This window comes from Arachis hypogaea, chromosome 14, assembly GCF_003086295.3.
Source record: "Arachis hypogaea cultivar Tifrunner chromosome 14, arahy.Tifrunner.gnm2.J5K5, whole genome shotgun sequence".
Taxonomy (NCBI): Eukaryota; Viridiplantae; Streptophyta; class Magnoliopsida; order Fabales; family Fabaceae; genus Arachis; species Arachis hypogaea.
In genome coordinates this window covers 10,394,911-10,460,988 of record NC_092049.1, presented here as the reverse complement: position 1 = coordinate 10,460,988, position 66,078 = coordinate 10,394,911, and the positions used below count along the sequence as shown (strand labels likewise).

At 34.8% G+C, this 66,078-nt stretch overlaps 3 protein-coding genes and 1 long non-coding RNA gene across 7 annotated transcripts; 2 read left to right on the top strand and 2 right to left on the bottom strand.

Moving 5' to 3' along the window:
• Positions 1–28,396: 28,396 nt before the first annotated feature.
• Positions 28,397–30,418, top strand: LOC112740257 (monolignol oxidoreductase AtBBE-like 13). The gene is made up of 2 exons (XM_025789032.3): positions 28,397–29,345; positions 29,750–30,418. The coding sequence occupies exons 1-2, from the start codon at positions 28,397–28,399 to the stop codon at positions 30,409–30,411; spliced, it is 1,611 nt and encodes a 536-aa protein (XP_025644817.1). The 3' UTR covers positions 30,412–30,418.
• Positions 30,419–45,898: 15,480 nt separating this feature from the next.
• LOC112741458 (uncharacterized) lies at positions 45,899–52,022 on the top strand. 4 transcript variants are annotated; one of them, XM_029292005.2, is made up of 12 exons: positions 45,899–46,236; positions 46,654–46,937; positions 47,697–47,901; positions 48,228–48,318; positions 48,439–48,584; positions 49,177–49,420; positions 50,075–50,179; positions 50,264–50,446; positions 50,551–50,755; positions 50,843–51,335; positions 51,442–51,521; positions 51,619–52,022. In XM_029292005.2, exons 2-12 carry the CDS (start codon positions 46,694–46,696, stop codon positions 51,645–51,647), a joined length of 2,025 nt encoding a protein of 674 aa, XP_029147838.1. In that variant the 5' UTR covers positions 45,899–46,236; positions 46,654–46,693; the 3' UTR covers positions 51,648–52,022. The 4 variants fall into 4 exon arrangements, with proteins under 4 accessions (XP_029147838.1, XP_072069850.1, XP_025646245.1 ...); XM_025790460.3 differs by having other exon boundaries at positions 46,221–46,428; XM_072213749.1 differs by lacking the exon at positions 51,442–51,521 and having other exon boundaries at positions 45,964–46,236.
• Positions 52,023–52,131: 109 nt separating this feature from the next.
• Positions 52,132–55,763, bottom strand: LOC112741457 (nuclear intron maturase 2, mitochondrial). Its single transcript, XM_025790457.3, has 2 exons — positions 53,392–55,763; positions 52,132–52,646 (listed from the first exon to the last, which is right to left on the bottom strand). The coding sequence occupies exon 1, from the start codon at positions 55,570–55,572 to the stop codon at positions 53,398–53,400; it is 2,175 nt and encodes a 724-aa protein (XP_025646242.1). The 5' UTR covers positions 55,573–55,763; the 3' UTR covers positions 52,132–52,646; positions 53,392–53,397.
• A 2,789-nt stretch (positions 55,764–58,552) lies between these two features.
• On the bottom strand, positions 58,553–61,506 carry LOC140178255 (uncharacterized). Its single transcript, XR_011870603.1, has 2 exons — positions 60,822–61,506; positions 58,553–60,582 (listed from the first exon to the last, which is right to left on the bottom strand). It is a non-coding gene; the product is annotated as an uncharacterized lncRNA (long non-coding RNA).
• Positions 61,507–66,078: the final 4,572 nt, after the last annotated feature.

Genomic DNA, 66,078 nt, shown 5'->3' with positions numbered 1-66,078 from the left:
CAACCTTACCACAAAATGGTTTATGTGTCTTATGTTGATCGGTAACTGATATAAGATCCCTGATCGTCCGATCAAGTGCTTCAAAGCACATTTTATTGAGCATTGGAGCTTCATACCAAATTATTAAGCTACTTTGGATGAGCAGCTCAGCCTTCAAACTGCCATGCTTGATGTTGCAAGTAGCTAGATTCATCAGTAATTGTAATAGATGTTGAAAACCTAGAATTATCCGTTCTGCCACCAGGCAGGAGTAAAGACGCAATTCCACTGGATGCAAGATTTAAAACAATCTTTTTTCTAGACCGAATAGCAAAAGAAAGTTCATTCCAAATAAATGCCTTACCACACCCACGATGCCCATAAACGAAGTAAAAACTACCAGAGTCTGTAATAACAGCATTGAGTATCTCATCGAATACTAATCTTTGCTCATGAGTCATCTTTTGTTCCGTATATAAGTTTGTATGAGTCAACTCATTTATGTCATATGCTAACTCCTCCTCTATTAGCTTATTCTGAAAATGGCAAACATCAGACACCTCATAATATGGCATTGATTAATAGTCTCTTAAAGATCTCGCATTGCTGTTGAGTATCTTCTCAATCTCAATAAGGCGAGAGGTTTTCTAATTCATCATCAGTCATGTTTAGTCCTAGCAAAAGCACATGATGGTTTTATAAAATATTTAATAAGTAATTTCAAAATAAAAACCGTTAATATTATTAATAAAAATAAAGTAATTAGATAATAGAATCTTGATATAAAAAAAAGACATAGTGAAATACCTTGATTTTTCAATGCTTTTTTCCTCTCGTATAGTATTTCGTCAGTTAATAATGTCCAAGTTGCATTCCAAACACGATCTGATTTGCTAATGCTATTAGATATCAATAGCATCACAAATAGTTTTCTCAATTGATGACTAGATGCAAGTTCAGCTACCTCATTAATAGCTGCAAGAATTTCCTATCGTCACACCATAGTCTCACAAAATAGCAAGCATCTTGGAAGTTAGAATATGTAATCCAATTAACTGTCCTAATAGACTCATATGTTGTGCAACCTCTTTGAACAGTTAACAAAATTCTCATATAGTATATACCACCTGTACTTGGTGGAACATAGTTTAACCTACTAATAAAATACCCTCTTTTACATGAATGTCATTCCCTTGCTTCTCTATCATAAACAAATTGATTTAAAAACTCACCATACATTAAAGTTTGACTTGCTTCAAATTCTATGTTGACCTCCATCCATGCTAAGAACATTGTACGTTTTCTTTTCTCTTCTTTTACGATTTCCTCAAGATTCTCGTCATCTTTAAAGATGATATTTTGCTCTCCAGACAAATGAAAGGTTAATCTCATCTCTAAAAATGAATATTATAAGCTAAAATTTTCCACACATCTTCACATATAGACAAATACTTACAATCATAAAATTTGATCTCATCAATAGTATGAGAATCCTCTCCACTTGAAGCTTCCTCTAAAACTCGGTGGGATCTCTAACATTCCTATTTAAGTTTGTGCATGCAATTTTTTTTATATATATATATTTTTGGTCATAGCCTTTAGGCCCAAACGGACACTCGGACCCAATGTTGGTAACCCTACCTATGACCTACCCGGCTCCGCAAACCCACCTGAATCAGCCGTCTTCCCCAAATCCAATATCCAGTGATAAACTGATAATAGTTCAGAATAAATAATTACATTTTTTGTTATTAGTTTTTTTAATGTTGTTGACTTTTATCTCTTTTAGTATATATAGAATTATAATTTCCCTCATATTTTGAGTGTTCCGAAATTCCTAGTCCTAGCATTGGAAATAGACACTCAGTTCTGCCAAAGTATTAACGACAAGTCAAACAATAGTCCTACTACGTACTGATTAGTCGAAATGAATAATTGCAATCCAAGCAGGCCCAACAAGGTTCCATAATGAGCATTAATACAAATGATTTCTTAACAATTTGAAGTGTAGTTACTTCTCTCGTATCATGTAAAAATTAATTTCTTCAAATCATTATAGATAATCAGTAATATCAGTATTATGCTGCAAGATTTTCCATAAAATAAACTAATAAAGAGTGAATACATATCCGGCCTCTGACAATTATTATAAAAGGACAACGAGGCCCCCAAGAAAAAAAAATACCCAATCCGGTCCTTGATAATTTTTTTTTTGGGCTGATTAGTTCCTGTGCCAAAAAAAATAATATTGATCTTTTTTTTGCACAGGGGCCTCGTTGTCCTTTCGAAGTAATTGTCAGGACCAGGTTGGGTTTATTTTTTTTGTCAGGGGCCGGGTTGGGATTTTTTTTTTCAGGGACCTCGTTGTCTTTCGAAGTAATTGTCAGGGGCTGATTTGAGTTTTTCTCTAAACTTAGAATACAACTTAAAATTACTAAAATTTTTTTAAATATATCAGTACATTAATATTTCAGTAATTTTTAACTATTAATCTTAATTATAAAAAATATATATAATAGGCTAATTTTTTTATATGGAAGAAATTTCGGTGTTTTTTTGGGAAATGGGATTATTTGGTGTAATTACAGATGAGTGGATTTTGTAAGTGAACAGTCAACACGTGGGGCGTGTTGGACACGTGTCAGCATTCTGGCCAACACGTGGAGGTGTGTTGGACACGTGGCATTATATTGACCAACACGTGGGGGGCGTGGTGCAACACGTAGGGGGCGTGTTGAATGAGTTCCACAATAATGTAATACACTTCAAATATCAATATTCAACTAAAATACCATCTCCATTTTCATATTAAAAATAATTTCTTTATATAATATATATAATTAATATTAACGACAAAAATTTACTGAAATAATGATATACCATATATTTGAAAGCTTTCCAAATTTATTTTTTGCCGAAAGTGGATAAATGCGAGGTATAGCCGTATAGCAGCCATCGGCATGACAAGGAGAGGAAGAGTAGCAGTCATCGAAACTGGAAAGGAGTAGAGACAATAGCCATGAAACTATGGAAGGGAGCGTAAGGATCAATATTTCAGCCAGATTGGGCTAGCTTTGGGCCTCATCCCTTTCTGTCTCGTATTTAGGCAAAGCCGAAAACCTGTGGATGATAATCTTCTAATATAAAAAAAATTTAAAGGGCCATGATACAAGCTTTTCTTTAATGGTACAACTGTATAGAAAAATAAAACTTGTAAACCTTTCACCGAAAAAAAAAAACTTGTAAACCTGTCCAGCTAGATCTAATGGCCCCAACGCATCTGCAGGCTAAAAGAACAACACCAAAAACACACACACACATATATATATATATATGAAACACACATTTTAGCCTAATTGAGCACCGCAAGGCTTAGTTGAGTGGCAATTATGTTTGCCTTGCTCTAAGGTACACCGGGTTCAAATTCCAGCTGAAGCTGGTTGTTGTTTAAGAATCCATAGTATTTATGGTAGTGTGTGAGTGTAATGCCTAAAATTAGGAGTTGTCCAATCTGTTTGACCCCTAAAAAAATATTAGCTTAATTGAAGGATTTTTTATAAATAAATAATTTAAATATTTTTTTTACCAATATAAATAATTTGGAACATATTTACAAATTTTTATTTTATTATATATTTCGTTTACAGTGTAAACAAATTAATTATGAACATATTTCGTTTATACTATAAACAAAATATTATTTATGAAATGAAAGATGTGGAAATTTTTAAATGCGTAATACGAGTGCACACTTAATACGTGAAAATTGATGTACTTCACATATTTTGTTTACAGTGTTAATGAAATATACTCATAATTAGTTTACTATAAACAAAATATGAGTACTGTGAGTCTGTGATTACTAAAAATTTATTTTTTATAAGTATAAAAATATAATTTTTTAAAATAATAAAAAGTATTAAAAATAGAATTTTGACCAATTTAAAAAATAAAATTCGATATATTTTTGTTACTATTTAGATCTACCTTAATTAATTTATATCTCATCTATATTTTAAATTTTAAACTAGTGTATATTTTCGTACTCTGTACGGGATAATACATAAAATTATATAAAAAATTTTATTAAAAAATTAAATAAAATATATATAATATTATAAATACTTTACAAAGTTATAATTAAAATCAAACTATCAAAATTTTTAATATTAAAATATTAAAAATAATTAATATTTATCTTAATCAATTTGAGTTTGTTGAGTGATCATCTCATTCGTTTGCTTAAACAACTATTAAGAATTAGAATCTCACCTTGTGTGTGTAGCAATCCATTGGCTAGCAGTAAACCCTTAATAAATGGAGCATCAATCCGTGGTTAGACTTGGTAGGAGTACCCGAATACGCGGGTACCCGACCCGTCCATACCCAGTTGGGGAGGGTAATAACTTGACCCAAGTTGGAGCTGATTTTGCTTAAGACAGAGTATGGTCGGGTTTAAGGTGTACCCGCCCCGGATATACATATAAACACTTTTTAGCAATTAGGATTTGTCTCACATCACAGATTCAGTGATTCATAGCTTCAGTCCATACTTATAACCATGCAAGAGAAACTCAATCATCCTCACCCAAAGTCTTTTTGGCTTCTTCAAAAAAATCCACATAGCTCCCATCATCGTCGTTGCTGAGCCTATCGCCGTCTACCACTTCACAACTCCCATCTTCCTTCACAATTCATGTCGTCATTGCTGCTTATCCCGTTACCATCGCAGTTGAGCCCGTCGACACCTTTTTCCTGTCGAGTCCCTTATACATGAGATCATTTTTGCATGTAATTTCTGAATTTTCTCATCTAAATTTGATCTATGTGGTTGAGTATTTTAGTATGGTGATCATCGTGATGGTTTCATTGTGACACTAATGTGATAATAAAAGCGGCGGTAATTTCATAACTTATATGTATGAGACAGACCAAATTATTAAAGTAATCAGGGAAATAACATTCAAATGTGCGCATAAAATTTATAAGATGTGATAGGAAAATATATATGCATAGCCCAAATAAAATATTATTAGAAAATTATTATTTCTTAATATATTTATGGGTAATACATATATTAATTATAATTATGCATTAAGTAATTTCACATTAAATGACTTATATAACGGTGATCTCATTTATTGTCATAAATATTGAATTAAATAAGTCATTATTATTTTTTATTTGGATAAATGAGATTAAAATCATAGATACTATTTTATTTGAGTTTTAGGGTTTAATGAGTGTCACACTCAGATATAAATAATGACTTTAGGATTTTGGTCTTCAACACATCAAACTCGCCTCTGTAGCTCTTTTTCCACGTTGGAGTTATGATTCAGTCCTATCAGGGATACAAAAGGTTTTTGTCGACGAAGATCAAAGAACCACAAGTTCCAAACTCTCTGATCTCAATCATGCTCTCGAATGAAGAAATGCTTCCGTGCTCTCAGTTATATATCTTAATGATTTAACATGGATGATCTTAAGGTTGAAAAATCCTAAAATTTTTAGATAAAATAAAATTTTTATTTGATCAAATGATGATAAATAAATTTATTGAATTAAATTATATTAATGTGATCATTGGATGATAAAGAATACTAGAAAAATAAATAAATAATATTTTAAGAGTATAAAATATTAAATTGTCATTTCAATTTACTTTTTTAATTAACCACAAAAATATCTTGAATTAATTTAATTTTTACAAAAAAATATATACCTAAAATTATTTCATTTCTTTAAAAATCTTTTGAACATACAATGGTTTAGCGAGAGGTTGACTATTGAAAATTGAATATAATATTTTTAAATTTGTATTTTCAATAAAAAGATGTACTTAGTTCTATCTATCCTAAATAATTCTATATTCACTATTACTTATCCATTTAAATAATTCTAACATTGAAAGAATATTGTTTTTAGATACAAAAAATTTAAAATATATTTATTCTATTTCAAAAATCAATATTCATATTTAACTTAGAATTTCAACAAATATGACAAAAAAATATTACATTTTTTTGTTAAAAAAGTAAAATATCTATAAATATATTTTTGTGCATTAGCTTTAGATTTTTTAAAAAAATTTGGTAAGTGAATGGAATTAAATCATATTTCTATAACATATATAAGAATGTATATTACACACAAATAAAAAATGTTAGATATAATAAGAATAAATACATAAATTAAAGTAAAATTTAGAAAAATAAGAACCAATATAATATTGAAGAAAAGAAATATAAATAGAAGAGAAACAAAATTATTAGACAGAAGAAAAATAATTTAATAAATTTTATGTGTATATAAAAGAGGAATAAAAAAAATATAGAATACCTTGTTTAATTTAGCAATTAGCAAAATTTATGAGAATAAACACATAGAATAAGAGAATAAAAATAATAAAAAAATTAAATATTTGAATTAACATAAAAAATAAAAAATAATAAAATAATTATAATCCATCATAATCTTAATCTTTTAATATAATTAATTAATAACAATATAATTAGTCGTCTACCATAATTTTAATCTAATCTTTTAATATAATTAATTCTAATTAAATAATCAAATAAATTGAATATAAATATATCTAATCTAATCATGTAAAAAAATAGTAGATTTTTTATAATTATATATATATATATATATATATATATATATATGAGATAAAATGTCACTTTAAAATAAAATTATTATTATTAATGACATATAAATATTAAAATTGTATTAATGCATTAATGAAAATACATTATATGAATAAAAAGTTACTTTAATTAATTAAATTAACATAAAATAAGAAAGAGATGATTAATCAGATTAAATAAATTAAAAAATATAACATCTTAACTTTTAGTACGTCGTACCAATTTCAATGTCAAAATCTTTCCGACCCTCAGAATCATTTTCGATAAATCAATAAAACTCATTCCCAATATCTCAAATCGATTCAAATGCGAATTTATTTTCAATATCAAATTAATCCCAAACAAAAAAAATTATTTTACATAGTATTTAATCAAACTGACTTTCTAACTCAATAATTAAAATTTTCAGCACTCTTAATCAATCAAGAAATCAAATACATATTCATTAAATTCAGTCACAAACACAACTCAAACTCATCATTCAGTCATTCCAAACAATCATAAATTATTTACAAATATTTACTAGACTTCCATGACATTCATAGTTTAAAACAATTAATTTAAAAATAAAATCCCCTACCTCCATACGAAATCAAAACAATGGAAGTTCTGGAGAAGCTTTCTGATCGAGCTGCTGAAGAAGAAAATGTCTAAAATCGTCTGTACCTCATAGAACTCCAATTGGTCGAACTCAAGGGGAAGAGGAGTTACGTCACCATCAGCTTCCACTGAATAAAAGTAACGTCATCGTGTGAAGGAGAAAAATACGAATACTTTTAACAGATTAGATTTTTAATTGGAGTTACAAATCTCAAGAAATCGAACTCAAAAGATTTACGGTGCCATGGAATTCTTTCTTTCTTTCTCTCGGTTCTCTCTCTTTTTTCTTTCTTGTTGCTTCGGTTAAGAAAAGAAAACTTGATGTTGATGGTGATGAACTGATGATTAATTAATAAGGGGGCTATGTGTCATAATATTTATGAAAGAAATGGAGTCATTGTTATATTAATGTATGGGCATATATTTACATTACTAATCTTTCTTTTTCTTTTATTATGGTTCGGTCATGCAATAGTGATCCTAACTAAAGCATGATGATTAGGTGTAAAAGGTTATATATATACACATTAAGCCTACGTATATATGCATTAAGCCTGCGTTTTCTTACTTCTTTCCTTTTCATTCTTTTATTGGCTTCGGCCAACTAATCTAATAATAATAATAATAATAATAATAATAATAATAATAATAATAATAATAATAATAATAATAATAATTTTACTTATTAAAATAATTTTTAATAAATAGTTTAAATTAATAAAATAAATTATAATTAATTTAAACTTTAATAATCATAAAATAATTTAATTATTTTTAGTAAATTAGTTTCTAAAAATAAGAGACTTCAATTTATAAAATAAATTATAACTTATTTATATTTATATTTTTAAAAATATGGGTCGTTACAAAAAATATTACTGAGCAAAGCAAATGTCACAATAATTATATTACTAATTTAAAAAAATCAATTCAATTAATTCAAATTTTTATTTAAAATAGACAATTAAAGATCACCAATGAATAAAAATAAATGGGATATAATAAAGAATAATTTTAGTAGTATAAATAATTAAATTAAATTATTATATATAATTTTTATTTTTTACCTTATTATAATTTAAGTTAAAATTAATGGTAAAAAAAATTTTAAATAGCTCCAATTTGTATTTTACAACATAATTAAAGCATAATTCATAATTTTTTATTTTGTGATTAATTAATATTTTTAAATTTTTTGGTTAAGTCTTTTGTATTTTATGATTGATAAATTTTTTCTACAAAAAATAAATTTGTGATGAATTATTACAATCATAATTAATTAAGATAATCAAGAAAAAATTATAAAAAATCAAATAAAAGATAAAAAAAATAGAGTAAAAATTTATTTTAAAACTAAAAATTTGTCAATTGTGCTAGAAATTCTAAAAATTTGTATCTTATTATATAATTAATTTTGTTACTCACTTCAACTTCATTATCTCTTTGTATCCAAAAAAAAATATATAATGTCACACTTATTTTAAAAAAGATGAAACTTTTCAAATACACGGTATAATGTATAATTTAAGAACAATAAGACAAAAATATATCTAAAATTTTATAATAGTATTTAAAATTTTCAATGAGGATAATACAAAGAGTTTAAATCTACTAAATGAATTCAATAGTTACCCTTTGTACATCTTATTTAAATTTGAATTTTAAAATTTAATTTATATCTTCTTTTTTCTCCTAATATAAATTATTTTTGACAAAAAAAATCTATTAGACTAAAAAAATATTCTATCAAATAATTATTATAAGAAAATTTATAATTAAATATCAGAAGAAAATAATAAAAGCATTAATAATAATAAAAAAGAAATGAAACTCATATTAAAGAATGTTAGAAAAGAAATAATAAAGTTCATATTAATAATAATAATGTTGAGAAATGATGTTGCTGTTAGGCTTCTAGCATCTGCCTTGGGTCATTTTTTTTCTTTTCTTTGTTTTTTTATTTAAATTATCAAGTCATAAAAAAATAAAGAATAATTCAAGAAAACGAAAACAACAAGATCAATAGTAACTATACACATCAAAATACATAGGAGAAAAATAAACTATTATATGATAAAATTAACATGAGTACATTTCATCATTAAATAAACAAAGTTAACCCAAAACAAAATTACACGTAAAGAGAAAAGAAAAAGGAAAAAAGAGTTAAAATATCTAAAGTGATAAAAAAATTATTTTTACAATTTTATCCTGTCATGTTTATATATATAGAAGACTATAAAATAATGACCTTCTAACTAAATTAAATTGTGTTTATTATTATTAAAAAGGGTAAGAGAAAGCAATAGAGAAAATGTTTGTGTGTATTTAAGTTGTATAGAATGATACAATATAGAAGGGTATTTATAGGTGCTAAGAGAATCAAAATAATAAAGACATAATATCCTATAATAAATATTCAGATATATTAAATAATGCTAATTGATTGTAATTATGCTCTAATAGCCCTCCCCCCTCAAACTCAAGTGGCAACTTGAGTTTGAAACTTATTTGAAATAACTAAATAAAAAAAATACATAAACTGATAGAACGGGTGCAGACGAAACTGCCTGAAGGAAGCGCAGACGAAACTGCCGGAAGGAAGCGCAAACAAAACTGCCAGAAGGAAGCACAGACGGAACTGTCGGAAGGAAGTGCAGACGGAACTTCTGGAAGGAACCGCAGACGGAACTACCAGAAGGAAGCGCAGACGAAACTGCCAGAAGGAAGTGCAGACGAAACTGCCACAAGGAAGCGTAGACGGAACTGCCACAAGGAAACACAGACGGAACTGCCGGAAGGAAGCGTAGACAAAACTGCCGGAAGGGAACGCAGACGGAACTGCCAGAAGAAAACGTAGACGAAATTGCCTCAAGCGTGGCCAACTGCTGAAAAACTGCTGAAAAGATGGCGAAGTGCCGGAAAACTACTGAAAAGTGACAAAGTGCGAAGAGATGACAAACTATCGGAAGGTGACGAAAAGTATATGATTTCTCTATGAGAATAAGTAGTGGATAAGCTAATCGGTGAGGTCAGAAAAGTATCAAAGCATTGACCAAAGAGAAGGGGAAAAAAATGGCACGGAAGAAAAGTATGAAAAGTACGGTGATTTTACCATAAGGAAATCAACTTATCCTCCTCAAGGAGGATACGATGGATCTGATACCATGTTAAAAAGGGGAGAGGGAGCAATAGAAAAAAATTTTGTGAGTATTCAAGTTGTGTAGAATGATACAATATAGAAGAGTATTTATAGGTGATAAGAGAATCGAAATAATAAAGACGTAATATCTTATAATAAATATTCAAATATGTTGAATAATACTAATTGATCTAATTGATCCTAATTATACTCTAACAATTATATTCAATTAATTGATATATATAATATTAAATTATGTGATACTTAAATATCTAATCAAATCAATTAGTTGATATAATTAATTAATCTACGTAATGAATTATATTTAATGAGTTAAAGGAAATAAATCAAAAAATACTTTCAAAAGTATGACACGTTGTTGAGTTAATAAATTAATTAATAAAATTGATGATGACAAACATTTGATTAGTGGGCTAATCATCAAATTAGTTTTGATTATTTTTGATAAGTGATGCAGGCAAAAAACAAGTGTTGCAGTAGCCCAACATCAAACAAAAGATATCTGCTAATGGGCTGAATGGTAAGTGAAAATAAAAACAAGCCCAAGCCATTCATCTCAAGCTAAATTCTTCAAAGAAGCAAAAGCAAGGCACCAACGGGCTGAACTTGAGTAGAACTCGATCCAAGCCCGAATTGAATTTCAATTCCCTCTCTCTTGCTTTCACCAAATCAACGTTCCTTTCTTCTCTGTCTCAATCAAATCAGAAAATCAGAAAAGTGAGAAAGAGAGAAAGAGCTTCTTCCTTAAGCTAGTCACCAAAGAAGCAAGAGAGAGAATGATTAAGCTTGAAACACTGAAGTCTAATAAAAAAATCCAAACCAAATCAAGCTTAGGTTAAAGGTAACTCATTTCCTCTTGCATGCATCAGATCTTCTTCTCTTCTTCCCAACTCTCTGCTCTGTCTGAAATGGGATACAAAGAAAAGTTATTTTCTATTCTTCTTTGCTGTATATCCACGGTCTCAAACTTGTCTTGGGGACCAAGTTGGTTTTCAAGGGTTCAAATTAAGTTGACCATTGGAAGACCTTTGTGGTTGCTGCTTTATGGCTTTCAGTCAAGATGAAGAAGTCAGAAGCAAAGTTTCTAATCTAAGGTTTAATAAGAAAAAGTGAATCTGTGGGTTGGTGAAGCTCAAGGCTCAAGGTATTGACCTTGGAAGAAGAACTCAGCAACATGCAAGGAAATAAAAGAGGTTTGCTGTTCATTCAGAAACCAAGGAGAGATAACCAGAGTGTTGAGGTTTTGTTCTGAGAAGAAGTCTTTGAAGAAGTTCAACTAACTGGACAGTGTAACCTAATCAAAGGTGCATTCCGCCAATATGAAGAACTGAATCAGAGGCTTGCTAATCTGGTTTTCCGCATAGCACAGAGGCTGTTGATGAAGTCAATCTCCTTCATGTTTTACAGATTGTAATGTACTTTTCTATGTTTATCTTTCTATAATTTCTTGTGAGAAAAGGCATTGTGAGAAAGCTCAAGTAAAAGCCATGAGTGGAAAAAGGCTGAGTGAAACACTTGAGAAAAAAGCCTAGAGTTATTTTCAGATTTCTTTAGGTATGTCTATGTCTTGTATCTTGTACCTGTGAGGTATCACTTTCTTAGTTGGGTTAGCACTAAGAGTGAATAGTTAGGTATTAGCATAGCCAATGTCAAGTTAGGTTAGAACTTGAGTGTGAAAGGATTGTGTCAATCCGGTGAAATTGGTGTATGTAATACTGTTAACTATAGTGAAAATTCTTCCACAGTTGTGGAGGAGACTGGATGTAGGTTGCATAGCACAAGGCAACCGAACCAGGATACATGCTGGTGTTAGCTTTTTTTTCTCTGCTATATTCTATTTTCTGATATTCATGAGACAAAAATAAATTGTCTCATAAATTTCTGCTGCTGAGTTCAAACATAATCAGAATTGTAATTTTGTTTAAAAAGGGTCATAACAGCAACTTAAAAGGAAGGCATAGATTCAACCCCCCTTCTCTAAGCCTACCACAACCTTCAATTGGTATCAGGAGCTAAGGTCTCAAGAATAAAGCTTAACCGCTTGGAGCAAAGATCCAATGGCGAACAACTTGGACACAACCATAGTTGCCTACACCCTCACTGAAGGTCAGTCAAACAACCGGCCACCTTTCTTCAACGGGAAGAACTACTCCTACTGGAAAGAAAGGATAAGGATCTTCATCCAATCCATTAACTACAACATATGGAAGATTGTTGTGAGCGGTCCCAAGATCCCAACAAAAATAAGTGCTGATGGAGTGGTGACTTCAAAAGAAGAAGCTGAATGGAATGACGATGATAAGAAGAAGATAGAGCTGAATGCTAAAGCAATCAACCTTCTTCACTGTGCTATCAGCTTTGAAGAGTACCAGAAGGTGTCTAGATGCAAGACAGCCAAAAAAATCTGGGAAAAACTCCAGGTTACACACGAAGGCACTAAACAAGTCAAAGAAATGAGGATTGATATGCTGCGAAAAGAGTACGAGATGTTTAGCATGAAGGATGGAGAAAGCATTGATGAAGCGTTTGAGAGATTCTCAATCATAATCAACAACCTTGATGCTATGGGCACAAACTATGCAGAACAAACCTTGGTGGCAAAATTCCTTAGAAGCCTCACAAAAGAATGGGAAAACACTGTCATTGTCCTAACCGAGAGCAACAACATAAGTCCCATAACCTATGATGAGCAGAGAGGAAAACTCCTTGCCTATGAAGCCACGCACATAAACACAGACTCAAAGAAAAAGGGAATAGCCCTCAAGTCACAAATAGAACCAAAAGAGAGTGAGTCTAGTGATGGTATTTCAGATGATGAGCTTTTGGTTTTTGCTAGGAGATTTAGAAGGATGATGAAGAACAAGGGCAAATACAAGGGTTCAAGTTCAAAGGAGCACAAGATCGACTTGAGCAAGGTGACGTCCCATCACTGCAAGGAGGCTGGACACTTCAAGCTAAACTGTCCAAAGCTCAAAAAGAAGGACAAAGGAAAGAAGGAAAGGAAGAGAGTACTCATGGCAGCTTGGGAGGATCTTGAGAATGACTCAAATGAAGAAGAAGAATCTGAAGGCTGGAAACAACAATCTTGATGAAGTAAATTATTATGATTTGACCATTGAGGACTTACATGCTATTATTGATGATCTCACTTTAAACACCTCAAAACTGCTTGACAAGTACAATGAATGCAGATTTGAAAGAGATGTGTTGAGAGTTGAAAATGATTTTTTAAAAGAAAAAGTAAAGGAAACTGAATGTGCTTTGGACATTATTGAAGAAAACAGATTTCTAAAATCTGAACTTGAAAAATTAAAAGGAAAGCACATTGTGGATCCTTCCCATGAGTTAATTGCTAAAAATGAAAGATTAAATGATATGATTAAAATGCTGAATGGTGACTTAGCAAAATTTGCTCAAGGTTCTAGTAACTTGGACAAATTACTTGCAAGTCAAAGACCATTGTTTGAAAAATCAGGTTTAGGCTACATAGCCAAGGAAGATGTAGTTTCCAAGACTTCGTCTATAAAATTTGTGGCTTCTTCATCAAATACCAAATCCATACCAAACAAATCAGGTATTGGATATGTTTCAACTTTTGAAGAAAAATTTGATGAAGCATACACAAGTGAAACTGAGCCTTCACCAAGATCTGATCCGAGTTCAAACCGGCCAGGTTTGGGTTACATTTCGAAAAATGAGGCTATTTTCAAGAAACCACCATTTTACAACAAAACCTCATATTCGAAAGGTAAAAATGTTCAAAGAAATTATGGTGAAAATGCTTTTACAAAGAGGAATAACTTCAATAAAAATCAGTTTATCAAAAGAAATGCATCTCCTCCAAAAACCAGAAAATTTCAACACTTTAATCATTTCAAGCAATATAACTCACCTCAATTTCAGCGACACACATCAGAAAATCATTGTGTCAATTGCAAGAAATTTGGTCACTCATATGCACAATGTTTCATTGAAAAGAGAGTTGTAGGAAACAAAGTTTACAATGTTGTTTGTGATTTCAATGCACTTGGGCAACCAAGATGGATTAACTTCAAAGGATCCAAATTAATTTAGATACCTAAGGCTACTTGAAACTCATCATGCAGATTTGCCTAGCATCTAAGAATAAAAAGGACATGTGGTACATGGATAGTGGATGTTCAAGGCACATGACTGGAAGGTCAACCTACTTCATCAAACTAAATAAGTATGATGGAGGTTTTGTGACATTTGGAGATGATGGTAAAGGTAAAATTATTGCTGTTGGAAAAGTAGGTAATGAGCAATCTACTTTCATTGATGATATACTTTTGGTATGTGGTTTGAAGCACAACATTTTGAGTATAAGTCAGCTGTGTGATTTAGGATATTTAGTGACTTTTAAAAGATTTGAATGCTGTGTTGTTAATGAAAAGACAAATAAAGTGATGTTTGTTGCCAAGCGTTTTAATAATATGTATGGAATTACTCTTGATGAACTAAAGGATCAAAATGTAGCTTGTCTTCACTTTAAAGAATCTGAAAAGTGGTTATGGCACAAGAGATTGGGCCATGCAAGTATGTTTCAAATAAACAATCTTGTAAAGAAAGAATTAGTAAGAGGTCTTCCTTTGATAAATTTTGACAAAGATATCACTTGTGATGCTTGCCAAATGGGAAAACAAACAAAAAGTTCTTTTAAACCAAAGGAAAACATCTCCACTAAAAGACCACTTGAGTTGCTACACATTAATTTATTTGGTCCAACAAGAACTCAAAGACTAGGTGGTAAACATTATGGTTTAGTAATTGTGGATGACTATACTAGGTTTGGTTGGGTTTTATTTCTTGCACACAAAAATGAAGCCTTTTCGGCCTTTGAACCTTTTTGCAAGAAAATTCAAAATGAAAAGGATTCAAAAATCTCTTCTATAAGAAATGATCATGGAACTGAATTTGAAAATAATTTGTTTGAATCCTTTTGTGAGGAATTTGGAATATCTCACAACTTCTTTTGTCCAAGAACACCACAACAAAATGGTGTTGTGGAAAGAAGAAATAGAAGCATACAAAAAATGACAAAAGCTATGCTTTGTGAGAGTAATGTTCCAAAATTCCTTTGGGCTGAAGCAGTTAACACGGCTTGCCACATTTTGAATAGAACAATCATAAGGAAATTTTTGAAGAAAACCCCTTATGAACTTTGGAAAGGCTACCCACCAAACTTAGATTACTTGCACATCTTTGGATGCAAATGTTTTGTTTTAAATAACAAGGATAATTTGGGTAAATTTGATCCAAAGATGTATGAGTGTTTGTTTGTAGGATATTCCACAACTAGTAAAGCATATAGGGTTTATCATCAAGATGCTAGGATTATTGAGGAGTCCATACATGTTACATTTTGTGATACTAACTTGGTACAAAGTATTTTGAAAGATTGTGATACAGGAAATCAAGCTCAAAAAGAAGATGAAACTACTTAGAATCATGACAAAGAAAATTCTGATCAAGCTGAACTAGAAACTGCAACTGCTGAAAATTCAAGAGACAATTCTATTTTATCTCATGAATTTGAAAGAAATCCTGAAGTCAGTAGCACCCAAAATCCCTTGGTATCTGAATCTGCCTCCAAATCTACCAGACCTCGTGAATGGAGATTCTTAAAGAATTATCCTGAGGAATTTGTCATTAGGGATGTTTCTCATGGAGTGCAAACACGGTTTTCCACTAGAAAGGCAAATGAAGGATCAAACATTGCCCTTCTTTCACAAATAGAGCCTCAAAATGTCAAGGAAGCCCTTAGTGACCCTTCTTGGGGTAAAGCTATGAAGGATGAGCTTCTTGAGTTTGAAAAGAACCAAGTGTGGACTTTGGTTCCAAGGCCAACTGGAAAGAAAGTGACCGGCACCAAGTGGATATTTCGGAACAAGTTGGGAGAAGATGGTAGCATTGCAAGAAACAAGGCAAGGCTAGTGGCACAAGGATATGACCAAGAAGAAGGAATAGACTTTGATGAATCCTTTGCCCCTGTTGCCCGAATGGAAGCCATAAGACTTCTCTTAGCTTATGGTACATTTTGTGGTTTTAAATTATATCAAATGGATGTGAAATGTGCATTTTTGAATGGTATGATAGATAGAGAAATGTATGTGGAGCAGCCTCCTGGTTTTGAAAATAAAGAGCATTCTAATCATGTTTTCAAATTATCTAAAGCTCTCTATGGTTTAAGACAAGCTCCTAGAGCTTGGTATGAGAGACTTAGCTCTTTTCTTTTGAAAAATGGTTTTCAAAGAGGCACCACTGACACAACTCTATTTATCAAGAATTCTAATGATTCCTTCATTTTAGTTCAAATATATGTTGATGACATTATTTTTGGATCAGCCAATGGGTCTCTTTGTTTTGAATTTGGAAAACTCATGACAAGTGAATTTGACATGAGTATGATGGGGGAACTTAATTTTTTCCTTGGGCTGCAAATTAAACAAACTGAAAAAGGTATTTCCATTCATAAAGAAAAGTATGCCAAGGAATTAGTTAAGAAATTTGGTATGGAAAATGCCAAACCTATGGGAACTCCCATGCACCCTAATTCAAAATTAGATAAGGGAGAAACTGAGAAAGATGTAGATGAGACTAGGTATAGAGGAATGATTAGTTCTCTTATGTACTTAACTTCCTCTAGACCCGATATTGCGCAAAGTGTTGGATTGTGTTCAAGGTTTCAATCCAAACCAAAAGAGTCACATCTTTCTGCAGTTAAGATGATCATTAGATATGTTCATGGCACATCTAATTTTGGTCTTTGGTATCCTAAAATTGATGATTTTTCTGTAGTTGGTTATTGTGATAGAGTTGATAGGAGGAGTACTCCAGGCCTATGTTGCTTCCTTGGAAAGTCATTGAATGTTTGGTCAAGTAAAAAACAACCAACAGTGGCCTTATCCAATGCTGAGGCTGAGTATATTGCTGCTTCTTCTTGTTGTTCTCAGCTTTTATGGTTAAAAATACAGCTTGCCGATTACAAATTAAATGCTAAAAATATTCCCTTGATGTGTGATAATATGAGTGCCATTAATATTTCTAAAATCCAGTTTTGTACTCTAGGACTAAGCATATTGAAGTGAAATTTCACTCAATAAGAGAACATGTCCAAAAGGGATATATTAGTATTCAATTTGTTAAATCAGAGGAGCAATTAGCAGATATTTTCACAAAATCATTAGCTGAGGATAGATTCTGCATGCTTAGGACCAGTCTAGGAATTTTGAGTTATGATTCCTTGTTCGATAATTGCTAATGTATTTGCTGGAGCATTTTGTCTCATAAACAGGTATGAGACAATTCTGGGTGGATGATGAACGTTCCCTTCAATCAGCGCAGTCTGGATTTGTTGCAAGTGAAAAATCAATCTGGGCCAACCTCAAGTCAGATCTGGGTAGTCCTATGTGTTTCCTTAATTCAAACCACATCTGGGCCCAATATGAATGTTACATTTTGTTTGCTAGATTTTTTGATGACTTGTGTGTTTAAGTTTTCTTTAAAGTTTTTTTTTGTTTTGTAGCCCAAAAGGTTTTCGAGCTAATTTAATTTTTTCATTTTGGTCCAAAAAAAGGTTTCAGTTTATTTTTGTTGTTTTTCAAAATTTAAAATTAATTTCTTGTTTTATTTTAAAAATCAAATAAAATCATTCTTGAATGAGGTCATGTCTTTTCAATAGATGATGTAGTTGCATGGTTTGAGAAACTTTCTTTTGGGTACGGTTACCAACACTCCCTCTCTTCCTTCCATAACTTCTCCTCCAACTCTTCGGTTTCTTCCCACTCACTTTACTGCTTATCTTCCCTCAAAAGATTGAAACCAACCAAATGAAGAAGAAAACCATTGCTAAAAGGCCTCCTCGTGAAAAAGTGTACAAGCTTCCCACAAAGCCTTCCACTCGCTCCCAAGACCGGACCTTTACATCATCTCCTTCTCCTTCTACCTCTCCTTCTCGCACTACTCCCATGGCACGAACCAAGACCACACCAAGGTACCCTGCCACTGCCAAACCGACGCTACCACCGAAGGCCACACCTTCCAAGCCAGGCTCCTCAAAACCTGGTTCTGCAAAGCCTAACTCCTCCAAGGGCAAACGTCCGGCGGCTGAAGAACCTATTCCCGAACCAACACAACCCAAATCCAGGTCGGTTCCTGTGCGCTCTTAACGAGGTAACACTCAAGTTCCTCTCAAAAATGTTAAAGAACCAGACATTGGACCTTTTGATCACAAAGCTCACTTTTTGACCTCTCATTCGAACTATAACCCCTATAGATTCAAATCTGCCATGAATAATAATTTTTATGAGGGAGTTATCCAGTATCGTACCCTGTGTCCATCTTTTCTTGCTGATTTGCCATCTTTGAAAAGAAAAAGTTTTTCATTTGTTGATAACTTGATTTTTCTGGACTGGAATCATCTTTTTGACATCAAAAAGCCTGTTTATCCCTTATTGGTCAAAGAATTTTATGCAAACATGACTTATCATGAAGGCACTGCTCATTCATATGTAAAGGGCCGAGACATAGTTTTAAACAATGAAACTATCAGTGATGCTTTGAAGTATACTGATGTTGGGCCTTGTGCTTACACTTCAGTTAAGTGGGATGAAGGAGTTGGAATTTCTTATCATGATGCATTGGCTCACATTTGTGAACATGTTTCTTTAATTGATGGTATTACACCTACTCACAAAGCCCTAGGATATGAGCGTGCTCAGTTGCACCGAATGGTCAACCACATTATTCTGCCTCAAAGTGGCTCATATCAAAGGGTTTCCTACACTGATACTCTTGTTTTATATGCCCTTCTCACCAAAACTAAAATTTCATTTGCATACTTGATGGTTAGATATATGTTTGACTCTGTTAGGAGTGAAAAGGACAAAGCACTTCCTTATGGCATGTTTCTAACTTGCATATTTGAGTATTTTGGTGTTGACTTGACCAATGAAGAATATGAAAATAGACATTCATACCTAAAAGGAGGTGGTTCAGTGAAACAGAACAAAGGACCTACTCGATCTGAAAGGGTGGTCTTAGATGATGAAGATGATGAATTTGTTCCTGAGGATTCTCCTTCTCTCTCTACTGAGGGTACATCCATCTCTACTGGGAAGAAATTTGCTTTGCTGAATGTGGTAAAAGATGTTGTTCAGAAGTTTATTTCTCAATCAAATCACTTGATTGCTATGAGCAAAGAGCAAAGGAAGCTGGCTAGCAAGCATGAGAATTTCCTAAAGAAATCATGGGATAGAGTGGCTGTGTTCATGATCTTCATTAATAACCTTCAAAAGGATGAAGACCCTGCCACTGATGTCGAAGAGGAAGCTGATTCGAAGGGAAATGGTTCTGATGCCTAGGATTTGTCTCATGAAAACTGCTGCTGTTGCTCACTTTCTGTCTCATCAATTCTGTTCATTTTGCTACTTTTGAACTGTTTTTATCTTGGGTAACTGTAATAACTCTAAATACTGTTTCATCTTTGTTAGTTTAGCTAGAACTTTGGACTGTGATCTAACCTTTTCTTGCAGGGTTTATATTGATGTTTTTGTTGATCATGCTTATTATTCGCCCTTGATGAAAAAAGGGGGAGTAATAGCACTAGGATAATAGGATGGTAGCTACAGCTACTAGTAATTCTTTTGGGATTTTTGTCTGATTGCTGCATTAAAACTTGATTTCACATGCTGAATTCTTTTGCTGCTGATATTAGCTTGTTGTTGGGCTGATTATATAGTGTTGTTTGCTTGATATCCCTTTAACAAGATAATTGTGTACAACTCTCTATTGTGTTCTCTTTAAGTACAATGTAAAACAGGAATAAAGAGGAAAGCATAAATCCAGGGGGAGCTAATCTTGAAAAGGAAAGGGGGAGCAACACTAAAGCAAGTAACATCAAAGGGAAGTTTTCTAACTTTACTAAAAATTTAATTCCTTTTTATCATTGCTTGATTATGTTTGTCATCAAGGGGGAGATTGTTGAGTAAAGAAATTAATTAATAAAATTGATAATGACAAACATTTGATTAGTGGGCTAATCATCAAATTAGTTTTGATTATTTTTGATAAGTGATGTAGGCCAAAAACAAGTGTTGCAGCAGCCCAACATCAAACAAAATATATCTGCTAATGGGCTGAATGGTAAGTGAAAATAAAAACAAGCCCAAGCCATTCATCTCAAGCTAAATTCTTCAAAGAAGCAAAGGCAAGGCACCAACGGGTTGAACTTGAGTAGAACCCGATCCAAGCCCGAATTGAATTTCAATTTCCTCTCTCTTGCTTTCACCAAATCAACGTTCCTTTCTTCTCTATCTCAGTCAAATCAAAAAATCAGAAAAGTGAGAAAGAGAGAAAGAGCTTCTTCCCTAAGCTAGTCACCAAAGAAGCAAGAGAGAGAAGGATTAAGCTTGAAACACAGAAGTCTAATTAGAAAATCCAAACCAAATCAGGCTTAGGTTAAAGGTAACTCATTTCCTCTTGCATGCATCAGATCTTCTTCTCTTCTTCCCAACTCTCTGCTCTGTCCGAAATGGGATACAAAGGAAAGTTATTTTCTGTTCTTCTCTGCTGTATATCCAAGGTCTCAAACTTGTCTTGGGGACCAAGTTAGTTTTCAAGGGTTCATATTAAGTTGACCATTGGAAGACCTTTGTGGTTGCTACTTTATGGCTTTCGGTCAAGATGAAGAAGTCAGAAGCAAAGATTCTAATCTAAGGTTTAATAAGAAAAAGTGAATATGTGGGTTGGTGAAGTTCAAGGATCAAGGTATTGACCTTGGAAGAAGAACCCAGCAACATGCAAGGAAATAAAAGAGGTTTGCTGTTCATTCAGAAACCAAGGAGAGATAACAAGAGTGTTGAGGTTTTGTTCTGAGAAGAAGTCTTTGAAGAAGTTCAACTAACTGGACAGTGTAACCTAATCAAAGGTGCATTCTGCCAGTATGAAGAACTAAATCAGAGGCTTGCTAATCTGGTTTTTCGCATAGCACAGAGGTTGTTGATGAAGTCAATCTCCTTCATGTTTTACAGATTGTAATGTACTTTTCTATGTTTATCTTTCTGTAATTTCTTGTGAGAAAAGACATTGTGAGAAAGCTCAAGTAAAAGCCATGAGTGGAAAAAGGCTGAGTGAAATACTTGAGAGAAAAGCCTAGAGTTATTTTCAGATTTCTTTAGGTATGTCTATGTCTTGTATCTTGTACCTGTGAGGTATCCCTTTCTTAGTTGGGTTAGCACTAAGAGTGAATAGTTAGGTATTAGCATAGCCAATGTCAAGTTAGGTTAGAACTTGAGTGTGAAAAGATTGTGTCAATCCGGTGAAATTGGTGTATGTAATACTGTTAACGATAGTGAAAATTCTTCCACAGTTGTGGAGGAGACTGGATGTAGGTTGCATAGCACAAGGCAACCGAACAAGGATACATGCTGGTGTTAGCTTTTTCTTCTCTGCTATGTTCTGTTTTCTGATATTCATGAGACAAAAATAAATTGTCTCATAAATTTCTGCTACTGAGTTCAAACAGAATCAGAATTGTAATTTTGTTTAAAAAGGGTCATAACAGCAACTTAAAAGGAAGACATAGATTCAACCCCCCTTCTCTAAGCCTACCACAACCTTCACACGTCAGCTTTATCATTAAATGCAAAAATTTGATTTTTATATAATAGAATAGATTAAAAACTTTCTCATGTTGTTACTCTACAAATGGAAACGTTTCAATTAATATGAAAGATAGACAATTTTAATGGATAATTTTAACTCAAGTCACGTAATTTGAAACAGTCTGTTTAATTGCGTAGTTTTTTCTAGATCACTCGATACTTGCCTGAGATGAAATTGAATGTTTCTTTGTGGCTCATTTAGATATTTCACTTGTGTTTTAGTGGACGTTTCTTTTGTGCTCATTCAAATGTTTCTTTTTTGCATTGACAATTTTTTTTAAATTTAAATTTATTTTGGAAGCAATCAGATATTTTTTTTTTAGGTGTGGCGGTTAGTCGCGATCTACATCAAGCATTCAGCGGCACAGTGAAATGTGCTACATAGAGAGTCGTGCGGCTATGGAAGAGAGAACCAAGGGGTTGTGTGATGGTTTTTTCAAACTTTCAATAAGTATAAGTGAAAGGTGAAAATAAAGTTAATTTTGGATAAGATTATAAGGTGTTTTTTCATTTTTTTTTTCCAACGATAATTAAATTTCATTAAGAAAGAGAAAGGTCCAATTGGACTACACACAAAAGGGAAAAAAAGGAAAAGTTCCACCAAAAGACAAAACCTGTGCTATTACAGTGGACTCAATTGTAGGGATTTAACATGTTCTTGGTCTCTCATTTGCTATCCTTCGAGCCTCTTCGAGACATATCCATGGAGTCTTCCTTCGCTGCTCAAATATAAACTCATTTCTAGCTTTCTAGTTCTGCCAGGTAAGATTTACGGCCACCATTTCCATGTTACTGCCTCCTTCGATGTTATTCTGAAATTTAGGCCACCATTTCCAGGTTTCTACTTCGCGAGTCGGTGAAGGAAGTCCAGCTACTCTCCATGCTTCCTTCGAGTTTGGGCACATCCATAAACAATGTACTACTGTTTCTTCTTGCTCGTTGCACCGAGGACAAATTGGACTGATTGAAGGGATTCTTGAGTGGAGCTTCACTTTTACAGGTAATCCTTTATGGAGGGCTTTCCACATAAAGGTTTTTATCTTCGGTTGACTCTTTGAATTCCATATTCCTGACCATAGCTTCTTGGTTTTACACTGTTCAGGTAGAAAATCAATTAGGGGATGATTGAATTGAAAGGTTATATGGTAACCTAAGGACACAGAGTAGCATCCATTATTTTCCTTCATCTAGGTAATAGTATCTTTCCCGTTGTGTATATTGGTTTGTATAATTGCTTGAGAAATTTCCGGATTGAACCATTCTCTGATCTTACTCTGATTCCATTGTCTGTTTGGTAATATGAGGTCTGAAACCCAAATTGGTATTGGTTCTGGTCTGACATTAGAATTAGGAGTAATTGTAGTAAATTCCTTGACCCAAGAATCTTCTCTGATCCTACTGAGATACCTCTTCCAATTTTCCATAGTAGGCCTTTTTCTAAGATTTTTCTTCCTTCTAATACACTTTTTCAGCCCCATGATAGGTTGTTCCCTGCTTCTGCTCTTAGGAAATCAGTGTATTTACAGTATTTACTTTTGTACACCTTTGATATCAGGGAGTTTGGCCGCTTTAAAAGTCTCCACCCTTGTTTTGCTAACATTGCAAGGTTGAAGGCCTTTAAATCTTTGAAATTCAGTCCTCCTTGAGCCTGCGGTCTGCATGTAATTTTCCACCCAATCCAATGTATTCTTCTTTCATCCCTTTGTTGGCCCCACCAAAATTTGAGCATAGAAAGTTGTATATCTTCTAGTAGGGAGTCTGGTAGCTTGAAACAACTCAAAGTGTATAATGGAACCGCTATGGCTACTGCCTTGATCAAAACCTCTCTGTCATTCGAAGACAAGAAAACTCTCTTCTAGTGTTGTAGTTTTTGATTTACCTTGTCTCATATGTAATTAAATGTTGCTCTTTTCAATCTCTGAACAACCGAAGGCAAGCCAAGGTATTTGTTCTGATTACTGACATGGGAAACTTGTAATATCTCTGCTAATCGGTCCCGAGTCCGAATTGGAGTGTTGTTGCTGAAAAAGACTGAAGATTTATCTAAGTTAACCACTTGTCCACTGACTTCTTCGTATACTTGTAGAATACTCAGTAAGTTCTGACAATCTCCTTCCAAGACCCTACTGAATAGGATAGAGTCATTTGCAAAAAATAAATGACTGATTCTAGGGCATCTGTGATTGAGTCTCAATCCAGAAATATCATGTCTCTGTTCTCCTCTGTGGAGCAGATGGGAGAGTCCCTCTGCACAAAATAGAAATAAATAGGGAGAGAGAGGGTCGCCTTGTTGCAGCCCTCTACATGGCTTGAAATAGCCATGAGGTTGACCATCCACAGTAACAGAGTAAGAAACCGTCATCACACATTCCTAAATCCAATCTAACCATTTTTTACAGAAACCCAACTTCTTCATGACATTCCAAACAAAAGACCATTCCACCCTGTCATATGCTTTGCTCATGTCCAGCTTCAGAGCTAAATCCCACTCTCTATATCTCTTATTTTTCAGAGAGTGTATGAACTCATGAGCTATAAGAACATTGTCGCTTATTAACCTCCCTTTAACAAAAGCGCTTTGATTGTCACTGATTAGTCTGTTCATAACAAACTGCATTCTATGTACTAGAATCTTAGAGATGATTTTATAAAAGACACTACTAAGGCTAATAGGCCGAATTTGCTTCATGCAACTAACATTAGGAACTTTAGGAATAAGACATATGTGCATATGGTTAAAAGCCTTTAACAATTTACCTCCCTGAAAGAAACTTCTGACTGCCCGAATCACATTGCCTTTAATTGTCTCCCAAAAGAATTGAAAGAATTTCGCTGTGAAACCATCGTCTCCCGGGGCTGAGAATGAATTTATTGAAAAGACATCCGTTTTAATATCCTTTACTGTAACTGGTTGAGTCAAGTTCCTATTTGTTGCTGCATTGATTTTCTTGGGGATCCCTTGCAGCTCCTCTTTAGGGTCTCTTGGATTGTTTGAAGAAAACAGATTCTCAAAATATTATTGAGCAATAGCTGCGATCCCTTTAGTTTATCTTCTATATGACCTTCATCATCCTGTAAAAACTAGGTCTTATTTTTCCTACTCCTTGTTTTGAACTTGGAGTGAACAAATTTTGTATTCCTATCTCCCAGTGCAGCCACTGCACCCTTGACTTCTCCCTCCAATATCTTTCCTCAAATTCTAAGGCTTCTTCTAGTTCAGCCTCCATAATCCTCAATGCAATCGGGTCAGCATGCTCTCTTTTTTCTTTTTCGGCCTTGAGTCTTTCTTTTTCTTTTTCTTTTTGCCATTCCACCAACCTATGTCTGCACTTTTTTAATTTTCCAGCAAGTTTGAACATAGGTGAACCTTCTATTTCTTCACTCCATGAGTCTTTGATCAAAGACACCACTTCTTCTTTGTTGCACCACCTCTCTTGAAATCGAAATCTCCTTTTATATCTCCTGTTGTTTCTCTCAAGGTTCAGCAGTAGTGGTTTATGATCAGATCTCCAATCTTCTAAATGAGCCACATATGCGTTCGGCCAAGTCTCTTTCCATTCCATAGTGGCAAGGACTCTATCTAGCCTCTCTTTGATCAGATTTTCTCCAAATTGTCTATTGCTCCAAGTAAATAACTCACCTTCAAATCCCAAATCAATAAGTTCCCCCATGTTAATGAAGTCGTTGAACTCCCTCAAGGAGGATTCTGATTTTTTTTCTTCCACCTTCCTTTTCATTGTGAGTTTGAATTGCATTAAAATCTCCGGTCAATATGATCTTCCTCCTAGTGCCTTCTACTCTTTGAAGTAGCTCCATGAATTGCCCATTCCTCCCAGCATCATCCGTGGACAGATAAACTCCTATTGCCTCCCATGAGTGATTTGTTTGCTGGTCCTCCACCTCAAAGTGTATAAAGAAACTTCCATGGTCCATTACTTGGATAGTAACTCCTTCTTTCCATGCTAATGCCAACTCTCCTATTATCCCAGTTGGGTCCACCAAGAACCATGATTGAAACCCAATCCTCCTCAGAAAGCTTTCTACCTTCGAGGCATTATTTTTTGTTTCGCATAGAAACAATTCTTCGGGGGAATGAGATTTAACAATCCCTTTGATGTTGTGAACTATGAGGGGTTTTCCCAAGTCCTGACAGTTCTACGTCAGCATCTTTATCCCTCCTGGGGTGCCCATTGTAGGGTGGCACCCTCCCCCTTCTCAGTTGATATAGTTCCTTCCTGACACTGCCTCTTCCTTCTATCTGCTTCTTCTATCTCTTCAGGCCCTCTCTTAACTCCAGCGATATAACTAACTTCTCCCCCCTTCCTTGCTAGTTTTTTCAGTTTTATCTTCTTCCTCACATCCCTTCCTTTCTGTCTCTCTATAGAATCAGAATTAGGGAGGCTTCTTGAGTTATTTGTATTATCCGAGATCTGTTGGAAGCTTTTCTCCTTTCTTCCTGCCTCCAAGACTCTCTCACTTTCGGCTACTTCCTCCTCTACTTCCTCTTCTACCAAAGTTTCTTTTTGGTTGCTTTGAACTTCTTTCTCCTCTTTTGGCTTTTGTATATTACTCTCATTCATCGATAAACTTGCAAAGACCCAGATTAAGTTAACTGGAGTTGGCTTCTTACTTGCTGTCTTCCTTCCCTCCTCTGCTGAGAATCTGTTCGGATGTTGATTTTCCTTCTGCTCTTCGATTTTTCTCCCAACCCACTCTGCCTGTAACCACTACCCCTATTTTTCTTCTGTTGCTTTCCAGTTGCAGAGTCCTCTAAGTACTATTTGCATACTTTATTTTCATGTCCAAGGAAGCCGCAGTAATGACAGAAATTACCAATCCTTTCATACTTTGGCTGAACCTCAATAACCTTCTGATTTCTTCCTGCAATTTTTAGAGTTCTGTGCAGGGGTTTTGATATGTCCAACAGTACTTTAACTTTCAGTAGCCTTGCTTCCTTCCCTTTGATATTAAACAAATCAGCCTCCAGGACCCTTCCCATCGCCTCTCTCCGACTCTCCTACCTAGTCCCTTGGTTTTGCATTGCTATGGTAATCCTCAGAGTTGGATCCATACTGGGACGTGGGTAAATTATGCATCTGCTATTTGTATATCCTCGCTCCAACGCTTTAGGTTCAAGATATAATTCTTGAAAAGTGTCATGCCTCTGGGGTTTAGTCATCCGCTCTGTTAGGATTTGGTAGGGAATCCTAATTTGTGTGATACATTTACCGAGTCTGTTTGGACTCCAATGGCAGCAAATACTGCAGTTTCTGATCACATAAATTTTAATGGAGAAGAGGAAGATGACAAGATAATTTAGTTTGAGGATGAGGATATACAGGAAGGACTGAAAAAATGCACAAAGAATTTAGTGAGAAGACTATTTTTAGATCGACATTTTAGCTCTAGGCACGGGAAGCCGCTCTATATGCAATATGGAGACAGTCGGAAGATTTTAAAGTTGTAGATCGAGAAAAAAACCTATTCCAATTCTTTTTTGACAATAAGATCGACCTAATAAGAATTGAGAATGGTGTTTTTTCATTTAATTGGACCTTTTGTTAGAGTCCATATTATAGTTGGATGGAGTTGACCATATTTTAATTGCTTACCTAGCCAAATTATTTTTAATAATATATAAGATTGTTCCTGTCTTTAAATTGTTCACAGGTTTTGATAACATCTTACTATTATTTAGTGAACAATATAATGGGTCTTAGCCAATGAGTAATAGTTCAAATGGCATAGTCTCCTCATACTCAATTAAGAGGTTGCGGGTTCGAGTCTCATATCTTTGATAAAAAAAAATATATATATATATATATAATGGGTCTTAGCAAATTAAAATAATTTATTATTATTTGAATACTAATATTATTTTACTTGGAAACTTAATAAAAAAGAGATAGACATCGACTTGGTTAAGAAATAAAAACAAAAGTTACGAAGGTAAATCTATTGTGATTTATTACTAAATAATTAGTATGAATATATACTATAATTAATTAAATCGATATGATTGAATGCTTAATTCAATAAAATTTGAATTTTGTTTGTGTTGATTCTACTCAATTAACACGTTCTAAAGTGGAGATATGATTCGTCGTATATATCCTTTTAGTCATCAATTCTATTAAATATCTTTCTAATTTTTAAATAAAGAAATAATTATTTTATAATAAGACTTTAAGATAATAGTTTTGTTTATTCTTTTATTTAAAATTATATCATTAATTCTATGAATTGGTACTTACGTTGTACTATATATTAGAATTAGAATCATAGACATAACATCTGACATGTTCGATCATAAAACCATGGTGCCATCACCAAGTTCTTCATACTTGTCAATTATAGTGCTTTTGTTATCAGTTTTTTTGATAGATTCAGCTTCAATCGAAGAAAATTTTATCCAATGTCTAAGCTCATATTTTTCAAGCAATCCAAAACAATTTTCTACAATAATTATCACTAGAAAAAACGAATCATTATTCACTAGCACTCTTGATTCCACAGCACAAAACCTAAGGTATTTGACACCTTCAACGCCAAAACCAGAGTTTATATTCACACCTTTGAATGAATCACATGTTCAAGCTGCAGTTATTTGCTCAAAGAAATTGGGTATTCACATGAGAATACGAAGTGGCGGCCATGACTATGAAGGAGTCTCATATGTTTCTGAGATTGAAACTCCTTTTATAATCATTGATTTGGCTAAGCTTCGTACAATTATCGTAAACATAACAGACAATAGTGCCTGGGTTCAAGCTGGAGCCACGATCGGAGAAGTTTATTATAGAATATCAGAGAAAAGTGAAGTTCATGGATTCCCTGGAGGCATATGCACAAGCATAGGTGTCGGAGGGCACATTGCGGGAGGTGGATTCGGAGCCTTGGTGAGGAAGTATGGGCTTGCAGCCGACAATGTCCTCGACGCAAAACTTGTTGATGCCAATGGGAGAATACTTGACAGGGAAGCCATGGGAGAAATCCCGTTTTGGGCCATTAGAGGAGGTGGAGGTGGAAACTTTGGGATCATTCTTTGGTGGAAGATAAAGCTTGTTCCTGTGCCAAAATCTGTGACCGTGTTTACAGTTAGAAAGACAACAGAACAAGGCGCAGAAGACATTTTTGCGCAGTGGCAAGAGGTGGCTGCATCCCTTATTGACAATGATCTTTTCATAAGAGTCATCTTTCAACCAGTTAGTGCTGCCAATAAAACTGGGAGAACCATCTCAACTTCCTACAATGCCCTCTTTCTTGGTGAGTCTCTTTAAAATGTGCAATGCATCCCCATTTCAATGTTTTCTATAAAATGAAAATTCATGTGCAATCAACTTCAGGTGAAGTTGATAATTGAGAACTGTTAGACAAATCATTATATATCTAGCATATCCTATATAGGAGAGATTTTTTTTTTTTAACACTTAAAGTGTAAATTATCTCTTTTTTTTTTCAATCTTATACTGAAATTCTATATCTTTTAAGATAAAAAGAGTTGAAATCTAAATTTTTAAGTCACAAAAGTTTTGATCTAGTATCATGATCCTACTTGCTCTAAAAGTTTAAAACATAAGGTAAAATATATAAATAGTTATATATTTAATATAAAACATCAAATTGTATTGTATTTAATGTTTGTATTTGTATTTTTACAACAAACGTAGGTGATACAAATAGACTCCTCAAAGTTATGCAAAAGGACTTTCCAGAGTTAGGTTTGATGGAAAAAGATTGTTTGGAAATGAGTTGGATCAAATCTGTGCTCTATATTGCTGGCTACCCTAACGATACAAACCCTAATGTCCTACTTCAAGGAAAATCAACATTCCAAAACTACTTCAAAGGCAAGTCAGATATTTTTACAACTCCAGTAGGCGCGTTTCAAGAGTTATCAAGAAGGTTGCTTCAAGAAGATAATCCCTTAATGATTTGGAACCCATTGGGTGGAGCAATGTGGGATTTCAATTTTTATGATACGCCATTTCCTTTTAGATCAGATTTCTATTATATGGTTGAGTACTTAACTTTGTGGCATAATGCATCTGAGGATGTATCAAAGCATTTAGATTGGATTAGGGAGATTTACAAGTACATGACCCCTGCTGTGGATGACCAAAGAAGAGTAGCATATGTGAACTATAGAGATCTGGATTTGGGAGTGAACAAGAAGAATGCCACAAACTTTAAAGAGGCAGCAGCATGGGGTAACGTGTATTATGGAGTTAGTATCTTTAAAAGCCTTGTGAAAATAAAGAGAAAAGTGGATCCTGAAAATGTTTTTAGGCATGAACAGAGTATCCCAGTAAATCTATCAATCCAGGTTTAAAATGTTTCAAGGGTTTGTTTTACTAATTTAAAAAATAAAAAAGTTGTACGTAGATAATACTATGCATTAATAAATAAAAAGAGGAATACACACTCAATATATAGTCCCAATAATTTTCATTTCCAACTACTTTGGTCTCCATCTACTAATCCTTCTTTAAAAAAATTAAAAGTTGTTCCATTTATTATGAAAAAAAAAAAGAGAACAATGAATATAATAAAATCTTGCTTTTTATTTTTACCTCGTATTTTTTACTTTTTTTTTCATAAATTTTGCAAACAAAAAATACTAAAAACAGAAACAAAAAATACAAATACAAATTAAATACACTCTTAAAATATTATTTATTCTCAATTTTTCACACACACTTCTAGTAAAATATAAAATTTTTTTCATATTTTTGTAATTGTTAACAGTAAAAATAGAAAAAAAAAGTAACCAACTTGTTATATATCTATCAATCCAATCTTCTCATTATTTTTCTCCTTTTATCTTTTTCAATTAATCCTCATTATTAACTCTAATGTGCATCTGAGTCAATCTCAGAATTCTATTTTTTAAAGCTTTCTTAATTATTCCCTCATTATTAACAATAATGTACATCAAATTCAATCTCAATTTTTTAAAAAACAAATCTTTTATATATATATATATATCCTTCATATTTCTTTTTGAAAGAAAAGATCTTAACACATGTGTATCGAAAGTTACCTGAAACGTTAATTTGGGTCCAAATGTGAGGTCCAGACTTTTTATGAGGCAATGTCCGACTTGTTCATACGCCGAGGTGCTGCCGTCCGAGTTCCTCGTGAGGAGGTGGGAGGTAGTACTTGCAATAGACTCCGATGTTAAAATTAGCAAGGGCTTTCGGCATATTTTTTGTAGATTAGAACGTAAATTATACCTGAGAGGTGTCAGGGTATTTATAGCAGAGTGTCAACCACCTTTGTTAGAGTAGTTCCACATTTATTGGTGGATAACCGTTCCCTTTATCTTGCGAGTTTGTTGGAATCTATCTTTTAGAAAAGATAGAGATAGTTGGAGAGGTTCAGGGAGACGGTTACTCACTTGAATAAGTAAACCATTCCTTTGTCGACACGTCCGACTTCTTTAAAGAGGTCGAGTGATTGGAGGCCCCTTTTATGGATTAGGACCCTTATCCTTGTTAGGCCTGGCTTTATTTGTTTGGGATAGGATATGACAATGTCCCTGTTTGAGCCCTGAGCTTTCAAGAGGTCGGGCTTAAACAATTCATGGCCTTGGTTTGGACGTCAGGTACTCGACGTATTTTTCAAAAATTTGAACGTTGTTTCTTTTAATGCAGGGCAAACGTTGCACGGCAGTTTTCTTGGGATCCGCACATGTTTTTAAAGAGGAGTTAAGAGGCCATTTTGTCCCTTGTCTCTTATAAAAGCGTCTTGCCTCTTCTTCTTCGTCCCCTTTTCCCAACTATTGAAAGCTTTTTCATTATCTTCTTTATTCACAAGAATCTTTCTTCTTTTGTTCTTGCCTTCTGGTCGCTCTTGATTCCAAGATTTCTTCATCTTGGATCCTTTGAAGATCTTACCCTGTGGAGAGGAATGTTTGTGATTTGCAGTTTTGACGTGCCCCTCTTCCTTCCGACACTTTCCTCAATATTGGTGCTTAGTAACTTCGTGTTCTATTTGTGGTGTAGTTGTCTTGAATGGCTTTTGAATAGTAATTTTCACAGTGGACTCTTTGTTTGTTGATATTTGGATTTCGGCGACAGTCTTAGTTATTTTCTTTGAAACTTTTCTTTGAGAAAGTCATTGACTACTGCCCTTTTGTCTAAAAATTTCTTTTGAAACCACTTTTTGTTAATTGAACTGCAACCACTTTTTGTTGATTGAATCATTGTTGGTTATCTGGAAATTTCTGATATTTTGTGGAACTATAAATGTAACCATTTTGTTGTTTGTTGTCGTATTGCCCCCAATGGTATCGCTACTATGTGATGATGTCGTTACTGATAGCATAGGAAAGACACCATTTTGACGCTTTTTGTATGTAGAAGAGCTTTGAAATTGTGTTGATTGGTTTTATTTGTTTTTGCCCGACCTGTTTTGGACGATGTCCAAGCTCTTTTTAGTAACGGTTTCTTTATTTTGCATTTATAGGTGTAGTTTTATGTCGCATTCTGTTGTTCTCAATATGTCTACCAAAGTTCTCCCTGGTCTCTTAAATTTGGAAGATACTCCCGACCTTTCTTGTGTCCCCGTGTTAGATAGAGAGTATATTGATGTTTTTCGTAGGCATCATAAGATATGTGATAATAGAGAGGATGAGAGGAATTACGAGTTGATAGTACCTGATCCCGAGGAGAGAGTGTGTTTTCCTCCTTTAGATAAGTCGGAGCACCTTTTTTCTATGCTTATGATTGCTTCTTCTCCAAATTAGGCATCTCACTCCCCTTTACTGATTTTAAGACAAATATTCTTTGGGCCCGTAATGTGGTCCCTTCTCAGCTTCATCCGAGCTCCTGGGCTTTCTTGAAATCTTCCAGCTTTTATGTTGGGAGCTTAATGTCCGACCTTTTGCTAAGGTCTTTTTTTACCTTTTTGTGTTCACCAAGACCGGATCGTCGAAAGGAAAGTGTTCCTGTTTTTTTTTTTTGTGCCGTTTAGGGTAGAAAAGTTTTTTTTTTCTATTTTTGATGACTCTTTTTATGACTTTAAAAACTATTTCTTTAAAATCCGAGCAGTAGAGGGTACCCGACCTTTCTTTTTAGATGAGAATGATGAACCTTCTTTCTCGTTGTATTGGGAGGAGAAACTGGTAATAGGTAGGTACGAAGTAGATGACTTAGATGAGATTAAAAGAAGTTTTGTGAACGTGTTGAAAGAGTGTTGGGGCCGAGCTCCTCACTTGGACACTAAAAGATTCGTAGAGGACCTTGGTCAGCTTTGGTCCGAGTTAGGTAGTTTTTCGACCTTTAGCTTTTATGGCCCTTTAATCATTTTCTGTTTTTTCTCATGTGCTTCTTGTCTTTGTTTTCAAGAGACCATGGCTCCTAAAAATGCGGCGATGAAACATTTGCGCCAAACTCAGAAGACAGTAGTGGTCCGAGGTCTTCAGGACAAAGAAGCCGGGGGAACTTCCTCCCAATCTTTCCCTAAGAAGTCGGATTCGGGTCCTTTGGCTCAAAAGAAGATCATTCCTACCCTAAGAAGTTGGATGATCCCTCCTGACCCTCCTCCAGAGAGTCCTGTTGCTCCGACTTCTCCGTCATCTCTAGGGCCTGCTCTCAAGAAACAAAAGACTTATGAGGAGGTGAGCATTTACGACAAAGGATTTGACAGATTTGCCTGTAGCAAAAGGAATATCCTTTTTCATAGCCGCATCAGTATGGATGATGTGGCTATTCAAAATTATCTCAACCTTATGGCCCGCAACGGCATTCGGCTGGCAGGAATGTGCACTTCCCTGGCTAAGTAGTTGAGAAAGACTCCTATTAATGTCACACAAAGTTTTTTTAAAGCTGCCCAAGCCGAGGTAGAAAGGCTAAAGGTGCTAAAAGATGAGTTGGAGGAGGAGAAGGTCAGACTAAAATCTGACCTGGAGATAGCTCGGGCTCGAGTAAAGACTGTTGAGGCTGCTGCGACTATGGCAGAAGGAATAAAGAAGAGGGCGGAGGAAAGTTATACCCGGGCCTATGGAGAGAAACTCGACCTCCAGGAGGAATTGAAGACTGTCAGGGAGGAATATGCTTCTCTCCAAGAATCTATTGTTACTCGGATGGATGAAATGTTTAAAAATTTGAAGGCTCAAGTTCAGGTCCTGACTCTCGGGGTCAACCTCTCCTTATTTAGTCTAAATAATATAATAGTTAATGGGAAGATCGTCCCGGCCCAGAGGATGATGAGGAGGATCCTGTGTGTGACCTAAAGTCTCAAGCCGGACAAGCTTCCCAGATTCTCGAGGTTCAATTTGAGGTAGTAAATGTTGAAACTGCTTCTTCGCCTCCGATCCCTGCTGTCCCGGTCTCGGTGCATCCTCCTACCCCTCCTGTCCGAGGTGAAGATGCCAATACCGGAAAAGCCCTTAATCCATTATTTGGCTTTACATTATAGTTTTTCCTTTTATCTGGTTATGTTTGAGATGGCCCGACTTGTGAGTCTTTGAACAATTTTACTTTTGTAATAGCTAGTAGCTCTTTGAACATTTTATTTCAGTTATAATTGTATTTCTAACAACTTTTTTAAAGTTTTATTCAAGTTACTTTTGATCGTTAAAGAACTTTTCTTCCCCTCTGATAAGTGGGTTAAGTATTTTTTGGGAAGTCAAAATTGGTATACCTTAATATTTTTGGTGTTGTACCTTAATGTCTTTTTGAACGTTATTTCTTTCTTGAAACTCGAATAATGGACTTATTTGTATGGATTTCCCTTTTAGATTCCGACTTCATGTAGCCGGATTTTACTAAGTTACTTCTACACTTCGTTTTTATCCACCTTATAATTGAGGTCAGTTTTCACGAGTTGTTTATATAACTTCTTACATTAATTTGTACCTCGTCGCTTCATCTTGCCGACCATTTTAGGTTGGGCAATGATTTTCGCGGTTTGTCAAGCTTAAATTAATGCGTTTTTAATAGGAAACCTTTAGAAGAAAAGTGGAAATTTCATGAATATCTGAAAAATTCCTTTACATAAGCCTACTTACTAAGGGTTTAAATACCCTTATCCCCTTGCTTTGGTGCCTCGTTAAAATCTCGCTTTAGAAAAAATCCTTCATTAGGGAAAAAATCTTAAGGTTGGAAAAAGAGTACACCAGGGAACAAGGATTACTTCCTAGCTGTAGTATTTCTTTAGGTTACTCGCATGCCACGACCTCGAGAGCTCCCATTCTTGGAGATCGGATATTTTGTAGCAACCTTTCCCTAAGACTTCAACAATCTTGTAAGGTTCCTTCCAATTCGTTGCTAGCTTCCCTTCACCTGGCTTCTGAACTCCGATGTCATTTCGGATCAGTACGAGGTCGTTGTTGATGAAGCTTCTTTTGATAGCCTTCTGGATGTACCTTAGAGTCATCCTTTGTTTTGATGCCTCTTCTCTAATCCAAGCTCGTTCTCTGATTTCTGGAAGGAGGTCGAGCTCTTCTTTTTGTGCACGGATATTGGATCCTTCATTGTAGAATATAATCCTAGGTGATTCTTCAACAATTTCTATAGGGATCATGGCTTCTATTCCGTAAGCAAGTCGGAAAGGTGACTCCCCTGTTGTGGAATAGGAAGTTGCCCGATATGCCCATAGAACTTAAGGGAGCTCGTCTGCCCATGCTCCTTTTGCTTCTTGCAATCGGTGCTTCAACCCAACCAGTATGACTTTGTTAACAGTTTCAGCTTAGCCATTGGCCTGAAGATGTTCTATCATGTGAATTAGTGCTTTATTTTTAAGTCGTCTACCAGATTTCTGAAGGTTGAGTCAGTAAACTGAGTTCCATTATGTACATTATGCACATTATGTTCTCTTGTTGAACATTTAATTTTTAATTTGATTTTCAGGGATTATAGAAAAAAAAATACAAATGAAAGGATAGTAAAAGACACATCAACAAAAAAAAACAGAGGATATACTAATTTTTTCTGATTTAATACCATAATATTATGTTATATGTGTTCTTGATTTTATCATTGTTTTTATAAAGTCATTGGTAGATAAGTATGTTACAAGCAAAGTGTATTGAATAAAGGAATTACTTTGTATTTTGGGATATTCTGCATAACATTATTTTACAATTTTCATTGTCGTCATTTTAGTTTGATATTTTTTTTTTGGAAATTATCATTGAAATCATACTAAAAAAATAATTGTTAAACAAATATGTCATTCTACATCACTACAAGACCTTAACTAAATGACATCAAAGCTGATTGATTTGTAAGTTTTTATAATTATAATTTCATAATTATTTATTACTTTATTTTTTATAGACTAATTATTATTTTTTACATAATATATCTCGTATCACTTTATTAAGTTACTACTTTATACTGGAGGATCAGAGCATTGAAAGTTGGTTATTGAACCCTCAAAGAATACTAAAAGCATGGGAATGAATGTGCTAAAAAGTAAAAACAGAGAACGGAAATACAAAATTGGTCTTAAGTAAAAAGATTTTGTGAAAATGCATAAACTTAAAACCACATATTTCTGTGTTTTTAAGATGGTTTCCAAACAAAGAAAATTTAATTCGAGTTTATGTAACTAGAAGGTAATGATCTAGGTAATTTGAAACTTTGTGATATTACTTTTGGGATTGATATTATATTTAGAATCTAGACTTCTTCATACTCAAAGACTTAAAATATATAACTATATATAGTATGTGAAGTTATTAGTTAATCTAGGTACTTTTTGTTTTATGGTATGAATAGTTGTTGTGAAAAATGTGAAATCTTTGGTTAACTTTTTTCTTCGTTTATATTAATAATCAAATTAGCATGGTGTTTCTTTAAGTTATAATATTAAGGGTTAAGTACTTTTTTTGTCCCTAAGTTCTGGGGTCAAAATCAAAATTGTCCCTAACCTTTTTTCCTTATTAAAATCATCCTTAACATTAAAAAACATTATAAAACCTTCCTTTTCTTAATTTTTTTTTACTAAAATACCCTTAACCTCAAATTCTTTTTCATCTTCTACCTTCGTTTAACTCATCACTCTTCACTCTCAAATTCCCAATTTAAAAAACCCTTCAATTTCACCAAACCCTCCCTACACTTCCCTTTCCACACAACCACTACTCGCTCTCCCACCACGCCACTCACCTCCGCCCCCTAGCCGCCTTCGCTGTACCAGAGAATATTGAGGAGCTCGGCATCAAGATAACTGGTCTCACCCTACCCCCCCTCTCTTTCTTTTTCTCTCATTTTCTAAGCTTGTCACCGCCGCCAAGGTCCGTCAGCTCCATCGGGCTTGTTGTCGTCACTGAAGATTGCGGCCTCTAATGGTACTAGGGGTGTTCGCGGTGCGGTTTGGTTCGGTTTAAGGGAAAAAGTCATCCGATCCGAACGTTTAATTTATGTGTGGTGCGATTTGTATTGGATGAATTTTTTTTGGAAATCCGATCCGATTCGATCTGATTACAAGCGGTTTGGATTGGTTTGGATTTGCGATTTTTTAAATAAAAAAATTAAATACATATAACAAGTCTCAACATCAAATTGTAAATAATCAACAATGACATAACAAAGTCTTAACAATATCTTAAAAAGCCAACGATAACATAACAATAGAAATAAAATTATAGATTAGTTAAAATAAATAAATAAATAACATTTTGAACATAAAATATTTATTAAATAATAATAATACATGAATAATAAAAAAAATATATAACAAATTGAACATGTTATAATTGTAAATATAATAATAAAATAATAATATTATAGCACATTGTGCGGTTTGGATTGGACTAGATCGGTTATGAAAAGTAGATCCGAAATCCGATCCAATCCAGCGGTTTGTAAAAAATAGAATCCAATCAAATCAGAATTAGTGCGGTTTTAATTGGTTTTCGGTTTGGATCGGATTAGATGAGGGGTTTAATTTGGATCGGTTTGAATTTGAACAGCCCTAGATGGTACGGTTTCAATAACAATGTCTCGAAGAAAGCCGAAACTCAGATCCAAACTTTCCCTTCAAAGTTGGACTCTCTCTCTCTCTCTCTCGTCGTTCCCTTCTCCTCAGTTCAACAACGACAACAATGGTCTTTCTTGTTGCAAGCATCGTCTTGCTCAACCTCTGCTCCTTCTTCGATTCCTCTTCCTCTCCCCCCTTCTGCGTTTTGATTCTCTCTGTTCGGCTTCTTCGAAGGCACATACATTAGGCATCAGATCCGGTTGCTTCTAGGAGGACTTTGGCAAGAATAAAATCATCATCTTTAGTGCTCCATGGGTGAGGAAAAGTAGGTGTTGGGTGTTCTGGGGTTTGTTTTGAGGAGAAGTGCTCCATCAACTTCTAGTGGTTTTTGTGTTTTGTTGTTGCAGAGAAAAATATTGTGTTTTGGTTTGTCTTGGTACAAAATACAAAAAAAAAATATTGTGCTTTATGGTTTGTTGTTGTTGTATTGTTGTTGTAGCAGCTTTAGAGAGATTTGGAGGAGGGAGGGGCTCTTGTAATGGTGATAGTAATGAACAGATGAAGATGATAGTAGAGCTGGTTAATGGATAGAAGAGAATGTTTTATCAAGGGCAAAATGATCATATAATTAATATTTTAAGTGAGAATGATGTTTTTAAAGCGTTTTTGAACACTGAGAATGATTTTAATAAGAAAAAAAGATTGGAGACAATTTTGATTTTAATGTTTTTTGTTATTTTTTTAAAACAAAAGCTCAACACAACAAGGTAGAGCAAATAAGGACAGTCAACAATCCAATATAAATAAAAACAACACAACTGATCTCCAAGTCATCTCCGGCATAGCCATCAACAACAAAAGGGATCCACACCACTCCACTCGTTAGCGCTGATGAAGGTCATGTTGATAATTTCTTCAACGCCTTTGCTTGTATTCTGGAAGATCCCGCTATTTCTTTCCATCCAGATGTTCTAGAGAATCGCACAGAAGCACCTCAACTGATGCCTTTGATTCTCCTTACTCCTCGATTCGTCTGTCCAGCTTAAAAAATGCTTTCATCGAACCCGGATAAGACCATTGTCGGCCAAAAGCTGATATCCAAGCACTCCACACCTGCCACGCAAAGGTACAGCCTAGAAACAAGTGATGTACATGTTCCACATCATTATTACATAACACACAAACATTATCTTCCTCAGTGATGATACCAAACCGGCTTAGCCTTTCCTTTGTATTCACTCGGCCTATACGCACAAACTAAGCAAATAGCTCCACTTTTGGTAGAACCAAACCTTTCCAAATAGTCCTAGTAAAGCTGAAACTGGTTATCTCCTCTGGTAGCATTTCCTCCTGTATCACCTGCATAAACGAGTTAGTTGAAAAAATACCTTGCCTATCATATTTTCACACCACTTTATCCTCTCTGTTATGTACTAGTTTCACAGGTCTCAGAGCCTCATGCAATTGGCTCAAAAGTTCCAATTCTCATTGAAAGAGCTCATGCCTCCATTGGAAATTCCAAATCCACTCTAACCCATCTCAAAACCTACAATCCCCTATAACAGATCCACCTTGGTTTGAAACAGAGAAAAGCCTCGGGAACCGATCCTTTAGAGGCCCACCGAGAAGCCAAACATCCTCCCAAAACCAAGTCCGTTGCCCATCACCCACCTCCATTGACAAGCCTGTGACCATCTTATCCCTAATCTGTTGATTTGTGATATGTACTTGGCATATATCCTTCCATGGGCCTCCTCTAGTAGGTAGTACTTGAGTTGATAGTAACTCATTTGAGTTCAGATTATGGCAGGAACACACTACCTTCTTCTACAACGGGCACTCTTCTTTTACAAACCGCCACCACCACTTAAATAACAGAGCAGTGTTTTGAATCAAAGCGTCCCCAACTCCCAAATCGCCTAGCTTTTTAGGAGCCTGCACCACTTCTCATCTTACCAAAGCCATACCATTTCGACCATCTTCCTTACACCACAGGAATCTTCTCTGCAATGAAATCAACTTCTCAGCAACAACTTTTGGCATCTTGAATAGACTCAAATAATACACTGACAAGCTATTTAATACAGATTTGATAAACACCAATTTTTCAGCTTTATTTAACACCTTAGCTTTCCACAGACTGAGCTTTTCCTCCACTTTGTCTATGATAGGCTTCCAAGTCTTCACCAACCTCGAATTTGCACCTAAAGAGATTCCAAGATATTTAACTGGAAGAGTGTCTCCCTTACAACCCAACAAGTTACGCATACGCTGGGTCCACTGCTCATCACAATTGATTGGAATCAAGCTGGACTTATCAAAATTGATACTAAGCCCTGACATCAACTCAAAGCACCTCAGCATCCGCTTGTAATTCTTAATAGTCTCCTCCCAAACCTGATTCTTCTCATCTCTATTATGTGCACCATAGACCAGGATAAATGAACAATTGAATAGACTCTTTAATATTACTCCTTCAACACACAACCACCTCTCCCCCTTATAGCAATTATTTATTTTAAACACCAAATCATTCCAAATTAACAATAATCCACCAGAGGCACCATCAGAACCTACATATTCCCAGCCTAAACCATCTTGCCCCCATATTCTTGTAACGTTAAACCTCGTCACTACCTGCTTTTTAGTCTCAATTAATCCAACCATATCTAACTTATGTTTATTCTTAAGGTCTTTCACCATTCGCAACTTTCCATCACCTCGTAACCCCCTAACATTCCATGAACTAAAAATCATTTAAAATATTTTTACACACCTGGTTTTTATTTTTTGGTCTGCACCGTCTCATTTTCGCCTTCTGCTTTGTCACTTTTCTTTTACGAGCTATTTATGCGTTCTGTGCTTGGAGGATTTCCATAATGTCCACATCCTTATCTTGCAACACAGCACCTGACTCTTTTCCCAGCTCCCAGGTCCTTCTGTTTTCCAGCAATTGCTCTTAGGTCCTTCTGTTTTCCAGCAATTGCTCCTCTAACTTTGAACACTGACTGTCGCTGTCCTCTGCATTATTTTCCAAGTCCTCATGTCGAAAAGCACCCCCTTCAATGCCATAGTCAACCTGTTTGCAGACCCTCCTCCTATATCTTTGGATAAGACACTGGCCACTATCTGATCTCAGCTCAAGCAAGGCACCGGTGTCGTCACTTGTCTTTAGGTGCCCGCGGTCCTCCTGGATGCATCCCTCAATCAACGTGATGCCTCCTTCCTCAACCCCCTCATCAACTTCGTTACTCCCACCGTCACCGACGACTTGTCCTTCCACCACCCCAGCCGTTTCAAGCTCAGCCCTGGCCGCTAGTAACTCTGCTTCGCTACCCACTGCACTTCCATCATCGTCAACAGCGTCGGGGAGATTCTGATAATTTTTTATTTGGAAATTTTGAGAAAATATTGATTCCGTGCAGTGTCCTCATATTAGTAAGGATTCACCAAAGATTGAACTCTTGACCTTTCGAATCTAGAGCTCTGATACCATGTCATGATACCACTCATTCCAGAAGCTTATGCTGATGGAAAAAGGTAACAATAATGGTTATATCTCTAATACTCCCTAAACCTCCATCGTACACATTATACAAATATTCCATTGGCTCCCTGTACTTTCTCTTTATAATTTTGTCTTATTTTTTACATTTTAGGTGTGTGATGCAACTTTTTTTATTTAACTAAATGCAAAACCATATATTTTTGTATCCATATTTAAATTGGTAGATAATAATTTTTTTATTTAAATAAAAGCCAAAAACTAATAGAATAATAATATAAATCGTGAATATTATTAATATAAAAGCAACTTTGAAATCGTTAATAATTTAAAATGCAAACAATCCAATTGTCAGTTCAAACATTTAAGCATTACATGGTATATAGTTTTAGAAATTTGTTGTGATTTAAGAATTCATAAACCACCATAATAAATAGTGTGAGCTTACTACCAAACGAAGGTCAGAAAAGGGTGAACTCTTTGAACAAAATAATGAAATGGTGGAATGAAAATAAGGGAGAATCCGATTCTCTAACTAAAATTTCAATAGAAAAGCTAGTAATTTTTTGTTCATTAACGAAAACATACTTTGCATGTTCTATACTTTTGATTATGGTATCCCACCACAGTAGCCATCCAAATCTTTTACAAGATATCATATCATAATCCTTATCTTTGTTTTATTTTTCTTCAAGAGTAACCTTTTGGCAAAAATATGGCCCTTTTTTTTTTGTTTCAAGAATCTCCCTTTTCCCAATTTGTTTGTCTATGGATCAACGAAATAAAGCTATTAGTGCTAACAAAAGAACTTTTCAGGACTAAAACCACAAAAGAAGTTAAGGGCAGGTGTAAAGCTATTCATTCTAACTCAGATTTATGCGGGTAATCAAAGTTATTTTGAAATCAATTTGTTGTTGTAGCAATGTTACTAGCTAGCTAGATACAATCTTAAAAAAGATAAATATAAGAAAATAAAGTTTAATTATACTATTGTCTAGTAATAAGTACTTTACCTAACAATTGATGATATTAGAGAAGTTGAATAATTAAGATTTTAATCAAGTTCATGGACTTTTTATACATTTTTTGCACACGTAAGAACACTATTAGAATTTGAAAGATCCTCAACTATATGTCTTAATTTTTCCTCACTGCACTTACCGTGTGATATTTTTATTTTTTATTTTTCTGGCTGTCAAATTTAGAAAATAACATGAAATCACCAGTATTAATTTATGGATATAATTAGAGTACTTTAAAAATATATATTCAGTACATTTTTTTATTTCTTAATACACTTGTTATCAAGATTTTTAATTAATTTATAGGAAATTCTGTTCAAGATGGATTACTCCCTCTCACTTTTAAAATCAGCCAATTAATATAAAATAATTTACTATAAAATGATGATTTAAGTGCTATTAAATTGATAGGAAAATATCTTTTTTAATAAAAAAATTGTGTCGTTCACAAATTTTTAATAGTAAAAGTATTAAAAAAAAAGTTTTTTTGAGAAGTTACCATTTATGTTTCGGTTTGAATTAGCTTTTTTGAATGAAAAAGTATTTTTTTAAATAAAGTATTTTTATTCAATTTAAAATTTATTTGGATCCGTCTTTTAAAAAAATATTTTTATTAAAAAAAGCAAATTATTTGTCTTTTTTAAATGCTAACAATACCTTACTTAAAAAAATAAAAACAAAAGATATTTTTAATACTTAATTTTTTTTTAAAAAAGATTTATCTAATTGTCAAATAATTTTTGTCTATTAAAAAATATCTTTTTTAAAAAAATAAATACTTTTTTTAAAAGCCAATCCAAACTAACCAACATATTTTTTTTTAATTTAAAAAAAATATTTTTTACATAATAAATAAATAAATAAGTACTTTTATATTTTTGTATCTAAACATAAGAAATTTGTGTGGATGAGCTTATAAGAAAATATCTTTTTTCAAGTTATTTTTTTAAAAGATATTAAAATTAAGTAAAAGTAATTTTATGTTTGAATATCTTATGTAAAAAAATCTTTTTATCTATCAACTATATTTGGGTATAACAATATAAAAGTACTTTTTTGTTTATTTATTATGTAAAAAATATTTTTTTAAGAAAAAAAGATGTAAATTGTAGCTTCTAAAAAAATATATTTTTATTTCTACTACTAGAAATTTATCAAACACGATGAAAAATAAAAAAATATTTTTCATTGAAAAAGAACTTTTTTGTCAACTTAATAGCACCCAAACAAGCACATAATTGATAGATAAAAATACAATTTCGCTGGGTAACCAAGAGGGGTTCTGCCAACTCCTACCAATTTGTATTAGGCTGGACTTTAGAGTCCATTTCAAAAAAAAAAAAAAAAAACATGTCCAATCATTCATGGTAAACCTAATTCACCCCCAATTACCGCTACTAAACATAATAAATCCTATCTTTCACCGTTCAAGTCTAGCCTCATCCCCCAACCACGACGGCTGTCCCTTTTTGACCTCCCTCCTCCATCAGAAGACACATTCATTTAAAAGACACATTCACAAAAGACACTTCCATTAAAAAAATATTCATAACCTACATCAATGGACGATGCATTCGTTCTTTCTTTTTCAAATATACGTTCCATCGACGAAGCCATCAGAAGATGCAGGATTTTTGTTCGTGACCTCGGAATGACGTCAAGGGATACACGTTCGATGGCAATCGGGTGATAGAACACGTACGAGTTTTCGCGATAATCGATTTTACCATCACGAAACAGTGGCCCACCAATGAACCGGCGACGTAGCGGTTATTGCGGTTGGAACGGCAGCGCATCGCAGCGGCAGCGAATCGGCACCTGGGTCACAAGCTCGGCGTACTTCACCTTTCTAGAGAGGGATAGGATGTTGAAGCCATTGTTACGGAGCATGGTATCTCTGAGCATCAGATGCATGATAGCAGGCTACACTGAGTCAGAAGTATTAACATGTTAACCAGAACGATGATCTGGATGGAACGGGAATGAGAGCGAGGTCATCCTCTTCACGTCTAGGGTTGGCAATGGGTAGGGTAGGGTTTGAACTCTACCCTAATCCTACCCGCAGATTGAAAACTTTTTTAAAATTCTACCCTACGCTGTCTGCGGGTTGTGAATTTCTCAACTCTAACCCTACCCGTACCCTAAAGTTCTAAACCCTACCCTACCCGACCCTACCCGCAGAAAAAAAAAATTTTCAAGCACATATTAAAATTAAAATTTTAAATTTCATACATATTAATAAAATAAAAAATAAAAATTAAGTTCAAATTAAAATTAAAATAATAAAATCTTAAAGAAATCTAACATAAAATTATAAATAATATAATCATTAACTAATTTAGTGGCTATTTCAAGTTTTTATAAGAGGAAGATTGTGGATTCAACACTTTTTTTTTTTTTACTACATACATAACTTTTACATATATATTATATAATATATTAGGGGTGCGGGTAGTATAGAATAGGGTACATCTTGAACCCGTACCCTACCCTACCTGGTAAACCCGGCCCATACTGTACCCTACCCTACCCGCAGTGGATCGGATAGACAACCCTATCCGAACGGATTGGTCCGGATTGGATACCCACAGATAGGGTATAGATTACCAGCCTACCATGTCGCAAGAAAATGGGGCGATAAAATCTTGAAAGCCATGAATAACCACCATGCCATTGTTTTAGAGATTAGGTTGCGTGATCTCCACCCCTCCAAAAATAGACGCTGATCACAGTAACTTTGTGGACGATTACTCCACACAATTTTTATTATTCAAATTTCATGTCATTTTTTAAAATTCAAATTTATTAAAATAATTAAAATTATAAATTATTAATTGAATTATCAAAAGTTAACAGATTGACTCTTAATATCTAATACTTTTTCATAAAAATATCCTTTTGCATAAAATATTCTAACATAAAATTATTTTTAATTTTTTAAAAAATAAAAAAAATAATTCAAAAAAAAATATTTTTTAAAAACTCATTCAAATAAGCCCAAAATGCAACCATAAGTTAAAATAATATATTTTCACATTTGTTATCTTACTAAAATATATAAAATATTTTTATTTAAATTTTTTTAAAAATAAATTTAATTAAAAGAAATTTAATATTAATTCAAAGAACGTATAATTTTTCAAGAATAAACTTGACCATTTACTAAGTAGAATTGATTGATTGGAAGTAAATATAAAGTGACTTCACACTCATAATGCATAAGAGTTAAATTCTATAACGATCATCAAAATATTAAAAAGTCGTTACTTTTAGATCATGGTGTCATTTCATGATCCAGATGATTTTGATGTTCAAATAATGAAACACTTATAACTATGTGACTGTTCAAACATTACATTAAAAGAAAAAAAAATGACCTTTAATCCTAGTTTCCCGTACCCACATGATGTCTCAACTCCCATCACATCGCCATTGCCAATCACTTTTTTTTTTTTTCTTCCTCTTAAGTGATTCTTATTCTGAGTCTCAGCTAAGAAAAGTAACCTCCAAAATTTCACAGACAAAAATAAAACCGTCAAACACAGACGCAAATAGTGTCAAGTGTCTCCCACTCACGCCTTTCACCTTCTCCACTCTCTACTCTGCCGTTTCTTGCTTTTTTTTCTTACCACCCCATTTCACCATTCCGTCAAAAGTTGAAACTTTTTCATTAAAAGACTCCATTTTTGCATTCCTTGTGAGCTTTCTCTTTCTCTCTCTCTCTCTCTCTCTGACACGCACACACACATCTTCCCTCATACCTACTTAACTTCAAAGTGTGCTGTTATTGCTGTTTCTTTTGATTGTTCCTTTACTTTGATTATGTGGAAACTGTTTTCTGCTGCAAATTTAAACAAGTGTGATTGATCTTTGATTGGTTATCTACTCTGTATGTACCCCTTTTCACATTTCCTTTTATCTTAAAATAATCCAAAAAAAAAAAAACTGCTGCTTCAAGTAATTGAGGTTTAGTTTTCTTCTACCCATTTCATTGGATATGCTTTTCTTTCTCTGTTCCCCTTTCATTTTTCCCTTAGAATCCAAGTGGGGTATAAACAAATATAATAATAATAATAACTGAATCTTTATTTGGTTTGTTTCTCTCTTGTGACAGTTTCTGCAGGTGAAGAAGCTAGAGCTGGGAAATTCACAAGATGAATAGGGCATTGGTTCGTTTTCTGGTTTCTTTGTGGCTATGTTGTTGTTTTTGGTTGGTTTCAATTGGTGAAGCACAAGCACAAGGAGGAGAGTATATGAAGTACAAAGATCCAAAGCAACCAGTTGCAGTTCGTGTTAAGGACTTACTTGATCGGATGACTCTTGAGGAGAAGATTGGCCAAATGGTTCAAATTGATAGGAGTGTTGCTAATGCTGAGGTCATGAAAAACAGCTTCATTGGTAAGAAGTAAGAAGTAGTTAAAGGGCATATTTGGAAAGTGTTTTATTGCTTGTTTCCCCCCCTCTTATGAGCATTGTATTTGAATTTTTTTTTTTTTTTATGAATGTTTTAAACCATATGATTAGTTGGTGATTGTGTCCTGTCTTTGAAATATTTGCATGACATAATTTCCTTGTCTTGTTTATAGGTTGGGAAATTTTTAGAATGATGTGGCCTATTTTCATACACTTCCATTCCCGTGATTTCCACCAATTTCCCACTCCCACATCCAATCACATTGCAACATACAATTTCAATACTTTTGTCACTTATGTTGAGGGAATTTTTCTGTGTTTGTTACTTAGTGTCTTCATTCTTTCACATTTTAGTTCACTAAACATGACAATTTCTTTATAGATTTTATAATAGATGTTAACATTTTTGCATTTACTTGTAAATATGAATACTTAAGAATCTCTCTGTGGACTTATTACCAAAATGAGAAATGGCATGCTGATTCTATTGGCGGGGAAGGAAAGCCTGAAAAATCGGAAAGTTGCCGATTTTCTGCCATTTTCTTCCTTTGCCTTGTACTTCACTTGGATCTCTGCCCCCTTCATTCCTGTTTGATCTTTTTAGTGAATGATAAATTTTGGGGATTTTTTAGCTTTTTTTTTACAAAAGATCTTTACAAACAAAAAGGCAAGTTTCCAAAATTAAAGGAAGTGATGACATTATTAAGGAACTATCAATTAGCTGGTTCTTTTAATTGCTTGCAGGGAGTGTATTAAGTGGCGGTGGAAGTGAACCACTTCCGAAAGCTACTGCTCAAGATTGGGTTAACATGATAAATGAATTTCAGAAAGGGTCTTTGGCAAGTCGATTGGGTATTCCAATGATGTATGGGATTGATGCTGTTCATGGCCACAACAATGTCTATAATGCTACCATATTTCCCCATAATGTTGGACTTGGATGTACCAGGCAAGTTGAGATTTTGATTGTTTATTTGTCAGCATGTTACATGACAACTTTCGATAGAACTTTCGCACTTCACTTGATATTTAATGATTTATCTGGTTCAAGGATCTTGTTGCCACAATGAGCAAACTATCATTCTTGTGCAATGATGGTACTAAAATAAATTTGCTTATGATATCAATTAATTTAGCCTGAAATATACTTTGGTTTACAAGTCAATATCATTGTGTTTGTAATCTTAATGGTGTTTTATTGATGCATTAGGTTGTTTATATGCTTTATTTAGTTCATCCACCACTTGTTCTGTTCTAATAATCTTTGACTAACAGAGATCCTGACCTTGCCCAAAAGATTGGAGCTGCAACTGCTCTCGAAGTCAGAGCGACGGGGATTCCTTATGTCTTTGCTCCATGTATTGCGGTAAATAAAAAGCAAGAGTCTAATGATAAACTTGTGTAGGAAAAATTCTTGTTAGGCGTAATGTGTTCACATTTCTTCCTTTGATAACTTAACTAATTACTTCTGGAACACTATTTGTAGGTTTGTAGAGATCCAAGATGGGGTCGGTGTTATGAAAGCTACAGTGAGGATCCTAAAATTGTGGAACAAATGACAGAGATAATACCTGGACTACAAGGAAGTCTCCCTGCCAATGCCAAGAAGGGATTTCCATATGTTGGTGGCAAGTAAGAAATTAATCGTAGTAAATCCATTTAAAAGAAAGACTGTGTTTCCTTATTTGTTTTCCTCAAGTGTTTATGAACATATTTCCTAAAATGTTGTCCTTGCCTGGTGGTGAATTATGGTACATAGTTACATAATTTTCATGTTTAGTGCTTATGCATCACTAATGTTGTAATGTAATAATTAACTAATAAGTTTCAACTTTAAGAAATTAATGTTTGAATTAATCTTATACGTTGTGTCGAAAGAGCCATCGTATGCCTCTGTCTCTGTATCTGCAAGGTGTTGATATGTTGTATCTGTCATTGTGGTAGCCATGTGGTTCTCAATAATTGATACTCATTCATAATCTCAACTTAATTTAGATAATAAAGTCTTTTTAGGATGTTCTTGTGAGTAGTGAGCATAGTTTTGGTAATGCTCCAGAGTTCAAATCAGTAACAAGAACATCATATAATACAACAAGTAACGAGGAGTGGAAAAAGAAAGCAAAATCAGGATTATATGATGAAGTTGTATTTTGATGTAGTTGCATGAATAAAATTTTCATTTGTTTTCCCTCTATCATTCATCAAGTTTATACATTCCTTGCAGGACAAAGGTAGCTGCTTGTGCTAAGCACTTTGTTGGAGACGGTGGTACAACCAAGGGAGTTAATGAGAACAACACTGTGATTGACTGGCATGGATTGCTTAGCCTTCATATGCCTGCCTATTCTGATTCCATTATCAAAGGGGTCTCGACAGTGATGGTTTCGTACTCCAGTTGGAACGGGGTAAAGATGCATGCAAATCGTGATCTAGTCACCGGCTTCCTAAAGAACACCCTTAAGTTTAAGGTGATTTGATTACTTTCTAATCTTTTTTTGTGAATTTCACTACTACTATATTGTCTTGTATATCTCTATTATGGATAGAAAAAAATCTGGGAAAGCAACATAATTAAGTTACATTGTGTAGCATTCACTGATATTAAACCTTCTACTTTTAAGCCTTAGTTGTTTATCATCATTTGTTATATCCACATTGAGATGTTTTCATGTCATTTTTCTTTGAAAATTTCAATCGCCATTTGATATTTCTGTCATGCTTATTTGAGGAGGCATATGAAATACCTTCAGGGTGTGTGTGGTTGGGGAAATTATAAATAATTCCTAAGAATTTTAAGATGGGAATATCATATTTCCATGTTTGGTTCAAAGTTTAAAAAGCTATTTCCAAGCAAGTTTGATTCCAAGAAATCAAAATACCATCATTTCAATTCCCACCTTCCCTCTGGGTATATTTGATTCCCGTGGGAATGGAATCTGAGTAACAAAGTAATACTTGAACCACACACCTACTAGTAACAATATTAGATTATTACTTTCTTCTATTTATCTATTATAAAATTTATATTGGATTTGAAGCCTTGAGAAGTCTATTTGACACACATTGCAATAGGTGTATCTTGCATGATGCTTACTAACTAAATTTTTTTATTTATTTATCAGGGATTTGTCATCTCTGATTGGCAAGGTATCGACAAAATCACATCGCCACCAGATTCAAACTACACGTACTCTGTCCAAGCTTCCATTCAAGCCGGTGTTGATATGGTTAGTCTGTTCTTTATGGCCAAATTGTCAGCAGTACTAAATTTCTGCTATAGAACTTATTCTTTCTGTTAATTACTATTATAGGTGATGGTCCCGTACAAGTTTGATGAGTTCATTCAGGATCTTAATCTCTTGGTCAAGAACAATGTCATTCCAATGGACCGGATTGATGATGCTGTGGCGAGAATTTTGCTTGTTAAGTTTACCATGGGTCTTTTTGAAAATCCTCTAGCCGATTTCAGTTTAGTCGACCAGCTTGGAAGTCAGGTGAGAGCTCAAACCATCCCAACCATAAATTGGATTTTGTTGTAACAAACTTGGCAACAAAAGCATGTATATTCTGTAATGATAAGATCCTGTTGTGTATCTAGGGACACAGGGATCTTGCAAGGGAAGCTGTGAGAAAATCTCTTGTGCTGCTTAAGAATGGGAAAAATGGAAGTGCTCCACTTCTGCCTCTTTCAAAGAATGTTCCGAAAATTCTAGTTGCTGGTACACATGCTGACAATTTGGGTTACCAATGTGGCGGGTGGACAATCAAATGGCAAGGGTTTAGTGGCAACATGGACACAAGCGGTAAGCGACTAAAGATATGTCTAAAAGTTTCGGCTCATCCGAGGAACCTTAGAAACAGTTTAAAGTCTTTTTCTTTTCCATGAACAGGAACAACCATTCTTAGTGCCATAAAATCAGCAGTTGATCCAAGCACTGAAGTTGTATTTCGTGAGAACCCGGATAGCGAATTTGTAAAGTCCAACAACTTTGATTATGCTATTGTTGCTGTTGGTGAGCTTCCTTACGCCGAGACTGCTGGTGACAGCACCACTTTGACAATGACGGATCCTGGTCCAAATATAATCAACAATGTCTGTGGGAATGTTAAGTGTGTGGTTATCATTGTTTCTGGTAGACCTATTGTGATAGAACCGTACATTTCTTCTATAGACGCATTGGTGGCAGCATGGTTACCGGGCACTGAAGGCCAAGGCGTGACCGATGCCCTTTTTGGCGACTATGGTTTTAGTGGCAAGCTTGCTAGGACATGGTTCAAATCTGTGGATCAACTCCCTATGAATGTTGGGGATCCTCACTATGATCCACTCTTTCCTTTTGGTTTTGGTTTAACAACTGAATCTGTCAAGGACCTAGTAGCAAGGTAATTCTCATTTAACTCATGAAACCTTTCTCATATTACTAAATTGATCCATTGGTCATTGAACAACTCTCATTTCATTTGATGAAACTGCCTATGTTGTATGTAGGTCAACCTCAAGTGTTGCTAGTGTGAGGGCTTGTATATTTACCATTTTGGTGACACTAATTATCAGCTTATATTTAATAGGTACATTTGTGACTGTGATTTATCTTTAATGCTTCATCATCATATGTATAATGTAAGAATCTTTAACAGTTTAACCCTTTGTTTACATTATTGACAGGTGAAGCACAATTCATTGGAGCTTATTGAAGAGGGTAGCTAGAGAACTAACTTGGGATACTTCTCAGCTTAGTCTTATTTATTTTATCTCATTCATCAATGTATTGGATCACAAATATTGCTCATGAACTAGTGATTGATCTCTTTATTTCAATTTTCTTATTCAAGACTTTGTAAGGAATATCAGACAATTAGGGACATCAACTACTAGGATTTAGGTAGCCAGGCATTGAGCAAATTTGTTAAGAGATTGAATATTTTGATTTCTCATTGGGAAAGGGTGTGAGGGTCTTGTAAGTAAGTTCAGATTTCATTACCTCTACTCACACCATTGAAACTTAGAACTTAATCCAAGGCTTTGGTGTATCCCAAAATTCACAAGAATTAAAAAAGCAAATTTGTGTAGCCCCAGAACCACTATTTTTGTTCCACTATCTTCTATTTTTTAAAGTTATATTAACAAACAATTTGTTCAAAATTTCTTGATGATTTGAGAGCCAAGTGAAACTGCTAATTTGCTATCTCAACCTTTCCCCATTTTTTGGTGGAATTAATGAAAACAAAATATGTAATGCTTCTGCTTCCTAGTAGGAGTTGAAGACACCCAAAATTTAAGACTAATACATATGAACAAATGACCAACTTCAAGAAAATTTTATCATGTATTTCAACCGATTCTTTTGCAGCTCAATTCCTGTATCCTTATCACTTGCATCTACCCGTATAAGGAACATGGTCCTTGCACAGAAAGTTGCATACTCCTTCCTCCGGTCTCGTTAAAAAAAGCAACATGGTTCTTGCACAGAAAGTTGCATACTCCATCGACTAGTCTCGTTAAAAAAAGCAGTCCACAACAGCATGCTGAAAGATTGTATGTGTTTCTAAGTGATTAAATTTTTATCTTCATCCTCAGTGTTGGAACTTCACAGGCAGAGTACCAAGTCATACCAGCGCGAAAGAACTACTCACTCTTGTTTAATCCTTTGTCAGGCAAGCATCAACAGTGAGAAGGTGAAAGAAGAGATCAACCTGAAACAAGAAAGATGGGTTTATTGGACATTCAGACAGGTTGAACTGTTGAAGTAAGAGGCCAGGTAAAACATTTGGCATTGATGAGTAAGTTATAAGAATAAGTTTAACTAAGTTGTCAACTTTCTTCGGCTAATATCTGCTATTTTTTTAATCTTAAATTCGAAATTCTAAATCCTAAATCTTAAATTCTAACCCCCAACACTAAATATTCCAAAAATGAGGGTTAAAAAATAATTTTTCAATAAAGAAAAAAAATGGCTAATATTAACTACTTAAACGTTGGTTCCTATACTTTTTCTACAAGAATACCAAAAATTGAGTCAAACAGATATTCTGACAATGCTGCTAATATGACAAGAAGGAGAGGCAAAACTCGAAAGTCCAGTGTACAACTACAATACGTAGTGATTCATGAGTTTATGATGAACAGCATAATAGAATTCCATGTAGCCAACAACTCATAGTTGGACTAAAGATTGGTTTGTTGATAGTGATCATGGTAGTATCCTACAGTTTATTAAAGTGGCAAATATAACAATACATAAGTATGTTATACCATCACTAGCACCAAACGGAGAGAGGCAGTAGCTAAAAATATTGTCAATTTGTAATGTAAATTATAGCAGGAAACAAAAATAAGACTCAAACTCTCGGCATGTCCAATATATATTGAAAGAACGTATGGGTAATCAAAGAAAGCATAAGCTAAACTAAAATATTGATTTGTGAGTACATTACAAACCTTTTGTTACATTTGTGCTGCATCCATATTTTCATCATTTTCTTCCTCGTTGCTTTTGCGGTCATCTTCATCCTGGTTCGAGCCAACCAGCAACTGTTGATTTCCCACCGTACTTTCATCGCTCTTAACAAAGGAGAGCTGATCCCTAGGAAGAGTACTCCTTTTGTAATTCCAAACAAGCATTGAAATGTAATCTTGTGGTGAAACAAGACCTTGTTCCCTTATGCTGCTTTGTTGCTCCTCCAATGTCTTTGGATCCTCTAGTTTTATATATTCCAGCAATGACTTTTCATGATCCGGTCTCCAGTTACTAGGGAATGGAGTATAATCTGCCTCCGGTACAAGAGACAACCTTGTATATTTGAGCCCATCGATTGACTCGGCAAGGCCCATCCTTAGCAAATTCTGATACTCAGGAGACTGCCCTTTCTTCTCCTTCAATGGGCGGCTCAGGTTACGCGCACCGATTTTGTATACTTTTGCTCTTGACCGGAGCTTGTATTTTGCAGCATATAGCTTTGCAAGCGAGCCCCTCACGATGTAAGAGCAGAAGTTCACAATCTTTTTCCTATTATCTGCATACCTATACCACTCAGCCATGGTGCCCAAAAACTTGTTCATTTGAGCATTTGTATGAGCTTGAGTAGCGTGGAACATTCTAAAGCAAGGTTGGGGATCTGGATCCCTATCTCCCTTGAGAAAGTTCAGCTTTCTAAACTGCTTGATGCATTGCTTCAAGCTCGCCGTGACTGACAGAAGGGTTCCTACACCCTTCTCACTTATGATCTTACCACCGGTGGCAGTGTACCTAAGAGTGGGATAAACAACTCTCCTACACAACACATGGTCAAGAAACATTATACCTTTAGTTATATGTTCTATGGGAAGGCTCTCATTGTCGAGCTTGAGCATGTACTTCTGATCACAAAACTCAATCAACTGCTTCCTCAGCGAGGCTGCATCAGCCCTAGGCCCTCTAACACCAACCAAGATATGACCACCATATCTTATATAATCCATCTTCCTTGTCTTATCTGGTCCACTCGTAGGCACAAACTCCGGCCAAGACGTGTTACCCTGCTCCGCCTCCCCTTCAGGGTTATTCCATATAACATCACTCTTAGAAGGAACATAAAACTCCTTAATCTTCCCTTCCATCCACTTATCCAATTCATCCAAACAAACATTAACCAGAAGCGGGCTAAGAATCCCACAATGCCCCCAATTAGGAACCTTCTCGGCCTCCTCGGGCGCAAACCCGAAGAATGTATCCAACCAATAAGGATCAGGCTTAGGCTCATCCTCAGCCAACACCCTCTTCTTCTGGTACTTCCTCTTCTTCTTCTTCTGGGGCTTCTCAACCTCGGTCTTCACCACCGGAGTAACTAATGCGTCCTTTATCAAATCAACCACAAGCTTATCCCTCACATCCCTCATCACAGCACCAACCACCATTCCAACCTTCATTCCATCCAAAAGGGTACTCAGATCACCTTTCATATACCATAAATACCCTGCAAAACTCCTCCTAATAACCCTCAACACAGTGTGAGGAGTCCTACCGGGGCGAAAGGCAAAACTCTTGCTCGAAAACCGAGCCTCATAAATTGGCTCCAAGATCATCAGCAACACCTCCTGAACAATCTTGTCCTGAAAAGGGGTCGGTTGTGTGGTGGTTAATATGGCTTTGATTTTCCTCTTCGATAGGGATTCATAATCGGTGGTGTCTTTGGGGGACTTGATGAAGAACTTGAGGCGCTGGCCCCATCGGAATCTGCGGTCAAGGACGGCGTTACGGAGGGAGAGGAGGTCGTTGAGGGCGGAGGAGGGGACGGAGGAGCGGGGAAGGTAGGAGCCGGTGTCGTCGGCGACGACCTTCTGGTAGGCGAGGAGCCAGAGGTCGAGGCGGCGGAAGGAAGGGGAGAGGTTGGTGACGGTGGCGTTGGGGTGGCGGAAGTTGTCGACCCAGGAGTTGGAGAGGAATGCGATTGGGTCGTCCTTGAAGAGGGAGGGGGTGGGATCCGGTGGATGCCGGTGCAGCGGAGAAAATGAAAGGGCGCGGTGGTGTTGGTGCAGGTGCAGGTGCAGGTGCAGGGAAGGGGTTATAGTGCGCAGTGTCCGCAGGGGAGTATTGGTGCAGAAGAGGTTGAAGAAGTGGGTGAAGCGTCGGTGATGATGCATAATTTTTCTGTGTATTTTTTCCAGGGATTCATCTCATGAGTGTAGTGAAGCTGGAAATGGAAGCTGCAAAAACCCCTCCTCCACCAAACCCTGCAGCCCGCTGCGCTCAAGTTTTGTTCTTTTTTAATTTTTATTATTTTCTAATAGAAAGAAGTCAAATAACAATTTCGCCAGCCTCAGTAAATAATATTATTTTTTTGTTATGATTAATGATAATTTATATTTATATTAATAAATATTTTATACACAAAATCATGTATTTTATATTTATATTTATATTTTTATTATTTGTATATATAAATTAATAAAATTTATTTATTAAAAATAATTTAGTATTTATGTTAGATAAAATAATAACTAAAATTACTGTTCTGAACATTTCTGATAATAATTGAAATGGGAGTAATGTTTGGGGCTCATTTTTTTGCAAATAACAAAAAAGTATGGTGTAACACTATGAAATGGAGGCTTGGCAAAAATATTCATTGTTATGGTGTCAGATGAAATCATAATTTGCGTCTTGGATTTTTTTTTTTTTTTAATTTCTGAAATTCGCTAAACGGAGGCAACGTTTAGCAATTCGAAATATTTTTTTAGCCCAAAATACAAGTTATTTTTGGAAATGGGCGTCTTTTTTCGTAGTCCAAAACGTAGGTTGCGTTTTTTGTGTATCAAAACAAATTTTGGAAGCTTCAAAACGCAGCCTACGATTTGAATAAAAAAATATTTTAAAAAAGAGTTTTGCCTATAAATACGAAGCGAAACTGATGCTACTGTCCTCACTTCACTTCTACTTCTATTACTCTTTTTTCCATAGTCGAATGATACATAGTGAGTTTTTTTTGGCATTTAATAGTCTAAAAAAAGTCAGATTAGGTGAGGTTGAAGTTATGAAAGGTATTGCAAATATGCGAGTGTATATTTTAACGGTGAGATTATACCAAACACACACGAAGCAGTAACTTTTATATGTGAATATCCATTTTCATTTGCTATTCCATGTACCATGAGTTTTGTAGAGTTGCAAAATTGTCTTTGTGAGAACATACAAAGTCACATTTCGAAAAAAGTGAGCAGTATTTTGTACAGAAATTCTGTATAAGTATTTGGTGGAATGATACAATTTCAACTGACGACGCATGCATGCAGCAAATGTTCTATATTTATCAACAAACCCGATTTCACGTGCCGATGATAGAGTTGTACGTTGAGTTTGAACAGCATACGGGAATGGATGCGATTGGCGACGATGTCAACATTGATGAACTCGGGGATATAGATTAGAAAGAAGATAACAACGATAGTGAAGAGGAGTTTGAAGCTAACTATGAGGTCGATGACGAAAATGATGACGGAGACTTGACAGGCAATCTGGCAATACAGAATGAGGTGGATGCGATTGTAAACCGGCACCCGTTTGGCATTTCGTCTTTTATGTGGACTCTGGATTTCGAAGTCATGCATGCCCCGAAATTTCCTGAGTATGCAGATATTGGTATGTTATCTTATGGTTATTAATTAAAGTTACCACTACCATTAATTTGCCTTGTACTAACAGTGGTTCCTTCGTCGTAGGTGGAGGCAATGTTGCAGCGGAAGATAGCAAGTTTAGGGTCAGAATGGAACTTGGTTCCATGGAGTCGGTGATATCTACAATCAAAAGCTACACTATATTTAGAGGAGTTGATTACACTGTGTATGAGTTTGAGCCGCAGACATTCTATGCGAAATGTAAGGGTTATGGTGCCGTTCTGAAGTAGAGGAAGAAACTTCGAGTTCAGTGAAGTGGTCGACTTATCCGAAAACACAACCGTTCCGAGCACGCAGAAAATGTGAGCCCGTACGTACCGCTCAAAAGATTCCTGCGTGTCACACGGCTCAATATCTCTGCACCGCCGGACCCATGCAAGATTAACCTTACCCAAGACATGATCTTGCGGACCGGACTCTCGACCGAAACACGCGATGCAGTTCTCCACCAAAAACTGGTGACTGCTGTCTAATCTACTCGTAACAGGCGCCCCATTAATCGGGAGGCCTAGAATACACGTCACATCTTCCAGCGTCACCGTCACTTCGCCGACCGGAAGATGAAATGTGTGTGTTTCCGGCCTCCATCGTTCCACCAAGGCAATGAGTAGTGCAGAATGGCTTCTCATTTTGTCAACTCGCGAAACATGTTGAAACCCAATGAGTGCTAATGACGCTGAAGCTACCTCATTAAAGATTTCTGGCGGATATAATTTTCTGGACAACAAATTTCTGATAGCCTGCAATAATAATAACCTGCAATAATAATAATAATAATAATAATAATAATAATAATAATAATAATAATAATAATAATTTTCATGAACGGTGATATTTTTTAAATAATATTATTATAAAAAATAATATTAAACAGTAATATTATATCATAAAAAATAGAATAAATTACCATTTGTACCTATCAAAGATACAGATGCTGACAAATGTACCCATATAAGAATAAAACGACAATTATAACCACGGAAGATAGCTTCCGTGTGCCAAGAGTACCCGGACGTTGGTTACACAATTGGTCCATTAGGGTATTCTTGGCACATGGAAGCTATCTTCCGTGGGTACAATTGTCGTTTTATTCTTATATGGATACATTTGTCAGCATTTGTATCTTTCATTGATACAAATGGTAATTTATTCTAAAAAATAATAATAAATCACTAAAAAATAATAATAAATTAATAAATAATATTATTAATTATTAAAAAATAACAATAAATTATTGTCATTATCATAACCAGTATTATTATAAACAAATAATAATATACTAATCATAATAATAATTACTCAAATATAATAATAATAATAATAATAATAATAATAATAATAATAATAATAACAATGTCACTAATAATAATAATAGTATAATTACAGTAGCAATAATAAACCCAAACAATAATGTTAATAATAACGATAATAATAATATTACCTATTATAATACAAATAAATAATATTCAAATATATATATATATATATATATATATATATATATCATTAAATATTAAAAAAAATTATTTACTCATTGAGGATGATACAAATACTCAATAATATGTTCTTCATGTTTAGTAAAATTACGAACTATTTTTTGTTTTATAATATCTACCCTAAACCTTCTACTCTTCTTCTTCCTCCCACAAACTCTCAGCACAACCTTACAAATTAAAACCCCTCTCTATAACCTCAGCAAGCCTTTCACCTCTTCTACCTTTGCTTCATGTGTTTTACGTTAAATTTGGGTTTTATAGACTCCATCACCATTCTCCTCCAACACGTGGCGTTCATGCAGCCAGGGAGCCTGCCAAATACAACCTGCGTTTTGTTCTTAGCTGCTGCCAAATGTAACTTGCGTTTTAGAAGTTCCCAAGCGGTCAATCGTTTAGTCATTGTCTACATGCAGATAGCAGGGACACATTTCGAGGCTTCAAGCTGCTTCTCTGCCAAACGCAAGCTGCGTTTTGGAGCCTGCATGCAGCTTTTCCTTTTTCCGTTGCACTCAAAACATAACCTGTGTTTTGCAGGTTACTGAGTTTTGCAAATCCACATTTGTGGATTACACTCCATGCAACAATATACTTGAACAACACCATTTTTACTTCTATTCTTTAATTAATTTCTGAATGTTTGGTCTACTAGTGTATATTTTAATAAAAGAGTGAAAAATACTTTTTAATAATGTGAGAGAGAAATGAGAGAGAGAGGGAGATAGAGTGCGAGAGCGGAAGCGTGCGACGTGGAAAAATACAGGGTGGGAAAGAACTAATTAGATAAAACATGAGAAAGATCCTAGGGTTTGGAATAAAGAAGAGTATCAACGATTGGAGTTTGAATCTTTTTCCATTTTTGTCGACAATTTACCAGAAGATATATTAAAGAGAGAACTGTTCAACTTGTTTAAATGGACAAGCAGAATCATAGACATATACCTATTGTGAAAGAACAAAAAGGGCTAGATCTATATCTATTTGCATTTATATGGTACACTACAAAGGGAGGAGCAATGAAGGCTGTTGCAGATATGAAAAGTATGGTGCTACGTAGAAAGAGGCTTTTTATAGCAGGAGCGAAGTATAGAAAGAGAGCTATTATTCGAAATACGGAGGGTAAAGAAGAAACGGAGATAACAGGATATGATGGTGGAGTAAGCGCGGAACAGACAAGGAGTAGAAGAGTAGTTGAAGAGAAAGTCGTAAAACAGCAGAGTGTTGCACTTATTAAAGAGCCGAATAAGAATGGGTGGACAAAGAAGTTAGAAGTACCGATAGCGAATGAGAACGTCACCTGGCTGCAAAGAAGTATTGTTAGAGGCATGAAATCGGCAATCAATTTTCAGGCACTGCGTCAAAAGATTCATAGGAATTGGCCAGGCGTAACATAAGTGCGGAAGTTGGGAGCATATAAGGCAATATTAACGTTTGATACTATGATAAGTGCTGAGGAAGCTAACACTTTTAAGATGATCGACCTTTAAAAAATGTTTTATACGGTGTGGAGATGGGATGAGAACGAGAGAAGTGAATCGAGAAGAGTCTGGTTAGAATGTTATGGAGTTCCAATACATGTATAGTTAACTAAGACTTTTTGAAAGATAGGGGATTAATGGGATGAGGTAGTTAAGTGCGATAAACTTACAGAATCGTGTGCATTTTTCAGTGTTGGTCATGTTCTGATTAATACGTGTTGTTTTGATAGAATTAATGAGCAGATTCACATTACAGTAGGTGCAAGTGGGTTTGGCATTCACGTAAAAGAGGTGGATGGAGAGGTGTACCGAGAAGAATGTATTCGTGAATTAATGCCTGCGGAAGGGGACCAGCGAAGAGTTACTAGAGATGAGATGCAGTACGAGGGTGCTGGTGGCATACTAAACAATGGTGGCAAACTGCTAATGGCTGGATGGGATCAGGTGGCGCTGCTGATGATGAAGGAAGGAAGGAAGGAAGAACACGATACGGACAGAAGGGTAATTTCCTGCATAGATTTGAATGAATGGAATCATATTAATTCAATGTATTATTCTGAGAACAATAATCATGCGGGATTTAAGGAGACTCAGGATCCTCAGGGATCATTTGAAATCAATCAAGAGAAAAATTCGGCAAAAACAGTGTCTTATAATTATGTCACGTGCAATGCAAATCCAACATGTGCACATGGAGGAGCTGAACTTGGGCTAGGAGCAAATAGGCCCAACAATTGGGGACCCTTACCTCATGATCGTGTAAAGGAGATGGCCCATGCTAAAAGGCCTTGCAGTGGGCTCCCAAAATGGGCCGGGGTGACCCAGCTGCTTTGCTGACTCAGCATGAAAGAAACGGGTTCCACAAGGGGACAACGCAGCTTGTGACTGGGTTTGACGATGCCACAGGGGCTGGGAGGCTCGAGCATACGGCAGAGGAAAGCGAAAACCCTAGCGTGATGGAGGAGGACGCACGGGTCGTCGTGATTGCACGGCGCGGTAGAGGGACGAGCGACGAGGCGGAGGCAACCCACGGACGGATAGAACGGCGGTGGGAGGATCAGATGGGCAGAACCGCCAATCAAAGTGCTTCTCACTTGAACGTCTAATGTGAGTCCGAGATGAGAATTGTGCGATTTGAGGCAGTGGCTCCAGGACTGGAGGTTGCTATTGTTGGGCGTGGAAATGGCACAAAAATAATAACAACAAAAACTGCACAGCAGGGACAAAGGAGACCTAGCGCTGTAACAATCTTGCGACTGGAGGAGGAGAAAGGATTGGAGGAGGACGGGGCAGATGCTCAGGGCCATGAATAAGAGGAAGAATGTGAGAGTAACGCAGAAGACGGAACTGACTGGGAAGCTGGCCTAGATGGAGGTAGTGGGTTCCACAGGGAGGATCAACGGCAAAGTTGGCAAGAGGAAATGGTAGAGAACAAAGAGACATAGAAGTTAGGGGTGGCAACACTACCCGAACCCGCGGGTACCCACCCCGCCCCTACCCCACACCGGGGCGGGTTTTAACGGGGCGGGTTCTTGGGCGGGGCGGGGCGGGGTCGGGTTTAGGTTGAACCCGCCCCTACCCGCCCCGGTATATATAATATATATGTAAATATATATATTTTTAATATATAATATACGTAATATATATAAAATAATTAGTAAAATGATTAATAATATTATATCATATATAAATTTTTACTTTAATTTATATTATGTATGTAAATTGTGGTTATATAATTTTTAAAATTTAATCTTTTTGTTGGATTTAATAATTATAAGGGCGGGTAGGGGCGGGGCGGGTACCCGCAGGGGCGGGTTAGGGTTTAACATTTTACAACCCGCGGGTAGGGCGGGGCGGGTTTGATGCGGGTTTTTTGTAGGGCGGGGCGGGGTCGGGTAGAGCAAAAACCCGCCCCTACCCGCCCCGTTGCCACCCCTAATAGAAGTTAGCGGTAGAGTCCAGTGCTCAGTGTAGCAACGAGGAGAACATCATGGCTATTTTACAGGAGCAAAATGAAGCAATTACTCTGAAGCACAGGCTGGCAAAGCAGAAAGAAAAAATTCAAAGGAGTCGGCCAAAAAATCATAAACAGGTGTGTAATAAACTTGTTAAATGATTTTAAGCTCTTGAAATATTAGGGGATTAAGAGGCGTTGAAAAATTTTGTACGATAAAGAATTTTTAAAGTAAATTTAAGCTGGACATGTTGGGTTTGATAAAGACAAAAAAGGAGGTGGTGTCTAAATTTGATGTAATACGCATTTGGGGAAGTGACAGAGCTAACTGGGAGTTTGTAAGCTTTATTGGGGCTTCTGGAGGGTTGTTGTTAATATGGGATGAATTAATTTTTAAATTGACTAATTGTTATAAAGGGGATAGGTGGTTGTGTGTAGAAGGGGTGGTAGCTAAAGATAATTTTCAGTGTGCTATTTGTTTACTGTATGGACCACATGTGAGAGCTGAGAAGACTTCTATGTGGAAAGAGTTGTGTTATCTTGTAGGGTTGTATTAGGTACCATTCTGTTTTTTAGGAGATTTCAATGAAATCCTGTATTTAGAAGAAATGAAAGGAGCAAATAGTTTTCCAGCGTCTGTTGATGATTTCAGAAGATGGATGAATGACTTGGAGTTAGTTGATTTAGCGCTTAATGATCGCAAGTATACATGGTTTAGAGGACAGTCGTGCAGTCGTATTGATAGGACCTTGGTTAGTGTGGGTTGGCTTGATATGTACCCGGAGACGTGACTGAGGGGAAGACTAAGAGGGTTATCAGATCACTGCCCTTTGATAGTGGAGGACAGAAGAAAATTTAAAGGACCTAGACCGTTTTGTAGCTTGGACTCGTGGTTCACACATGAAGGATTTTTAAGAATGGTGAAGGAAGAATGAAGGGAATTAGGAGATGGATAGTTCTTAGAAAAGATGAAAGCGTTGTCAATACCGCTGGGTAGATGGAATAAGCAGCATTTCGGGGATATCACTGAGATGATAAAGAAGTTTGAGGAAGAGATAAAGAAGGTGGATGATATGGTCAGTAGTGGACTTTATGATGGTCAATGGAGGCAAGGAGAATAGCATAAATGAGGTGCTGTTAGAAGTGGTATGTTAGGCAGGATATTCACTAGAAGCAAATGTCTAGATCTCAGCATGATAAGGAGATGGATAGGAATACAAGGTATTTTCACAATATTACTTCGACGAGAAGAAGGAATAACCGGATTGAGTCATTGGTGATTAATGGAAGACAAGTGCAGAATCATGCAAGAATAAAAGTTGCAACCATAGATTTTTATAAAAGTCTGTACCACCAGGAAGCTACTCCAAGTTTGAGTTTTAGAGATGGTTTAGTTAATCGGTTGGAAAGGGAGGAAGTTGAAGCCCTTGAGGTGATGCCATCGATGGAGGAAGTGAAAGAGGCAATTTGGGACTGTGAATCGTCTAAAACTCCAAGATGTGATGGATACAAAATGAACTTCATAAAAAAGTGTTGGCATGGGATTGGAACGGATTTCACTGCTGCTGTGTTGAATTTCTTTGAGACGGTAAGGCTACCAGCAAAGTCTAATATCATGTGGGTAGCGTTGGCTCCAAAATTTGTTGGGCTAAGGAGATAAAAGACCTCAAACCTATAAGTATGGTTGGATGTGTCTATAAAATTATATCTAAATTGTTGACAAGAAAAATGAGGAGTGTAATACCAGGATTAGTTGGAGAATCACAGAGTGCTTAATCAATATCCTTAAGACATAGAATAGTCAAACTCTAAAAAAAGTATGGACAATTTTGATTTTGACCTCAAACTTTAAGGACCAAAACAATATTTATCCTTATTTATAAAGATATAATGATCAATCAATTTGGGTTAGTCGAGTGGTCAACTTATTCATCTGTTTAAGCAAGTGTCAGGAATTTTGAATTCTACCTTGTATATGCAGTAATTTATTAGCCAATAACAGATCATTAAATGGAACTCAAACTTATTATTATCTAATAAATTGTAAAAATACTATTTGTACACTAAAATTAACTACTAAAATCATCTATCAATATATTTATGTATAAATATATGTGTAGTTTAATTTATGTTTAATATATATTTATAGTCTAATATGTATTTTATACTGATAACTGATTTTGATAATTAATTTTAATGTACACGTAATATAATTAAATAAATTGCTATATAAAGAAACATGATAAGTAAATAGAGTTAGTTTCTATATTAAATAGAGTCTCATTAAATCTTCTAATAAAAAATCCAATATATCGATTTACATTGATACCTAAATGGACTAATTTTAGCATTATGTTTTATTTCTTCCTTATTTTTTTATTATTTATTTTTAAATTAATTATATTTTTAATTATGCCTAAATACTAATATAAATATATATTTTTTATTAAATATTTACAAATTAATAAAATAAAAATTTTTACTCATCACAATATATACTTTTTAATAAATATTTACAGTATATAATAATATAATAGATATAAATTAATTTATAAATTACTTTATAAATTATTCAATGACCCAATAATTTAACCGATTCAATTATCAGTTTGATTCTGATCATTATTATAGCATCTTTCTATTATTCTATGACCAATAATTTATCTTAACAAATTAAAATAATTTATTATCGCTTGGATACTACTATTATTTTACTTAGAAAGAATAAAAAAAAATACACATCGACTTATTAAGAAATAAAATAGTTACAAAGGTAAAACTATTATATTTTGATTTATTTAGTATATTGTATTTTAATTTTTACAACAAATGTAGATGATGTGAATAGACTCCTGAAAAATTATGCAGCATGACTTTCTTAAATTGGGTTTGATAGAACAAGATTGCTTGGAAATGACTTGATCAAACATGTACTTTATCTTGTTGGTCATCCTAATGATACAAATTAGGGGTGGCAAATCAGTAATTCGTTCACAAATAAAGTAGTTTTAAAATGTTAGCTTATTTCGTTTTATGGTGAATTGACGCGTCATTGAACTAGCCTATTTAATTCTTTAAAAAAAAATAAAATTAATTAAAATTAATAAAAATATTTAAAAATTAAATATAAATAAAAAATAATCAAATTATAATATAATTTATTATTATTTTTTTAATTTTTAATTTCGATAGAATTATTTAATATAATATTTATCAATAAATTATTTTTATTTTAATAAATAAATTATATAATTTGAACATATATATAGAAGTGTAAAATAAAATTAATAATAAAAAGAAAAATAAAAAAATGTGTTAAAAAATTATATAATTGTTAATTTTATAGTACTAAATACTATTTTATTTAATAAAAAATAAAATAAAATAACTTTTGGCTAGCCCTCCCCACCTTGCTAAAATCCGCAGGTTTAACAAGTTTTTTTTTATTTGGCGGATTCTAATTCTTTTTCCAATTTATTCTTTTTTACGAGTTGGTCCGACTGATTTAGGGCCCGTTTGGGAAGCTTTAAAAATAACTTTTTTGAGTTTTTGACTTATGAAAAGTAGTAGTATTAATGTTTGGTACAATTTTCAAAACCAAATTACAGTTTTCTAAGAATCTATTTAGGAGCTTATAGAGAAGTTAAAAAAAATGATTTCTCTTATAATACTACTACTTTTTATCACATTTCTATAAAGAGTTATTCTCCACATACAAGCGTTTTTCCATACAAGTCATACAAATCATTTATATTCATGCGTTTTTCACGTTTTTCTCTGTGCCTCTTTTTCTTCTTCTTCTTCTTTCTCTGTGCCTCCTCTTTTTCTTCTTCTTCTTCTTCTTCTTTCTCTGTGCCTCTTCTTTTTCTTTTTCTTTTTCGTAATTTTTCTCTCTCGTTATCGTCGCCATCAACACCACCACCTCTTCCTCCTCCTTCTCTTCCTCCTTCTTTTTTCATTGAAATTTTTTCTCCTCTTTTCGTTTTCTCTTTCTCCTTCCTCATCAGTTATCTCGTTTGTTGAAAATAACAAATAATTCAGGTTTAGATTG

Excerpts from the sequence above, each read along its gene's own strand:
- LOC112740257 (XM_025789032.3), top strand. The coding sequence starts at position 28,397 with ATGGTGCCATCACCAAGTTCTTCATACTTGTCAATTATAGTGCTTTTG. Across the intron at positions 29,346-29,749 it reads CTACAATGCCCTCTTTCTTG|GTGATACAAATAGACTCCTC; the intron begins GTGAGTCTCTTT and ends CAACAAACGTAG.
- LOC112741458 (XM_029292005.2), top strand. The coding sequence starts at position 46,694 with ATGAATAGGGCATTGGTTCGTTTTCTGGTTTCTTTGTGGCTATGTTGT. Across the intron at positions 47,902-48,227 it reads GTTGGACTTGGATGTACCAG|AGATCCTGACCTTGCCCAAA; the intron begins GCAAGTTGAGAT and ends TTTGACTAACAG. Across the intron at positions 51,522-51,618 it reads TATCAGCTTATATTTAATAG|GTGAAGCACAATTCATTGGA; the intron begins GTACATTTGTGA and ends CATTATTGACAG.
- LOC112741457 (XM_025790457.3), bottom strand. The coding sequence starts at position 55,572 with ATGCATCATCACCGACGCTTCACCCACTTCTTCAACCTCTTCTGCACC.